Source organism: Hyperolius riggenbachi, chromosome 9 (assembly GCF_040937935.1).
Source record: "Hyperolius riggenbachi isolate aHypRig1 chromosome 9, aHypRig1.pri, whole genome shotgun sequence".
NCBI classification, from domain to species: domain Eukaryota; kingdom Metazoa; phylum Chordata; class Amphibia; order Anura; family Hyperoliidae; genus Hyperolius; species Hyperolius riggenbachi.
Genome location: NC_090654.1, coordinates 126704490 through 126776578, shown reverse-complemented (window position 1 = coordinate 126776578; position 72089 = coordinate 126704490). Strand labels below are relative to the sequence as shown.

The following is a 72089-nucleotide window of genomic DNA, read 5'->3' as shown; positions in this document are numbered from 1 at the left end:
GCGGAGATGAAGGCCACCGCTCTTTCAGAGTCCCTGAAATCCACCCATACTGCCTATTTTGCGACAAAGGCCTCAGCATTATCATGAACTGGAGTATAGAGTTCTTCCATACGCATGATCTTGTTGATTTCTTTGAACAACTCATGGTTGGAATTATATTCGATTTCAAGTGTCGGGCGATCAGTAAACGTGCTGATATCAGTATTTGAAGAGTAATTGATTACTTAATGTAAGAAGATCTACCTGGTAGGAGTTTGAGTAATGCTGTCGAGGCCTATAGGGGCAATGGTACGCAATAAAGGAACTGGTGGATCTCAAAGACTCTTTTCCAAAAGATCTGTATCAAGGGACAGGTCCACCAGATGTGGTAGTATGTGCCAACTGCTTGTGAACATCTCCAGCAAAGGTCTGTAGAGTCTTTGTTATATTTAGCAACCTGGGATGGCTTCCGGTACTATTTAGTAAAGATTTTGAAATTCCTTTCCTGAAAGTTTAAGGAAACTGAAGATTTATGGGTTAATTCAATTTTTTTCCCAGTCCTCAGCAGTGAGGGGCTGGCCTAGGTCACCGTCCCAGGTATCTGTTAACTTAAAGAGATCCTTTTTGCTGTTGGCACATACTAAGTGTGTATAAAGGAGAGAGACTTTGTTTTCTTTTGGGACAAGTTTACCTCCTGATATGATGTGTCTAACTTGAGGCCAGAAATCACGGTCCCAGCCAAGAATGGAGCGCTCCCTAACACCTGAAGCGAGGAAGGGATTGTCAAGTAAGGACATAAGGGGGCTATGTAGTGTAGATAAGTTCAGGCTGTCTCTAAGCTCATTCCATCTCTTGATGACACTCAGAGACCAGAAGGCTAAGTTATCTACATCAGTTTTCATATTATGAAGTATCCATAATACAGCCCTGGGGTCTAAGTGAGATATGGATGCTTCTAAGGTGACCCACTGTTTACTCTTCCTGTCTTGGAACCAATTTAAAATATGGGTAAGTACTACCGCATTATAATAAGCTTTTATATCTGGCAGGCCCATGCCGCCTTTGGATTTAGGTCTGGTGAAGATTTTAAATTTTGTCCTGTGGGTTTTTCGTTGCCAAATTAAGTTTAGCATTAAGGACTGAAGTTTCTTGAGGTAGGTGGTGGGTAGTCTAACAGGTAAAGCTTGTAAGGTGTATAGAATTTTGGGGAGGGTATCCATTTTAACTACGTTGATTCGGCTGGACCAGGTAAGTTTATGGTTGGTCCAATTATCTAATTCTTGTTGTAGTTTATTTAGAAGCCTGAGATAATTAAGATGGAAAAGTCGGGTAGGGTCTCTTGAAATAAACACTCCTAAATATTTGATGGAGCTGAATTGCCAAAGAAATGTGAAGGAGTTCTGCAAGGTATTTACTATATGTGTAGATAGGTTGACATTGAGTATCTATGTCTTACTGATATTAATTTTCAAAATTGCTCATGTCTTCAAATTTCCCTAGTTCTAATAAAATGTGTGGGAATGCAATTTGTGCGTTAGAGGTATAGATTAAAGAGGAACTCCAGCCTAAACAAACATACTGTCATTAAGTTACATTAGTTATGTTAATTAAAATAGATAGGTAATATAATCTCTTACCCACACTGTTTTAAAAGAACAGGCAAATGTTTTATTTCATGATGGCAGCCATCTTTGTGGTTGAAAGGAGGTGACAGGGAGCATGAGACACAGTTCCAACTGTCCTGTGTCCTAAGCACCTCTCCCAGTTGCTAGCCAACGTGAATAACAACATAGGAAATCCCATCATGCTCTGCACAGCATCAGGGAAGAAAAAGCCTGGGCTTTTTTCTTTGATTGGTGGAGCTTAGCTAAAAATGCAGCTAAATATGATGCTTTGGTAAGAAAAACAAAGTTCTAATGCTGTGAAACTGTTAAAGAAACACCAAGCCTTTTCAGTTCAGCTGAGTAGATTTTTAGTCCGGAGGTTCACTTTAAGACATTATCGGTAGATAAGGAGAGTTTTCAATGCTGATTTTTTTTATTTTTTTTGTGCGTATTCCATGAATTGAGGGGTTTTGCTGTAGGGCTATGGCTAAGTGTTCCATACAATTTTAGCACTAGGGTTTTTATATAATGACATTATTTTACTTTTGAATTTGGCACCCATTCCCAGTTGCTCAAGAGATAGTTCAAGAAAGAGCCAGTGAACCCTGTAGAACGCCTTCTCAGCATCTACTGACATGATACAGAGCGGGGATTTTGTTTTGTTTGCATAGTGGATCAGGGAGACTTTTTAGGGTGTTGTCCCTGGCCTCCCTTCCCATGACAAATCCTGATTGGTCCGTGTGGATGACATCTGGAAGCAGGGGTTTTAACCTTTCAGCTAGGAGTTTAGCAAAGAGCTTCAGATCAATATTAATTAAGGATATAACTTTAGGTCTATAGTTGGCGCAGCTATTGGGGTCCTTGTCTGGCTGAGGGATTACAGTCATATAGGCAATTGACGTTTGTGAAGTAAATATGTGGGTGTCATCAATTGAGTTAAAGGTTCTAAGTACGATTGGGGATAATATTGAACAAAATGGTTTGTAAAAAGGGCCAGTGAAACCGTCCGGTCCAGGACTCTTGCCCTTCTTTAGGGCTCTTATACCTGAGATTATTTCGATTTCAGTGAACTCTTCATCTAAGGTCCGAAGAACTTCTGGAGATAGTGTTGGGAGGGGAGTGGGGTTAATGTATGTGGCTACTTTCTATTTAAGATTAGCAAGGTACATATCTTGGTATTTGTTTCTAATGTTATATAGGGAGGAATAGTAGTTGTGGAATTCTTTAGCTATCTCAGAGGTCTTATATTTGGTTTGGCCCTTAGAGTTTTTAATGGAAGATCTGTTTGATTAGGAGGGAGGGGGTGTAGGTATTTGGCCAGAAGAGTACCAGATTTTCCACCCTCATGGAATAAGGTACTACAAAGCCTTTCCCTGGCGGATAGGTTTTTTTTTTGGTCAAGAATGGTCAGCAGGGAGTGTCTGGTGTTCGACAGCTTAAAGGGAACCTAAACTGAGAAGGATATGGATTTTTCCTTTTAAAATAATACAAGTTGCCTGACTCTCCTGCTGATCCTGTGCCTCTAATACTTTCAGCCACAGCCCCTCAACAAGAATGCAGATCAGGTGCTCTGACTGAAGTCAGACTGGATTAGCTGTATGCTTGTTTCAGGTGTGTGATTCAGCCACTTCTGCAGCCATAGAGAGCAGCAGAGCTGCCAGGCAACTGGTATTGTTTAAAAGTTTTAAAATTTAAAATCCATATCCCTCTCAGTTTAGGTTCCCTTTAAGATCTTGTTCTGGGGTGTAATTATCTTTAGGATCCTGTTCCAGTGTGTTAATTTCTTGGAGCAATTAAGTAATCTGTGCAGAGCGCTCCTTTTTAAGTCTAGAGCCATGGGAGATCAATACTCCCCTCAGGACACATTTCAACGCTTCCCATTTAATGGTTGCGGATGTGTCACCTGAGGAGTGATTAATACAGAAATTTTCAATGGTCTTTTTTATGTCTGCAGCACAGGCAGGATCCTTGAGAAGATTATCATTCAATCTCCATTGGCTCTGATAACTGGCTTGTTTACCTAGAAAAAATGAATACAAAATTGGAGAGTGGTCGGACCAAATTCTATTGCCTATAGAGGCCTGGATGTCGTTCTCCAAAAGTCGTTGAGATGTAAAGATATAATCTATTCGGCTATGAGTCTGATGAACAGAAGAATGAGTAATCTCTTTCTGTGGGGTGAATGATCCTCCAGGTGTCTACCAGGCAAAGGGAGCCTAGTTTAGTTTTCAGGTTCGATATAATAGATTTGGGATCGCTGTGAGGAAGAATCCAACAGGGGGTTGAAACATAGGTATGATGGTGATGGTGCCTTCAGCAAAGTTGGCCAGTTTAGAGAGGTAGGATATGAGTGTGTGACCTTGGTTCTGGTTAGGAAGGTATAGGTTTGCTAATGTATATTTTGTTTCATAGATTTGGACTATAAGGAAGAGGTATCTTCTTTGCATGTCGGAAAGATCTTTAAGTAGTGTGATGTTTAAGTTTTTGTGGAAACCTATTGAAACTCCCTTGGATTTACTCAAACGGTTGGAACTGTGGTGCCATCTGTTATAGTGTCTTGATTTAATTGGAGGGATCTCCCCATCCTTAAAATGTGTTTCTTGGAGAAAAATAATGTAAGCTCTGAGTTTATGTAGATGATGCAGGACATGCGATCTTTTGGTGGGGGAGTTAAAACCCTTAACATTATAGGAGGCAATCTGGCATCTATCCATTTATGTGATAAATATAATACAAAACAGGTTAAACCGCGCTTTGGGCATAAATTACAATCTCAATTAGTGGAGCGCAATGCAAAAAGTCACTTAAACTTCAAGAATCCAATATGATACAAACAATCGCGCTACAATCTCACAGTCCTTTTAGATGAAGACGAGCTCCAGGGCTCACCCAGATCAGTCCATCCAAATCCACTGTGTTATCACTTTAAGAGATAAAAAAGCGTTCCATAGCGTAATACTGTAAAGCTCAGATCATATCCTTCACCAACAATATACACCAGGTGGATTCCTCTCCCCTTTTACTGGTCACCAAGTGAGTATAAGGCACCCCCCCCCCCCCCCCCCCGAATAGCCCGCACTCACCCAGTAAACCTCTTCACTAAGAGGTATGCATAAACGCTCAGAGGGGGTCACAATATATCCTTCATTAGTCAACTTTTGCATCCAGGGAGGGGGTCCGTTACAGACCTCAATAATCCAACCACTAGAACTCAAATGAATTTAAAATAGTGAAGTACAGTTTAATAAATGTATAGGCCAGCGGTATTGCACTTACAGAATGTTGGAAGTTTATGCGCATATAACAAGTTGTGTTCCCGGGACACCGCTCTCAATGCCTCCACCTCCGCCCGTTCATAGCAAGTCAAGCCACGCTGCCGCAAATGGATCCCTCTCCTCGCTCCTTTCAGGCTCCGCCCTACGCGTTTCGACCCGGAAGTCTCATCAGGGGCTACTGATTGGCTGCGAGGTGAGCCTTTTTAAACTCCTTGCCTATCTTTATTAATTAAAATTGTGCGCACAAACATTGCAGTACCGAGCAATGCCTGTACCGAGCAATGCCTCCCTTTCATTACAAAAAATGACTGCAATACTCAATTCCTCCGTCTGCTCCTCCCCTATGGGATTTGGATGTAGTACCAGTTTCCACCTGTCTGCGCCTCTCTTAGGTTTATAGGGCTGCAGTACCTGAATACTTCAGTCTGCGCCCCCCAGCCCTTTAAGGCTGCAATACCAGGCAGTATCGGTCTGCACACCTCTCTCTACACTTCATAAAGGATCTCATACTTCCGCGCACCAACCCCTGGCGCACGCCACAGGGCGAGCGCGGATAAGAATCACTGATCCACATTAACCCCGTAGGATACTGAGTAAAATAATTAAAATTTAAAATGTAAAAATGGAAGCTAAAAAATGGGAGCTAAGAAAATGGGAACTAAAAAAATGAAAAATATTTAAAAAAGGCATAGCAGATTCAGTAAGAGCGGTCCCCCTTACATATCAATCATTATTTATGAAACAGTTCAGATCTATATCTACATTCATCCCACCTGGGTTTAGACTCCCCAGGTCATAAATCCAACGTGTCTCCAACTTAGAAAGCTCTCTGACCCTATTACATCCTCTCCATGATGGTTCCAATCTATCTACAGCACAGTATTTTATACCTGTCGGATCTTGATTATGGCAATTTTTGAAATGTAAGTAGAGATGTCGCGAACCTCCGATTTTCGGTTCGCGAACTTCCGCAGAAGGTTCGGTTCGCGGAAAAATTCGCGAACCGCAATAGACTTCAATGGGGAGGCGAACTTTGAAAAATAGAAAAAATTATGCTGGCCACAAAAGTGATGGAAAAGATGTTTCAAGGGGTCTAACACCTGGAGGGGGGCATGGCGGAGTGGGATACATGCCAAAAGTCCCGGTGAAAAATCTGGATGTGACGCAAAGCAGCGTTTTAAGGGCAGAAATCACATTGAATGCTAAATTGCAGGCCTAACGTGCTTTCAAACATCTTGCATGTGTATACATCAAACAGGGAGTGTAATTAGAGTACTGCTTCACACTGACACACCAAACTCACTGTGTAACGCACCGCAAACAGCTGTTTGTGCAGTGACGGCCATGCTGGACTACTGCGCAACATGGCGTGATTGCTCTTCCTCACTCAGTGATGTCAGGTAATGTGTGACTTGCTTCTCAACTTTCCATGGCATTGTTAAAAAGCTTACGTTTTGTTTTTAATTTACATTTTCTACTTGCTGTGTACTTGTTCAGTACCGCTACAATGAGAATCCTGTGGAGGCGGGCAAGTCTGCCATTGTGACCCCGGGTAATGGCCGGGGAATGAGAGGTTTGAATCCGGTGTGGAGCCTGAGCAACGGCTACCACTACACATCCAAGGAGGGCAGCGGGCAGGCATGCACGCCCGCCCGCCCCGAGGTAGTGACCAAAAATAACAATACAGGAGGAGGACTTTCGAGGCCCTGCTGTGTATTTGAAATGAATGTACTTTAAATCCTTTAACGAGAACCAGTTATGGCGGGCAAAGATGACACCACATTCCTTTCACGAGAATCATATGGAGGCGGGCAAGTCTGTCATTTGTGACCCCGGGTAATGGCCGGGGAATGAGGGATGGAATCCGGTGTGGAGCCTGAGAAACGGCTACCACTACACATCCAAGGAGGGCAGCAGGTAGGCATGCATGCCCGCCCCGAGGTAGTGACCAAAAATAACAATACAGGAGGCGGACTTTCGAGGCCCTGCTGTGTATTTGAAATGAATTAACTTTAAATCCTTTAACGGGAATCCGTTATGGAGGGCAAGTCTGCCATTGTCACCGCGGGGAATGAAGGTTGGATTGCGGCCCGAAGTGGGAGCCTGCTGAGACCCATGCTGTAGCTGCCTTGACCGTGCTTTGCAGACCAGGCATCTGTGGTCAGATGGACCCTTGAGCCAGCGGAAGACAAACCAAGTCGAAAGCATTTGCCAAGAATGTTTTACGGAGGGCAAGTTTTTTTGCCCTTTTTTTAAATTTTTTGAAAATGATAGATGGTTGTATTTTTAAATTGTTTGAAAGTTTAGATGGTTGTATTTTTAAATTGTTTGAAAGTTTAGATGGTTGTATTTTTAAATTGTTTGAAAGTGTATCTATTCAAGTGCAAGTTATGCACTGACTGCCAGGTATAATGTGCAGTCACAGATGCAGTGAAAGGTATGCAGTGACTGCAAACAGCCGTTTGTGTAGTGACGGCCGTGCTGGACTGGTGCGCACCGTGACGAGAGTGCAGTTAGACTTAGATGCAGTGAGCTGGCTGGGTTCACTCAACACAACGCTAGGTATATGCAGTGATGAGGTGGGTTAAGTAAACACAACAGGTACTGGGGTATATGCAGTACTGGGTAGTACAATGTGCAGCTCCCTGTCACACACACAGGCAGTCAGTCACTGAATGTGCTGGGCTGCTGGCAGTGGCACACACACTATCAATTAGCAAGGCTGTGCATGCAACAAAAGTGTCAGAAAAAAAAAATGTACAGGTTGAGCTCTGAAAAGAGCTGTTGCTGGGTGCTTTAAAAGCAATATTAATCAGTCAGGAACAAGCAAAGCAGCCTAGAACCTAACTAATCTGTCCCTAAGAGAAAAAGTCTGCAGCAGCTGTCCCTTTCCTCTCTCTAGCAGGCACACGAGTGACTGTAATGGCCGCCGGAGGCTGCCTTATATAAGGGGGGGTGGGGCTCCAGGGCTTACTGTAGCCTGAATGGCTACAATGTGCCTGCTGACTGTGATGCAGAGGGTCAAAGTTGACCCTCATAGTGCATTATGGGGCGAATCGAACTTCCGGAAAAGTTCGCCTGGCGCAGGCGAACGCGAACCCCCAATGTTCGCCTGGAACCGTTCGCCGGCGAACCGTTCGGTACACCTCTAAATGTAAGGATAAACTATGTTTTTCAAAACCTCTTCTTATATTATACACATGTTCTGAAATGCGCTGTTTAAGGGGTCGGGTGGTGCGGCCCACATATTGTAGGCCGCATTCACACCATATCACATACACCACATAAGCGGTGTTACAGGTCATAAACGACCTTAATTTAAAAAATCTACTGCTTACGTGTGATGTAATATTTTCCATCCTCATCCCCATGCGTTCCTCACATGCATTACACCCTCTACATGGAAAGAACCCCGATTTCTGCCACCCCATAAATTTGGATTTAACTGGAGGGTCCACACAGCTAGGTACCAGAGCATCTCTCAAATTGGGGGCCTTCCTATATATAAATGAGGGTCTAGTGGGCAGCACATTTTTAAGCACATGGTCACTCAACAGAATGGTCCAATTTTTTCTAAATATATTCTCCATAATTCTATGTTGTTTTGAAAAATTACTAAGAAAGGCGTATGGTTTGTTCTCACTTTTTCTCCCCCTTCCCTCCCCCAATAAGTCCCCTCTGTCCATATCCCCTACTTCATCCCGTATAGTTTGTAGCCACATTTCATTATAGCCTTTTTCCACAAATCTTTTCGTTAATACATCAGTTTGAGTCTTATAGTCATCCAATTTTGTACAATTTCTCCGTACTCTTACATATTGGCCCTTGGGGACCCCTTTCAGACAGTTTGGATGATGACAACTTTTGGTGCCAATAAATCCATTCCTGTCTGGTTTCAATGTGATTATCAACCCTCATGGTTTCCAAGTCCAGAAAGTGGATCTTATTGATATCCCACTCAGCTGTGAGAGTAATATTAGCTTGTATACTATTAACCTCTTCAAAAAAGGCCTCAACCTCTTGTCCTGTGCCTCTCCAGATTATCAACAAATCATCAATGTATCTTTGCCACATGATGATGTTGTCTGGAGATCTTTCAATAGCTTCTTGCTCCCAGTCTGACATGTATATATTTGCCAGACTGGGAGCAAACGAGGCCCCCATGGCACAGCCTTGTATCTGTCTATAAAAGGAACCCCTATGCCAAAAATAATTTCTAGTGAGTGCAAATTCTAAAAGTTCCAAAATAAACTCTACCTGTGTCCTTTCCAACTCACCTTCATCCATTAAGTGTCTTTTCGCTGATTCCATTCCCCCAATGTGTGGGATATTAGTATATAGTGAACTTACGTCTGCAGTAACCAACACCATATCCCTATCAATACTCACCCCCTCTAATACCTGTAATGTGTGTTTCGTATCGTGTAAAATCCTAGGTAATTTTTTGACTATGGGCTGTAAGAATGAGTCAATATACTGACCCAGCCTATGTACAATTGATCCCATCCCACTGACAATTGGACGTCCAGGAGGGAGGGTGGCGTGTTTATGAATCTTGGGCAGCTGATAGATAACGGGTATCCTAGGGGCAGAGGGTACCAAAAAGTCAAATTCGTTCTTGGTCAACAAACCCCTCATTCTGCCTCTGTCTAGAATATGTACCAATTCTTTCTTATATATCATCGTCGGGTCTCCACGTAATTTTTGATATGTGGTAACGTCCCCCACCAATTTGTCCAACTCCCCAAAATATTGGCCCTTATTCATAACCACCACCCCCCCTCCCTTGTCAGCAGGACGGACGACTAAATTCTTTTCTTTTATAAGGCTACTTATGGAGTCATCATACTTCTGATTTCTAAAAATTTCAATTTTATTCAAATCCTCGATAACTTTTGTTTTAAAAATATCCACTGCATTCAAATTGGAATTATCTCTTGGATTAAACGTGGAGGCATTCCTCATATTGGTGTGGACATAAGGTCCCACTGGGTTTGCTATCACACTAGGCCCCTCCTTCTGTAAAAAGTACTTTTTCAAATTCAATTGTCTTGCATATTTATGTACATCAATATAAGTCTTAAACTTATCCATATTTTTCTTAGGGGCAAATTTAAGTCCAATATCCAACAATTTGATCTCTGATTGTGTAAGGTCTACACCGCTAATATTGTATATACTGGCTCCTACTACTGTTTTCTTCTTTTGGATCCTCCTCCCTGCTCTATTTCCCCTTCTACTTCTCTTTTTCTTCTTTCTGGGGTTCCGTAGGGGTCCATGGGGTACCCCCCTCTCCCTTCCATCCATTCTCCCCCCAATGGACGGGGGCGTGGGGCTAAAAAAGAGGGTTGTTCCTGTTCCTCAATCCCGTCCATGGCCTGATATCTGTTCTCTGTAAACGTGGGCTGGGGGTTATAATAGCCTCTATTTTTAGGTCCCCCCCTGTTGTTCCAATTGTAGTGTCTAAAGTTGGGTTCTGTGGGGTAACCATATCCCCTCCCTCCTCGGTAGGTTCCACGGGGATTCATTCCTGGCTGTTGAAAGCCCCCCCTAGGCTCCCTTCCCTGTGGATGATACCCTCCCCTCCCCCCTCTTCCCCTTGTGTCTTGGGGAGCTCCTTTTCCTTGTGTATTTGCCCCTCCCTCCTCAACCCCCTGTCCATTTCTGCCCCCCTCTGCTCCCTTCACTGATTCCTTGACACCTTTACTTACCTCAGGGTCATCCTTCTTAGGTTTAATCTGCCATTTATATGCCGTTCTATTTTTATAGGCCTCATCATCCTTCACAAATTTCCTCTGTTTATCTGCCATCATGTTCTTACCATTAATGGTGAGATGTTCCTGTAGTTTTTTAGATTTAACCATATACTGCTCTGTATTCTTAGCAGGTTCCATTTTTACTCTCAAGGTTTCTATCTCTTTCCCTAATCTTTCCAATCGCCCATTTTTGCGTTTAATTAATAATTCAATGAAACCCATCCCACATTTATGGAAATAGTCTTCCCATTCAGCATCATTTTCTTCATTTTCCTCGCCGTCAGTGGGACTAACATCCCACCTCAATTTTTTGGGGACAATTCCTACTTTATGGCATTTGGTTAGTGTCGCCACATCCCACCAAGTTTGTTGTTCCTTAAGCATTACACTTTGCAATTGCTTGAAATCATTATCTAAAGTATTAGCAGTCTGAATCCCATACCCAAACGCCTCATCCAGATTAATTTTCCTCTCCCTTCTACATTCAAAGATATCAAAATTAGCTTCCATAGCAGCAGTAAAAAAAAGTAGTTTAAAACAATACAAAACAGGTTCAACCGCGCTTTGGGCATAAATTACAATCTCAATTAGTGGAGCGCAATGCAAAAAGTCACTTAAACTTCAAGAATCCAATATGATACAAACAATCGCGCTACAATCTCACAGTCCTTTTAGATGAAGACGACCTCCAGGGCTCACCCAGATCAGTCCATCCAAATCCACTGTGTTATCACTTTAAGAGATAAAAAAGCGTTCCATAGCATAATACTGTAAAGCTCAGATCATATCCTTCACCAACAATATACACCAGGTGGATTCCTCTCCCCTTTTACTGGTCACCAAGTGAGTATAATGCACCCCCCCCCCCCCCCGAATAGCCCGCACTCACCCAGTAAACCTCTTCACTAAGAGGTATGCATAAACGCTCAGAGGGGGTCACAATATATCCTTCATTAGTCAACTTTTGCATCCAGGGAGGGGGTCCGTTACAGACCTCAATAACCCAACCACTAGAACTCAAATGAATTTAAAATAGTGAAGTACAGTTTAATAAATGTATAGGCCAGCGGTCTTGCACTTACAGAATGTCGGAAGTTTATGCGCATATAACAAGTTGTGTTCCCGGGACACCGCTCTCAATGCCTCCACCTCCGCCCGTTCATAGCAAGTCAAGCCACGCTGCCGCAAATGGATCCCTCTCCTCGCTCCTTTCAGGCTCCGCCCTACGCGTTTCGACCCGGAAGTCTCATCAGGGGCTACTGATTGGCTGCGAGGTGAGCCTTTTTAAACTCCTTGCCTAACTTTATTAATTAAAATTGTGCGCACAAACATTGCAGTACCGAGCAATGCCTGTCTGCGCCCCCCTCCCTTTCATTACAAAAAATGACTGCAATACTCAATTCCTCCGTCTGCTCCTCCCCTATGGGATTTGGCTGTAGTACCAGTTTCCACCTGTCTGCGCCTCTCTTAGGGCTGGTTCAGACGGACGCTTGTGCAGCGTTTACCGCCAGCATTCGGGGCTTGGCGTTAAACGCTCCCATCCAAGTGAATGGGAGAGTTTGTACCAAGCTTTCACGCGCGTTTACACGAACGCGGCGTTCGGGTCCCGATTTTCCCTGGTGTTCAAGGAGCCCCTGGAAGCTACATGTAGCTTCCAGGGGCGGTTAACTGTGACGGGTAATGTCCCCCTAGGGGAAGAAAAAACGCGACCGCATCCGAACGCAACGCGAACGCTGCTGAAAGCCCGAACGCATCACCACCGCGACGCCAACGAACGCAACGCCTCTGAACGTCCGTCTGAACCAGCCCTTAGGTTTATAGGGCTGCAGTACCTGAATACTTCAGTCTGCGCCCCCCAGCCCTTTCAGGCTGCAATACCAGGCAGTATCGGTCTGCACACCTCTCTCTACACTTCATAAAGGATCTCATACTTCCGCGCACCAACCCCTGGCGCACGCCACAGGGCGAGCGCGGATAAGAATCACTGATCCACATTAACCCCGTAGGATACTGAGTAAAATAATTAAAATTTAAAATGTAAAAATGGAAGCTAAAAAATGGGAGCTAAGAAAATGGGAACTAAAAAAATGAAAAATATTAAAAAAAGGCATAGCAGATTCAGTAAGAGCGGTCCCTCTTACATATCAATCATTATTTATGAAACAGTTCAGATCTATATCTACATTCATCCCACCTGGGTTTAGACTCCCCAGGTCATAAATCCAACGTGTCTCCAACTTAGAAAGCTCTCTGACCCTATTACATCCTCTCCATGATGGTTCCAATCTATCTACAGCACAGTATTTCATACCTGTCGGATCTTGATTATGGCAATTTTTGAAATGTAAGGATAAACTATGTTTTTCAAAACCTCTTCTTATATTATACACATGTTCTGAAATGCGCTGTTTAAGGGGTCGGGTGGTGCGGCCCACATATTGTAGGCCGCATTCACACCATATCACATACACCACATAAGCGGTGTTACAGGTCATAAACGACCTTAATTTAAAAAATCTACTGCTTACGTGTGATGTAATATTTTCCATCCTCATCCCCATGCGTTCCTCACATGCATTACACCCTCTACATAGAAAGAACCCCGGTTTCTGCCACCCCATAAATTTGGATTTAACAGGAGGGTCCACACAGCTAGGTACCAGAGCATCTCTCAAATTGGGGGCCTTCCTATATATAAATGAGGGTCTAGTGGGCAGCACATTTTTAAGCACATGGTCGTCACTCAACAGAATGGTCCAATTTTTTCTAAATATATTCTCCATAATTCTATGTTGTTTTGAAAAATTACTAAGAAAGGCGTATGGTTTGTTCTCACTTTTTCTCCCCCTTCCCTGCCCCAATAAGTCCCCTCTGTCCATATCCCCTACTTCATCCCGTATAGTTTGTAGCCACATTTCATTATAGCCTTTTTCCACAAATCTTTTCGTTAATACATCAGTTTGAGTCTTATAGTCATCCAATTTTGTACAATTTCTCCGTACTCTTACATATTGGCCCTTGGGGACCCCTTTCAGCCAGTTTGGATGATGACAACTTTTGGTGCCAATAAATCCATTCCTGTCTGTTGGCTTAAAGAAACACCTGGTTTCAATGTGATTATCAACCCTCATGATTTCCAAGTCCAGAAAGTGGATCTTATTGATATCCCACTCAGCTGTGAGAGTAATATTAGCTTGTATACTATTAACCTCTTCAAAAAAGGCCTCAACCTCTTGTCCTGTGCCTCTCCAGATTATCAACAAATCATCAATGTATCTTTGCCACATGATGAAGTTGTCTGGAGATCTTTCAATAGCTTCTTGCTCCCAGTCTGACATGTATATATTTGCCAGACTGGGAGCAAACGAGGCCCCCATGGCACAGCCTTGTATCTGTCTATAAAAGGAACCCCTATGCCAAAAATAATTTCTAGTGAGTGCAAATTCTAAAAGTTCCAAAATAAACTCTATCTGTGTCCTTTCCAACTCACCTTCATCCATTAAGTGTCTTTTCGCTGATTCCATACCCCCAATGTGGGGGATATTAGTATATAGTGAACTTACGTCTGCAGTAACTAACACCATATCCCTATCAATACTCACCCCCTCTAATACCTGTAATGTGTGTTTCGTATCGTGTAAAATCCTAGGTAATTTTTTGACTATGGGCTGTAAGAATGAGTCAATATACTGACCCAGCCTATGTACAATTGATCCCATCCCACTGACAATTGGACTTCCAGGAGGGAGGGTGGCGTGTTTATGAATCTTGGGCAGCTGATAGATAACGGGTATCCTAGGGGCAGAGGGTACCAAAAAGTCAAATTCGTTCTTGGTCAACAAACCCCTCATTCTGCCTCTGTCTAGAATATGTACCAATTCTTTCTTATATATCATCGTTGGGTCTCCACGTAATTTTTGATATGTGGTAACGTCCCCCACCAATTTGTCCAACTCCCCAAAATATTGGCCCTTATTCATAACCACCACCCCCCCTCCCTTGTCAGCAGGACGGACGACTAAATTCTTTTCTTTTATAAGGCTACTTATGGAGTCATCATACTTCTGATTTCTAAAAATTTCAATTTTATTCAAATCCTCGATAACTTTTGTTTTAAAAATATCCACTGCATTCAAATTGGAATTATCTCTTGGATTAAACGTGGAGGCATTCCTCATATTGGTGTGGACATAAGGTCCCACTGGGTTTGCTCTCACACTAGGCCCCTCCTTCTGTGTGGACCCTCCAGTTACATCCAAATTTATGGGGTGGCAGAAACCGGGGTTCTTTCCATGTAGAGGGTGTAATGCATGTGAGGAACGCATGGGGATGAGGATGGAAAATATTACATCACACGTAAGCGGTAGATTTTTTAAATTAAGGTCATTTATGACCTGTAACACCGCTTATGTGGTGTATGTGATATGGTGTGAATGCGGCCTACAATATGTGGGCCGCACCACCCGACCCCTTAAACAGCGCATTTCAGAACATGTGTATAATATAAGAAGAGGTTTTGAAAAACATAGTTTATCCTTACATTTCAAAAATTGCCATAATCAAGATCCGACAGGTATGAAATACTGTGCTGTAGATAGATTGGAACCATCATGGAGAGGATGTAATAGGGTCAGAGAGCTTTCTAAGTTGGAGACACGTTGGATTTATGACCTGGGGAGTCTAAACCCAGGTGGGATGAATGTAGATATAGATCTGAACTGTTTCATAAATAATGATTGATATGTGAGGGGGACCGCTCTTACTGAATCTGCTATGCCTTTTTTAGATATTTTTCATTTTTTTAGTTCCCATTTTCTTAGCTCCCATTTTTTAGCTTCCATTTTTACATTTTAAATTTTAATTTTTAATTCTTTTACTCAGTATCCTACGGGGTTAATGTGGATCAGTGATTCTTATCCACGCTCGCCCTGTAGCGTGCGCCAGGGGTTGGTGCGCGGAAGTATGAGATCCTTTATGAAGTGTAGAGAGAGGTGTGCAGACCGATACTGCCTGGTATTGCAGCCTGAAAGGGCTGGGGGGCGCAGACTGAAGTATTCAGGTACTGCAGCCCTATAAACCTAAGAGAGGCGCAGACAGGTGGAAACTGGTACTACAGCCAAATCCCATAGGGGAGGAGCAGATGGAGGAATTGAGTATTGCAGTCATTTTTTGTAATGAAAGGGAGGGGGGCGCAGACAGGCATTGCTCGGTACTGCAATGTTTGTGCGCACAATTTTAATTAATAAAGTTAGGCAAGGAGTTTAAAAAGGCTCACCTTGCAGCCAATCAGTAGCCCCTGATGAGACTTCCGGGTCGAAACGCGTAGGGCGGAGCGTGAAAGGAGCGAGGAGAGTGTCACAAGAGCCCCACTGGCCGTGAACACGCAAAACCGTCCGATCCGATTCTAGCACACAGATTGAGAGCTATGGACGCAATCTGCGTAGAATTGGCGGAGTTTGAGCGTCACGACGCAGTAGGGAGCCTGTGAGGTTACGAAAATACACTTTTACTCCAACCCAGGGGTAGATTTGCCACCATCTCTGTTTTCTATCAGCCCAGAGAAAACTGCTAACTGGCTATAGACCTGTGAAACAAACAACCGGTTAAAACTGTGCAATTCCTATCTATCTATCAAAACAGTAGCGTCCCTTCGGAAGTTTAGGTCTCGTCTGTGTATACTGAATAGAAGGTTTTACTGAGAGGTAAAGACCTTTTAAAAAGCCTTTATTTGTTACAATATAAATAATTAATATATACAGACAATCGTGAACAATTAAACGTTGAGAGACAGTGATAACACAGTACATAAAAGAAAAAGGGATAAAAAGGAACGAATACTTATGATTCTGTGGAAAGTCCGTTCGGGAAAAGACAAAGTTCCTTTGTTGCAGTTAGTTCGCAATATGGCCAAACCACATGGCCGTTGCTCCGCCTGCAAGATGGCCACTGCTATTTCCCCAAGCAGTGGCAGTCTTTTCGGTATGATGGAAAGTGGGGGAAATTGGCTGGGGGTCCTCATGCAATCAGTTTTGAGCACTGACATTTCTGGGCGGAGTCTCAAGCTCAGCCCAGGGGCGTGTCAGGCAGTGAGTTCTCAGGGGAGGAACTTCCAACCATCCACAAAATATGTCCAATTTCATACCCCGCCGGGGTTTTGTCGCACATGCAAACCGATTTCATATTCAGATTGGGCTGAGAATACACGTTCATAGGACATCAAACTTGCAATATTTGGGGCGCACGGGGACCCCATTATTCATATCTCAGCCCCTGCTCGGGTTACCTGGCTATGTCTAGTATCACCATATTCTACAGAATTAGGGAAACAAAATTATGTAATTTTCATATTCCTCCCATGGATGGTATTTGCAAAATGTGACAAAGTTATCAACACCATGCATTCCATACTCAGTCTAGTCGGTGCCGTCAAGACTGGGAGGAATGTAGGTGTCAATAGACCTCATGCTGTGCTAGCTTCCCCTGTTGAATAGACTCTGTTGGTATTTCAGCTCTGCCCAATTAGCACATTAGTGTCACCAGAGCTTTTCCGGGAGCCTTAACAGGATTTCTTGCTAAACCAGGTTGCTTTAGCCATATGCTAACGCAGGCCCATTCAGCCCTCATGGCAAAAGGGGGGGAAGGCAGGAAGGAAAAACTTCTATTTTAAAAATAAGGAATGTCAGTTTTCCGATCACGGTTGCGATCGGACAATCGGCCGCGAATCCTCGGACGACTGGGCGTCGCCCGGCGTCACACCTCCCCCTTCCCGAGCTCTGCTCAGGGAGGTGTCAACAGGACGCCTTCCGTAGCAGCTATTGGCGCTGTTGGGTCGGGTTCCCCCTGACACCGCGACAGCCCATCAGCGTTTTGGTGTCGGCTGCCTGCTTTGTGTTGGATCGTAAAGTCGTACTGCTGCAATGACAGGCTCCACCGTAGGAGCTTGCCGTTGGTTCCAGCAGTACGGTTTAGCCAACTCAGGGGATTGTGATCAGTGACGATCGTGAAGGAGCGGCCGTACAGATACGACTGCAGTTTCTGTAGGGCCCACACGATCGCCAGGCACTCCTTTTCAGTTGTGGAGTAGGCTACCTCTCGGGGCAGGAGCTTCCGGCTCAGGTAGAGGATAGGGTGTTCATCCCCCTTTCCATCCACCTGGCTGAGGACTGCGCCGAGACCGTAGTCAGAGGCATCGGTTTGCACCACAAACCGACGACTGAAGTCTGGGGCCTGAAGCACAGGGGCGCTTGCGAGGGCCTGCTTCAAGGCCTGGAAGGCATTCTCGCAAGCGGGGTCCAGCTAACAACCTTGGGGTGCTTCTTGCTAGTGGCATCGGTCAGGGGCTTCGCCAGTGTACTATAGGCGGGAACAAATTTCCTATAGTAGCCGGCGGTCCCCAGGAACGCCTGGACCTGCTTTTTCGTGATAGGTCGAGGCCATGCCAGGATGGCGTCCACCTTTCCCGTGTCAGGTTTCAGGGTGTTACCCCCCACCCGGTGACCTAAGTACTGCACCTCGGTCATGCCAATCTGACACTTACTCGGTTTAACCGTCAGATTGGCCATGGCCAGCCTCTCTAGTACCTGGGACAGGTGTTTGAGGTGTTCTTCCCAGGTGGGGCTGAACACCGCAATGTCATCCAGATACGCTACAGCGAACCCTTGCATTCCCTCTAGCAGGTCGTTCACGGCCCGCTGAAACGTGGCGGGGGCGTTCTTCATCCCAAAGGGCATCATCGTGAACTCGAAGAGGCCGAAAGGGGTGATGAAGGCCGACTTTTGCCTCGCGTCAGGTGCAAGTGGTATCTGCCAATACCCCCGGCTCAGATCCATGATTGATAGGTACCTGGCTGATGCCAGTGTATCTAGCAGCTCATCAATGCGAGGCATGGGGTAGGCGTCTGTAGTGGTGATGGCGTTCAGTTTCCTGTAGTCTACGCAGAACCGAGTTGTCTGGTCCTTCTTGGGGACCAGGACAACAGGGGCTGCCCAGGCACTACTGGACTTTTGAACCACCCCTAACTCCAGCATCTCCCTCACCTCCTTCTGCATGTCCGCCTGTACCTCGGGAGAGACCCGGTAAGCGGATTGCCTGATGGGGGGATGGGTACCTGTATCTACCCCATGCACCGCCATACTGGTCCGCCCCGGGATACCGGAGAAGGTGTGCTGGTACTGGCCCAGCACCTTCTGTAACTGCTCTTGCTGGGCTGAGGCGAGCTGTGGATTGACGTTTAGGTCGCCGTCCACATCTCGTACGTCAGCCAGCAGGTCTAACAGGGGGTCTGCCTCTCCCTGCTCTAACCGGCTGCACACTGGCAGCGCATACTGGGTCCTGTCATGGTGGGCCTTCAGCATGTTTACATGAAAGCTCTTCTGCTTCCTGCCCCCCATGTTCACTAGATACGTCAGAGGGTTTAACCGCTGCACTACAGTAAAAGGCCCCTCCCAGGCTGCTTGCAGCTTGTTCTGCCTCACGGGAAGAAGGGCATATACCTTGTCACCCACATCAAATGACCGCTCTCCAGCAGTGCGGTCGTACCATGCTTTTTGTTTGGCCTGAGCCTGGGCCAGGTTGTTGGTCACTACTGCGGACAGGGACTCCATTTTGTCCCTGAACTTGAGGACGTAATCGACCACGGAGACATCAGTGGGGTCGCCCTTGCCCTCCCATGTCTCCCGCATCAATTGTAAGGGTCCTCGGACATTCCTCCCATACAGGAGTTCAAACGGGGAAAACCCGGTTGACTCCTGCGGCACCTCCCTGTACGCAAACAACAGATGAGGCAGGTATCGTTCCCAGTCCCCACCTTGCGACTCAACAAACGTGGTCAGCATTTGCTTCAGCGTCCCGTTGAACCGTTCACACAGTCCATTGGTCTGCGGGTGGTAGGGACTGGAGACAATGTGCGTCATGTGTATCTTTTTGCACAGGGCCTCCATGAGTTCGGACATAAACTGGGATCCCTGATCGGAGAGCATCTCCGCAGGGAACCCGACTCGGGAGAAAATGTTAAGTAGCGCGTCTGCTACCTTGTCCGCCCTCAGGGAGGAAAGCGCCATGGCCTCAGGATAGCGGGTGGCGTAATCCACCACCGTCAGGATGTACCTTTTGCCACTGCTGCTGGGAGTGGGCAATGGTCCAATTATGTCGACTGCCACTCTGTGAAAGGGCTCACCTATGATTGGCAGTGGACACAAGGGAGCCTTGCGGGGGTTCCCAGCCCGTTTTACCTTTTGGCAAACAGTACATGAGCGGCAATAGTTGGTCACATCGATCCGCATCCTGGGCCAGTAGAAATGACCCTGGATACGGTCAAGTGTCTTGTGGATTCCCAAGTGCCCTGCCAGGGGAATGTCATGTGCGGACTTCAGCACATGCCCCCGGAAGGCACTGGGTACCACAAGCAACTTGGTACCCACACTTGTTTCACCTTCGGTGGGCTGTACAGGCTCGCTGTACAGCTTACCACCTTCCCAATATACCTTGAAGGTATCTTCATTCGTGAGGGGCTCCGAAGCCTGTCTTCTGAGTGCCTCGAGGCTAGGGTCAGTCTGGAGTGCTTGCACAAATGCAGCTCTCTCGCTCTCAGCCAGCTGGCCCGTGGCATATGCAGTTAGTGGCTGAAGGCTACCATCCCTGTGGTCAGAGGAGGGGGAGGAGGCCGGAACCTCTTCCACCTGCTCTGAGCCCAGGTTCTGAGCAGCGCGGCTGCGTGTTACTGCCAGTACAGGTACACCTTCAGACTGGCACATACTGGCATTACTCACATCCTGGCTGCATGCATGAATTACAGTGACAGGTACAACAACATTTTCATCACAAACAATCGGTATATCAAACACAGGTACCTGTGACACAGGTACTATTGGACTCGGTACCCCTGGACTGGGCACATTCAACCCACCTCCCCCCTGTTCTTGCCCCTTGGTGCAAAGTACCTTAGTGTGGGCGGAGAGTCCGTCTCCCTCCTGGCAGTCTGAGGGGCTTGGGGCAGGTTCATAATAGGACACAAGCTTGCCCAGGTCGGTCCCCAACAAAACTGGGACCGGCAGTTGGTCCAGGACCCCAACAACCTTCTCTTGAACCCCCACCCCCCAATCGATGGACACCCGAGCCTGGGGAATGCGAGAAAGAGTGCCCCCCACTCCAGTGAGGGTAAGGTATTTGTCAGGGAGGATATTTTCCGTCGGGACCAGGTGCGCACGCACCAGGGTGACATCCGCTCCAGTGTCGCGGAAACCGGTAACAAGCTGGTCGTTCACTGTAACCAGCTGGTGGTTGCTCGTAGCGGAGTGGATCCCTCTCCCACCTGCGAACATGACGTTGTTGGGTGTTCCCGGCTGGGGTGCGCTGGCTGGCGGCAGTTGCCGTGGGCGAGGTGTAGGTGGTGCAGGAGCTGGCGCTGTCTGCCTCCGCTCCGGGCAGTTAAACTTCATGTGTCCGGGCTTGCGGCAAAAGTGACAGGTGATGCCCTCTGTTGCTGCAGGCCTGGACGCAGCAGCTGCGCTGGAGGGCCTCTGGGGCGCACGGCTCACAGAGGTAGGAGAGTCTGCAAAATTGTGGGACTGACCTCCTCTCCAGCTAGATGGGGCAGTCCTGCGGGTCTCCGGCACCCTGGTCGTTGCAAAGGTCTCAGCGAGGTCTGCAGCGACCGTCGCTGACGCCGGTCGGCGCTCCAGCACAAACTGGCGTACATCAGCCGGGCAAATGTTCAGAAACTGCTCCAGGACGATTAAGTCCTCCAGGACACCGTAAGACCCTTTAGTGAGGCCTAGCGTCCACTGGCGGAGTGTGGTGAGCAGACTGCTGACCACATCTTGATACGAATCAGTAGATTTTTTCTGCCAGGACCTGAACCTTTTCCGGTAGGCTTCTGGCGTCAGCTGGTACTTAGTGATTATAGCCTCCTTTATAGCGGTATAATCATTGTCCTTTTCCACAGGCAGCTCTGAGAAAGCATCAAGCGCTTTGTAGCGCAGCAAGGGTGTCAGATGTCTGGCCCACTGGTCTTGGGACAGACGATACTGACGGCAGGCCTTTTCAAAAGACCTCAAAAACAAGTCAATGTCAGTGTCTTTTTCGATAATAGCAAATTTAAATTTTGCACTTACTGGAGCGGCAGTCCCTTCAGCAGGGAGGCTGGGCGTTGAACTCCGGCTGGCTTGCTGCACTTTCGCCATGTTCAGCTCATGCTGTCGTCTCTCCCGCGCCTCTGCAGATTGGCGTTCCTCTCGCTTTTGCTCCGCCATGTACTGCAGGTACTTGTCCACATCAGTTTCCATCAGCTTTTGCAATGCCTGCTGCATTACTGGATCAACATAACTGGACAGTCCAGTACTGGCCGGTTCCAGGCGAGTACTTTCAGGGGTTCTGGGGTCGGGGATCACACTGACAGCCTCCTGCGTATCTGTTGCCGCATTGCCCGCGGGTTGCTCAACCTCGGTACGCACAGGATCTTCAGTCTCTGGTTCCCCTCGACTTGCGTTAGATGAGCCGGTGTCCTCCACAGTGGACACCTCCAGCGTCCGCAGATTCTGGCTATCCCATCGGTACAAGTCCGTTATCAGGTCCTGCTGTTTCTTGCCGCGGATGTCCATGCCTCTCGCCTCGCACAGACTCTGCAGGTCGGATAGGACCATGACCTTGTAATTCCCGGACATTTCCATGCCAAATAAAAGAAAACTTAGGGGAGGGGTACTGGTTACACAGTCTCTCTGTATATATGAAAAATATATTGCACTCAGTCACTACCAACGAATTAGTTCGTTTCTCGATAGGGCTAATTCGATAGCCCTACCTGAGATACTATCAGCACACACAGATCCCAAACGCTGCCGACCACTGTCACAAGAGCCCCACTGGCCGTGAACACGCAAAACCGTCCGATCCGATTCTAGCACACAGATTGAGAGCTATGGACGCAATCTGCGTAGAATTGGCGGAGTTTGAGCGTCACGACGCAGTAGGGAGCCTGTGAGGTTACGAAAATACACTTTTACTCCAACCCAGGGGTAGATTTGCCACCATCTCTGTTTTCTATCAGCCCAGAGAAAACTGCTAACTGGCTATAGACCTGTGAAACAAACAACCGGTTAAAACTGTGCAATTCCTATCTATCTATCAAAACAGTAGCGTCCCTTCGGAAGTTTAGGTCTCGTCTGTGTATACTGAATAGAAGGTTTTACTGAGAGGTAAAGACCTTTTAAAAAGCCTTTATTTGTTACAATATAAATAATTAATATATACAGACAATCGTGAACAATTAAACGTTGAGAGACAGTGATAACACAGTACATAAAAGAAAAAGGGATAAAAAGGAACGAATACTTATGATTCTGTGGAAAGTCCGTTCGGGAAAAGACAAAGTTCCTTTGTTGCAGTTAGTTCGCAATATGGCCGAACCACATGGCCGTTGCTCCGCCTGCAAGATGGCCACTGCTATTTCCCCAAGCAGTGGCAGTCTTTTCGGTATGATGGAAAGTGGGGGAAATTGGCTGGGGGTCCTCATGCAATCAGTTTTGAGCACTGACATTTCTGGGCGGAGTCTCAAGCTCAGCCCAGGGGCGTGTCAGGCAGTGAGTTCTCAGGGGAGGAACTTCCAACCATCCACAAAATATGTCCAATTTCATACCCCGCCGGGGTTTTGTCGCACATGCAAACCGATTTCATATTCAGATTGGGCTGAGAATACACGTTCATAGGACATCAAACTTGCAATATTTGGGGCGCACGGGGACCCCATTATTCATATCTCAGCCCCTGCTCGGGTTACCTGGCTATGTCTAGTATCACCATATTCTACAGAATTAGGGAAACAAAATTATGTAATTTTCATATTCCTCCCATGGATGGTATTTGCAAAATGTGACAAAGTTATCAACACCATGCATTCCATACTCAGTCTAGTCGGTGCCGTCAAGACTGGGAGGAATGTAGGTGTCAATAGACCTCATGCTGTGCTAGCTTCCCCTGTTGAATAGACTCTGTTGGTATTTCAGCTCTGCCCAATTAGCACATTAGTGTCACCAGAGCTTTTCCGGGAGCCTTAACAGGATTTCTTGCTAAACCAGGTTGCTTTAGCCATATGCTAACGCAGGCCCATTCAGCCCTCATGGCAAAAGGGGGGGAAGGCAGGAAGGAAAAACTTCTATTTTAAAAATAAGGAATGTCAGTTTTCCGATCACGGTTGCGATCGGACAATCGGCCGCGAATCCTCGGACGACTGGGCGTCGCCCGGCGTCACAGAGAGGGATCCATTTGCGGCAGCGTGGCTTGACTTGCTATGAACGGGCGGAGGTGGAGGCATTGAGAGTGGTGAAGGATATGATCTGAACTTTACAGTATTACGCTATGGAACTTTTTTTATCTCTTAAAGTGATAACACAGTGGATTTGGATGGACTCATCTGGGTGAGCCCTGGAGGTCGTCTTCATCTAAAAGGACTGTGAGATTGTAGCGCGATTGTTTGTATCATATGTGATAAATATACTATCTGGATAGCAATAGTCTAGTACTAGTGTTAGTAGGGGATAACCCATCATGATTCCTAGGGGGGGTGTTGGTGCACCCTGGGAGAGGAAACCGGGTGGGGGAAGAAAGCAGAAGAGGGTCAGAGAAAAAAAAAACAAAAAGAAACAACAAAAAAGTCAGGTGGGAAACCAACCTGATTTGCGGTAGTGTAAACCTCAGAGAACACCTCAAAGGATTTCAATCAATACCAACGTGGCAAACTATTTGGTGGGAAGTGGAAGCATATCGCCGGGTCCGAACGTCCCCACTAAGCCGTGAGTATTATGAAACATATTAAATCGTAAACAACTCTTATATGATCTAGTTACCTATAAACTGGTAGTATACATATCTAGAAAAAAAGGAGGGGGGGGGGTGTATACGGTAGGATTATTGGGAAGAGATAAGTTTCAGAGACACCCCAAAAATGGATGTCCCTAAAACTTTATGCTCATGAAGGATAACATATCAAGAAAAACAACATTATTATGTAACAGAGCTAATGACGGCCTATAGGGACGGCCCTGTTAATCCCAACCTGCAGTGTGAGGATGTTTATATAGATAAAATCTTAAGGTATTGGGGGGGGGGGGGGTACTAAAATGAATGTTGCCACACTGAAGAGATATAGAGAGGTGAGTATAGACTACGTAGACCCCTGGTTTGTTTCCAGGACCTTCTCCCTAGACCGTCATGTAAACAAAACTTAAGAGAACCGTAACATCAAACTGTATAGCAATTTTTAAGGGCTAGAAAACAAGTGTGGAAAAGCCCCAAAACTTAAGATAACCTAATGAATAGGATAAGTCGTGATGACAGGGCTAAGATTATCGCTTAACTTGTCATCATTTATATAAGCCAGTTGTGAGGTGGCTACAATCAGGAGAACAGCAGGCAGTTAATGGTTGGCGTTTGCTCGTTGTGGTCTGTTCTTGTATAGGACCCTTTTCCATCTCTCCCTTTGCGGCATAGCCAGGGTTGATGTTTGGATTGGCCATTCTCTGAGCATGATCTCAGGTAAATCAAAAGTATCTAACTTTCTGAAGATCCCGCGGAGAGTTAAAAGTTCAATCCGAGAGGTCAGGTAATAGGCGTATTTTTGCTCTGTCAAATTCGATTTCCCCCTTTGTACAAGCACCTATCATCACTTCTTTCTCCTTGAAAAAGTAAACCATGCAAAGATTGTCGTGTGGTCTGGCGGGGTCTGTGCTTGTGGGACCTGCAGTTCTGTGAGCCCTGCCTATTTCAATTTTGTTCTCTGCGGGTGCATCCAGGAACATATTGAATATGGCCTCTGTGGTTGCCATAATATCGGGCTCGAGTAGTTTCAGGTACACCTCTGATATGAATATTGTTGCGCCTATGGCGGTTTTCAAGGTCATCAATTTTCATGTATATAGCCGTGATATGACCAGAATGTGCATTTACAGTGCTTTGTTGGTTTTTTTTAAGGTGGTATTAATGTCCTCCTGCTGTTTTTCTATGTCATCTACTCTCCGTGTCACATGGCTGAATTCCTGGCGGAACTCCGCCATCTCCTGCTTATGTTTCCATTATTCTAGTAACACAGTTCTCAAGGTCTTGCTTGGTTGGTAGAGATCTAATGTAGTCATGCAACATATGATTCAGCCCTATCAGAGGTAGGGGAGGAGGGTGGTGCTGCGGTACAACTAGGTAGATGAGGAGAGCTATGGGGAGTGGGTAGAGCAATGTCCCCTTTATAGCTGCTGTCCTGCATGTGCTGTGTGTAAAATGCACTCGTACCTTGCTTTCCGTTTCCGGCCGGTATCTGTTGTCTGGGGAGCTCTGCATGTGATCTGCATGTGATCAGAAGATGAGGCAGGGCTGCGAGGGTCAGGGCTAGGTTTGTTGGTGGCTGGGCTTTTGTTTGGCGGTGTCTGCGCGGCTTTCGGAGAGCCCTGGGGAGTGTATGTCAGAGGATTCCCTCCATCGCGGCCATCTTGGGGAGGCTGTATGGCGTGTGCGTCCATACCTCTTGGTGAGTCCGCTGATCCTGATCTCTCCTGTGCTCGGTCTCCATAGCTGGGAGATGAGGCAGAGCTGTGAAGGTTGGGCCCAGGGCTGTTGTTCGGTGAGCGACCTCTTGCTTCTGGAGTCTCCTCCAGTGGACGAAGGAACTGTATGATCTGGGAATGAGAAGGTTTATTCTTTTTAGCGCTCCCTCCTTTCTTTCTGCTGCTGTCCATTAGCAAAATTGCTACAAAAAAGAGCTGAGGGCCCTTTTCCACCAGCTGGCTGAATCGCAAAAACGCAAACCGCTAGCGATTTTACAATCGGTACGGTTTGCTTTTTAACATAGGAATCGCGGTAGGTCATTTCCACTACCGTGATTCGTTTTTGTCAGGAACGCGAACGCGCGTCGGAGCGATATTTGCCGCGATTTTGCTATGCAGTGCATAGCATAGCAAAATCGCGGCGGCGAACGTCGGGGAATCGCCGGTAATTGCGATTCAGCAATCGCTAGCGTTCAGCGTGAACGCTAGCGATTGCAAGTGGAAAAGGGCCCTTAACAAGCCGTTATGAAGTCAGGTCTGCGGGAGCTTGCGGTGTATGCATCCTTACGCGGCCATTAGCATGCCACGTCCCCGGCTTGGCCACTTCTAATGCAGTGCAACTTATTATTTAAAAACAAAAAATTAAGGAGCTCTATGGCGAAAAATTGTAGAATTTAAAATATGTGCAAACATAAACAAATAAGAAGTAAGTTTTTCCAGAGTAAAATTAGCAAAAAATTAGCATATTTCATCCGACCAATAAAAGAAAAGTTTTTTTAAAACAAAAAAAGTCAACCTTCAAATAATTATGTTCAGTTATGCACTCAATACTTGGTCGGGAATCCTTTTGCAGAAATGACTGCTTCAATGCGGCGTGGCATGGAGGCAATCAGCCTGTGGCACTGCTCAGGTGTTATAAAGGCCCAGGATGCTGCGATAGCGGCCTTAAGCTCATCCAGAGTGTTGGGTCTTGCGTCTCTCAACTTTCTCTTCACAATATCCCACAGATTCTCTATGGGGTTCAGGTCAGGAGAGTTGGCAGGCCAATTGAGCACAGTAATACCATGGTCAGTAAACCATTTACCAGTGGTTTTGGGACTGTGAGCAGGTGCCAGGTCGTGCTGAAAAATGAAATCTTCATCTCCATAAAGCTTTTCAGCAGATGGAAGTATGAAGTGCTCCAAAATCTCCTGATAGCTAGCTGCATTGACCCTGCCCTTGATAAAACACAGTGGACCAACACCAGCAGCTGACATGGCACCCCAGACCATCACTGACTGTTAGTGTTGTCCGGATCATGAACGATTCGGATCTTTGATCCGAATCTATTTTGTGAGTCGAATCATCCGAATCATCAAAATGAGTGATTCGGATCACAAAAGGGGCGGGGCCATGAGCGACACGCCCCCTCTCAGCGGGCAGCGGGGTCCTGGAAGCAGAGCAGAGATGGATCGCTCTGTTGGAGGGGACTCAGGGGAGCCAGCCTTGCAGGGACAGGTAGAGGGGACATGGGTGCCACTGCCAGATATGTGTAGAGCACACATACTGGCTATAACGTGCTGATCATTACAGGCTGTCTGTTCCATAGTTGTGCTGCACAGTGAACACATTGGAAACTTTTGGCTCAGCTCAGCACAGCTCAGTAACTTTGCAGGCACTGTGATAGCAGCGTAATATGATCCTCCTGCACTCGGCACAGCTGCACTTATCTTCTGGGAATACTTTCTTTCACTGTGCGACGTTTCCATTCAAGGTATACAGATGAACATGTAGGTGAAATATATGTAAAGCATGATTGCAGCATGTGGGTATTGTGTGCAAACAAACATTTATGCTCTCTGCTTCCCTCCTCCCTTCTCTGTCCACTCATTGCCCTCTGTCCATCTTCTCCCCTTCTCTGTGTGTCCACCCCCCTCTCCTTCTCCTGCCCTGCTAGTCATTTCAACCCCTGAATGCTTCCCTTGTAAAATGATCCGAGATTCGGATCAAAGATCCGGATCTTTTCAATGATCCGATTCGAATCATCCGGATCATTGAAAAGATCCGAACTTCCCATCTCTACTGACTGTGGGTACTTGACACTGGACTTCAGGCATTTTGGCATTTCCCTCTCCCCAGGCTTCCTCCAGACTCTAGTCAGTGACGTCATGTGCGATCCTGCCCATAGAGAAGAGCGGAGCTGTCCGGGGAGGCTGCGCTGATCGCTGGATCCAGGCTGGGTAATGTATTTGCGGGGGATCGGGGGAAGATGATCAGGAATCGGGGGGATGCCAGCCAGCTCTACTAGCTAGCCTAGTGCTAGCTGAAGCTTTTACAGGCATGGGATCACTTAAAATTATACTGAGGGACCCTAGGCTGCAAAACCTTCTGAGCGGCGTAACGCTCAGGAGGTTAAAATAAACACATGATGTACCTGTAAATGAATATTACATACTTACCTCTCTTTCAGTTTCTATCAGAAGCTCACCATTTTCTTCTAACAATGATTCCTTCCAGTTCTGACAAGATTTTGTCAGGACTGAACTACATTATTTGCTGTCAGTTATAACTGAAAGGACAATTGAAGTGCAATTGATGTTTCCCTATGGCTCAAGTGGGCAATAGATATTACAGCTTAACAGTGTGCTGACCTGAAAGCTGTTACAGGGTCATCGCCATTTTTAAAATGGAGGATGGAGAATTCCATCGATCACAGTGGGCAAACAGGACTCGTGAGAGGAGAGATTGATGCAGAGTGCACGAAAGGTAAGTATAACACATAGCAACAGAACATGTTGTCAGCTACATAACTGACATGTATGTTTGGGATTAAATATTAGGGGTGAGCGTCGGGGGTTTTGTCGATTGTCTCGATATCCTTCGCTGTTAACGCTGTGCACCTGATCAAACAAGTCGGCCCTACATCTTGCAGCATGTCCGACCAATTCATACAACAATTTCGGGCTGAAATTGGTCACATTGTCGGTCGGGCACTTGGTGGCACCGATTTTCATCCAATTCCGATTATAATGATCCAATCGGATTGTCAATTGGCCACCAAGTCGCATGATGTATGGCAAACTGTAGTGATTTAAGATGGTGACAATAACACCAATCACATTTTATCTGTTAAACTAAACAAAAATCCAGACTGGTTATTCTGGACAACTCCACCGGTTCTCTTTGCATCTGTCTTCATTCTCCAGCTTCTCTACTCAGCAGCACTGCAGCTGCCTGTTACACGCATACTTTTCAATAAAGTTTGTTCAAAAAGTAAGCTAGCCGAGATAAAAGAAAACTACAAGTTCCACAATGCATTGCGGCACACATTTAGAAGAGGGATTAAATTGTGTGAGGAAATCCTAATAATCTGTAGGTTTTGGGACTTTCTTGACGCCAGTAATAGAAAACGGGCGAGGATAGTGAGTTATGTGGCTGTCTACGCGTGATCTATGCAGAGATAGAGGGGGGAGGGGTCAGCAGGCTGGAAGTGAAGTGACGTGTTGCTGCTGATGCATGCATGGGCTCTTCCTGTGCCTGTGTAGGAGAGAGTAGTGACATTGCTGCTGAACTGCAGGTGAGAGCTTTCTCTATATAATCTATAGTTATGTATCATCAGCTTGGTTCAGATGGCCCATGAGCGTTGGTGCAGTGCTTGTGCACTAATAGCCTCAAGATATGTGGTAGACTGTCCTGTGTAGAGCTTCTAGAGAAATAATTTGCTGCATTACTAAAAGTTTTCACTGGTTCCCTGGAATAAATCATACTGCAGATTGTGTTCCTGGGAGCCAGACCAGGATTTACAGTTCTAACTTTAGCCATAAATGTCTTACATTTAATTTTCTGTGGGATTTCTTTAATACAAATATGGCAAAGTCCCCAATATCCAGAGGTACAGACTAACCAGCAAGCTCATGTTGACCCAGAACTCATTGGAGTGTGTAAGGGACTACAATGGTCCTAAAAGCCCCCTTACTAAGATGTTAAGAAAAACAAAAAATTGCTTTCCTAAAACAGAAAGAATTTGCGATAATTCAGGTTGGAGTGAGCTCGAGATGTCTCCCAGAGCACCACTGCTGAATATATGCAAATTAACCATTGTACCCTTAGAAGCTAAACACACCTCCACAACCGCTGGAATGCAATGATGTGTCAGCTTATTAAATTGTACAGAGCCATAATAATCCAACATGCATACAGACTGTTTCGGATTGTTTGATCCTCATTAATTTGCATATATTCAGCAGTGGTGCTCTGGGAGACATCTCGAGCTCACTCCAACCTGAATTATCGCAAATTCTTTCTGTTTTAGGAAAGCAATTTTTTGTTTTTACCAATATCCAGCACAGGCTGGGATTGCCTGATGCTGGATACGTGTGCTCAAGCCAGTTTCTAGGCTAAATGGCACCCAGGGCGAGGGTGTAAATATTGCTGGAGCTATGGGTATATAGGTTAGCCAGGTCTAGTTGCCCCCAGTATAGTTAGATAGCCAAAGGTCTCCCCCAGTATAGATAGACAGGCATAGTTGCCCACAATATAGGTTAGCTAGGTAGGTTCCTCCAGTATAGGGTAGCCCGTATAGTTGCCACCAGTGTAGATTATGTAGGTGACCCCAGTACAGGTTAACTAGGTAGGTGCCACCAGTATAGGTTAGATAGGTGCCTCCAGTATAGGGTAGCCCGTATAGTTGCCACCAGTGTAGATTATGTAGGTGACCCCAGTATAGGTTAACTAGGTAGGTGCTACAAGTATAGGTTAGAAAGGTAGGTGCCTCCAATATAGGTAGTCAGTATAGTTGCCTCCAGTATAGGTTAGATAGATAGGTTCCCCCAGTATAGGTTAGATAGGTAGGTGCCCGCAGTAGAGGTTAGCTAGGTAGGTGCCCCGAGTATAGGTTAGATTGGTAGATGCTCCCTGTATAAATAAGATAGGTAGGTGCCCCAAGTGTAGATTGGTTAGGTAGGTGCCTCCAGTATAGGTTAAATAGGTAGGTTCTCCCAGTATAGATTATATAGGTAGGTGCCCGCAGTATATGTTAGCTAGATAGGTTCCCCGAGTATAGGTTAGCTAGATAGGTTCCCCGAGTATAGGTTAGCTAGGTAGGTTCCCCGAGTATAGGTTAGCTAGGTAGGTTCCCCGAGTATAGGTTAGCTAGGTAGGTTCCCCGAGTATAGGTTAGCTAGGTAGGTTCCCCGAGTATAGGTTAGCTAGGTAGGTTCCCCGAGTATAGGTTAGCTAGGTAGGTTCCCCGAGTATAGGTTAGCTAGGTAGGTTCCCCGAGTATAGGTTAGCTAGGTAGGTTCCCCGAGTATAGGTTAGCTAGGTAGGTTCCCCGAGTATAGGTTAGCTAGGTAGGTTCCCCGAGTATAGGTTAGCTAGGTAGGTTCCCCGAGTATAGGTTAGCTAGGTAGGTTCCCCGAGTATAGGTTAGCTAGGTAGGTTCCCCGAGTATAGGTTAGCTAGGTAGGTTCCCCGAGTATAGGTTAGCTAGGTAGGTTCCCCGAGTATAGGTTAGCTAGGTAGGTTCCCCGAGTATAGGTTAGCTAGGTAGGTTCCCCGAGTATAGGTTAGCTAGGTAGGTTCCCCGAGTATAGGTTAGCTAGGTAGGTTCCCCGAGTATAGGTTAGCTAGGTAGGTTCCCCGAGTATAGGTTAGCTAGGTAGGTTCCCCGAGTATAGGTTAGCTAGGTAGGTTCCCCGAGTATAGGTTAGCTAGGTAGGTTCCCCGAGTATAGGTTAGCTAGGTAGGTTCCCCGAGTATAGGTTAGCTAGGTAGGTTCCCCGAGTATAGGTTAGCTAGGTAGGTTCCCCGAGTATAGGTTAGCTAGGTAGGTTCCCCGAGTATAGGTTAGCTAGGTAGGTTCCCCGAGTATAGGTTAGCTAGGTAGGTTCCCCGAGTATAGGTTAGCTAGGTAGGTGCCCCGAGTATAGGTTAGCTAGGTAGGTGCCCCGAGTATAGGTTAGCTAGGTAGGTGCCCCGAGTATAGGTTAGCTAGGTAGGTGCCCTGAGTATAGGTTAGATAGGTAGGTGTAGGAGGGTGGGTGCAGCGGCTGGGGGAGTGGTTGTAGCGTAGTTACAACTCACCTTCCTTCCGCGATCCCCTGCAGCTTCTATCTCCTTCATGTCCCGGCGTCTGTCGCATTGGTAACTGCGCCCCCCTGATGACATGTGGTCACATCATCACAAGGGACGCTGTTACCAATGTGACAGACGCCTGGGAGAGGAAGAGAGGCTGCGTGCATGCAGGGATCGTGGCAGGTGAGTTGTAACTACTATGCCCACTCCCCCTGCTGTTGTGCCCTCCCTCCTGCCACTCAATCTTGCGCCCCAGGCGATTGCACTATTTGCATGCCCATAGAAATGGGTCTGAGTGTGCTTGCAGGTTACTTGAGGAACTGGCCCAAAATTGCACAAACCTGCCCCCCGTGCAGCATAAACTACAGTACTTACCAGTCCTCTGGGCCCTGTCGTCTACACTTCCTGTAGCTCCCTCTGTGTACGGCTTCCGGTCGGGTCAGGTGACACGCCAGGAGCCTTGCAAGGACTTGGCATTTGCCATGCATAACTTAATCGGGACCCAGAGTAAGAAATCACTGTTACAGCACTGCTTGGTGTGGGAAGAAGAGAGCTCAGAGCAGGTAATGATCAAATCTCTTATCGCTCCTTGAGCCCACTCTGCATACAGGCTGCATTGTGCAGCATGAGATGAGCCAGCTGTGGGTGCCCTTCTCTAAAGGTGGCCATACATCAGACCACGGCCGATCGACCATCTAATTCAAATATTATAATTGAATTGGATGAAAATCGGTGCCGCCAAGTGCATGCCCGACTACAAAGTGAGTAATTTCGGGATGGAAATTGATCGCAATGTCGGTCACACATGCTCCAAGATGTCGTGCCAAAGTTGGTTGGTTGGGTGTGCGGCGGGCGATTTTGGAACAGGCGACGAAACCCTCGCCGCTGCTGGCGAAATGTATAAATGTGCCTGGTGTGTGCATTTATACATTACCTGTCCGGTGTCAGCCTCCACGTGGTGACCGCCCATCTCGCCGGGTTCCGCATACATGCTAGCGGCGCATAGCGTCTGACGTCAGATGCTATGCAGCTATCCAGCAAGATGAACTGTCACTGCACGGAGGCTGCCACCGGACAGGTAATGTATAAATGCACACACTGGAGGGGCAGATTTATACATTGGGGGCAGCAGCGGTGCAGACACGTCGGGCTCAGCCAATTCCCTGATGATTTTATGCTGAAATTGGACGGGAATCGGCCTGTAGTTTATGGGCAGCTTCAACCAAGAGACACGTTTATGTATAACGGGGAATGGGATAAAGGGGAGGAACATGGATATTCTAATTATGCATCACCTTTCCATATTTAGGAAACGGTCCTGAACCATATTGTAATTACAAAATTATGAAAACAAAGGGCTCCTGAGGACACAACGGTGTATGCAAAAATAGGAAAATCTTTATTGGCTATACATGAAAACGAGACCAGTAGTGCAAAACAACAGAGCTAAAAGAGCAACAGCGCTGTTGTCATTAAAAAGAGACACGTTTATCTCTAATAAATTAGTCTCTTTGTCGAATCTACCCATAATTGTCAGGTCTATGGCTACCTTTAAGTCATCTCACGCGAGATAATGCAGGCAGGGCTGCGAAACGGATAAAGTACTCCTGACCTCACATTTTATCTCGCGCACAATTACCACCGCCCGTACTAGACTCAATCCCTTGGGTGTCAGTTTTGAGGCCAAGTTCTGTACGTACCACACTTTGGCCTCGATTCATAAAGCATTACCGCATGTGTTATCGCCCAACCATGGTATGTTGTTGATAGTGGATTCATAAAATGTAACGCATGTTTTACCGCATGCGGTAATAGTGCGGTAATGAAAACGTTGTTTGTGTCGGTAAACTGAATAAAATGTGTATTCATGAAAAAAAATGGGGAGTAAGGAAGCGATAAATAACATGTTGTTATCGCCAACAAAGACCTGGTGAGTTTGCTCTACACAGTAGCATTTTAGGTGACAAATGGTGCCCTTTCAACTTAATGTTGTATGTATATATATTTATATTATAAAAGAATAAGTCACGTGTGTCTAAAACTGCGCACTTCTACCCAGCATGCACCGTGTTATTAGGAAGTCATCGGCAAACTATCGCACTCAGCAAATTATACCGACAGCTTTCCGCACCACACCGCACACTTACCGACTGCTATCGCAATCACCTCGCACTCAGAATTTTTTTAATGAATTCACTGCAAAAACCCTCATTAAGGCCTGGTGCACACCAGAGGAGTTTTTCTGAGCGTTTTGAGTTTTTAAATCTGCTGCTAATGTTATCCTATGTGTCTGTCCACACTGGAGCAATGAGGTTTTGTAAAAAACCCCATAGCATTACATTGGGAAGAGCTTTTAGAGGTTTCAAAAGCTCTTCCCAATGTAATGCTATGGGGTTTTTACAAAACCTCATTGCTCCAGTGTGCACAGACACATAGGATAACATTAGCAGCAGATTTAAAAACTCAAAACACTCAGAAAAACTCCTCTGGTGTGCACCAGGCCTTACCGCTAGTGGTAATTTCCCACCCGTCTCTGAACTACCACACTCACTTTTATGAATCGAGGCCTTTCTGTTATGTACAGGGCTGTGGAGTCGGTCCAAAAATCCACCGACTTAGACGCCTCAGTTTAGGATTCCTCCGACTCCGACTCCTCGACTCCGACTCCTCTAATTTGCATATTACAATTTTGTTGATTAAAAGTATGTAACATGAAATTCGTCTCTTAACTGCCAACGCTTAGGAATTTTACAAGACAACTGAAGTGAGAAGGATATGTAGACTACTATATTTATTCCCTTCAGACTAAAACTAGTCCTTGGTAAGAGTACTTGTAAAAGGTACAAACCGGAACAAAGAACATCTATCAGGCCCTAGGCAATGTAAGTGTGGGTACATGTAAGAATGATGTGCAGGTACTCTGCAGGGGATTGAGGAGATTGTAAACAGACAACACCTCTGTGTTCAATGTGCACAGCATTCTCAGTGGATTCCCTGCAGCTCTGTGGGGAGTGCGTATGTAGAGTATAGTACTACTGTGTAACAAAGTAAACCTGAGACAGATGAAATTAAAGTTTTATACATACCTGGGGCTTCCTCCAGCCGCCTTCAGGATAATCAGTCCCTCGTTGTCCTCCTCCACCACCTGGATCTTCTGCTATGAGTCCAGGTACTTGAGCCAGTCGGGCGTAGTGCGCATGCACACACTCCGCCGCCAGGAGCATACTACACCTGTGCAGCACTTTTGCGCAGGTGCAGGATGTTCCTGGCTGTGGGAGCGGCATGCAGCTGTACAGCGCTGACTGGCTGAATTACCAGGACTCATAGCAGAAGATCCGGGTGGTGGAGGACAGCGAGGGACTGATTAGCCTGAAGGGGGCTGGAGGAAGCCCCAGGTATGTATAAAACTTTACTTTTCATCCGTCTCAGTTACCCTTTAATTTGTAGTCACCAAACCAAATTTTAACAACATATCAAATTATTTGATTTCATCAGCAAAGGGAGTGCATACATTTGCATAAATCAGCATCAATGCAGAATTATTTCCATCTCATTGACCATTTCTATTAGTGACACGGCTACACATCAGGCTTTATTCTTACAGCATAGATGTTATTTAGTATATATAAGAGATTCCTGTGTACACATCATATATACAGTCACAATCAGATATGTATATCTGACCTTAAAAATACGGGGACTGCTTTAATGAAGCAGCACAAGTAACTAATTTTGATTGGTTTATTTCATTTTTGTGGACCAAGCACAGCTATTACTGTATATATACTGTATATATATATACACATTATTTTTAATGACTATCTGAGAAATAGAACATTTTATCATATTTTCTATTTTAATTACAGTTACAAATTCATTAGGAGTCGGTGCATTTTTTCCCGACTCCGACTCCAGGCACCCAAAATTGCCCGACTCCACGACTCCGACTCCACAGCCCTGGTTATGTAGCATGTGAGAAGGAATGGCAGACAATGGAGTGGGCAAAAGGTGGAGAGCAATGCTATCAACTTGCGCTTGCACAAGATGATCCGACAGTCTGGATCTCTTGCCAATGCATCTGGTAGCGTTGAAGATTGCCATACACATGCTTGGCTAAGTGTACAAGTGTGTGTACAAGAAGGCTCCTGCTCCGCCTGTGTTTTCTTGATTTTGTATTTGGCATTGTTTAAAATGAATACAGCAGCTAGTGTTATCCCTATGCGGATGTGCATTTATCTAAATTTCAACACATACATTTGATAGTTGGAAGTAATTACTGTAGCAAGGAACATTGTTTTGGGAAAGTGATCACTGCATCTAGCACTTAAAGGGAATCCGAGGTGAGAGGCATATAGAGGTTGGCATATTTATTTCCTTGTAAACAATGCAAGTTGCCTGACAGCCCTGTTGATCTTCTGGCATAAGTAGTGTCTGAGTCAAAACCCTGGACCAAGCATATAAGTAATCCAGTAAAACCTGAGTCAGATGAGTCAGAGTAGCTGATCTGCTCCATGCTTGTTCAGGGGCTATAGCTAAAAGTATTAGAGACACAGGATCAGGAGGACTGCTGGGTAACTGGTATTGTTTAAAAGGAAATAAATATGGACGTTTCCATATCCCTCACCACGGGGTTACTTTAACCACTCTGGCGTTCTATTAAGATCGCCAGGGTGGCTGCGGGAGGGTTTTTTTTTTAAATAAAAAAAAAACTATTTCATGCAGCCAACTGAAAGTTGCCTGCATGAAAGCCCACTAGAGGGCGCTACGGAGGCGTTCTGATCGCCTCCGGCGGCCAAAAGTAACGCAATGAGCGGCCTTCCGTGTTTTGCTTACTTCGTCGCCATGGCGACGAGCGGAGTGACGTCATGGACGTCAGCCGACGTCCTGACGTCAGCCGCCTCCGATCCAGCCCTTAGCGCTGGCCGGAACTATTTGTTCCGGCTGCGAAGGGCTGAGGCGGCTGGGGGACCCTCTTTCGCCGCTGCTCGCGGCGGATCGCCGCAGAGCGGCGGCGATCAGGCAGCATATGCGGCTGGCAAAGTGCCGGCTGCGTGTGCTGCACTTTATTTCATTAAAATCGACCCAGCAGGGCCTGAGCGGCACCCTCTGGCAGTAATGGACGAGCTGAGCTCACCCATACCGCTAAGGTGGTTAAAGAGAACCCAAGGCCAAAAGTTATTAAACATTTACTGTACTTAAAGTGAACCAGAGATGAAAATCAACTAATGATAAAAACTTGGATTTGTCCTTCTACTCCTAAAAAATAACTCTTTTTAGATATCGCAAGGTTTTATTTTCTGCATAAACATTTACAAAGCATATTTAATGTCTCATAGTCTCTGCTCAATTGCAGTGTCTCAAGAGTCCCAGAGTGAAAATACATGAACTATTGACTTTTTAACTTTTACTCTCACAGTAAAATTCCAGGTATCTGCTTATGAAAGTGTTTTATAACTGTAATTTGTTATTAGTGAGCCCACTGAGTCCTGACTGGAGAAAAACTGTCAGTTCCATAGCTAATTATAAACTCTTTTAGGCAGGGAAAAAAGAAAAGGAGCACAGCATAAGGGCTGGTGCACACTGAGCGGGTTTGCAGGCGTTTTTGCAGCCGCGGATACGCTAGGGTAATGTATTTCAATGGGGTGGGTCACAACAGAGCGGGAGGCGTTTTGCTTAAACGCATACTCCCTGGGTGAGGCATTTTTGGGATTGCGGAGGCGTTTCTGCCTCCAATGTAAAGTATAGGAAATACGCAAACCGCTCTGAAACACGCCAGTTCAGAGCGGTTTTGCAGTCATTTTTGTTACAGAAGCTGTTCAGTTACAGCTTTACTGTAACAATATCTGAATTCTGCTACACAAAAACCGCTACCCAAAACCGCAAAATGCTAGCTGAAACGCTTCAGAAAAATAAGAAAAAGTGTTTCAAAATCTGCTAGCATTTTGCGTATCTGCTAGCGGGTTTTGGTGTGCACAGGGCCTATTTTCTATATGCTTGCCACTGTATATGTACATGTCTATCTCACCATGTCACGTCCGCTCTGGTACAATTTAAGGAGAGGGAAGCCTCTGGATCATAATGAGGCTTCCCTTGCTGTCCTCCGGTCCCCAACTGGCGCTCGCCGACCCTCCACCTGATTGGGGCCACACTCCTTTTCTAGCACTAGGGCAGCCAAGCAGCTCCAGCTTAATGCACAGGCGCTGACATGGTGGAAGAGGAAAGTGGCCCCGATCAGTTTACTGACCTTGTCTGTAATCTTTGGAGGGTCCATGAGTGGCAACGGGGAACCGGAGGATGTCAAAGGAAGGCCTCATCAGGATCCAGATGCTTCCCTCTTGTTAGGTAAGTATCTGATTTTGTAACCGAGCTTCGGCTTTGAGTACACTTTGAGTACACTTTAAGGTGTCTGCATAATACTCTAGTTGCAATTCAGTTATATCAGTTGAACTTGCCTGCTTTGGTGAAACAATTTTCTTCTGACTTACTTTGGGTTATTTCCCACCAGACATGCGTCTGACAGATGTTGTAGCGATGGCCGCAAAGGTAGTCAAGTTGCCACATCTGTACCGATTTGGCACTAGCCGGCCGACTTCCATAGCTGCTAAAAGAAGGAATCCTCCTGGGATTAGAAGGCCTAAAGTATTCGTGGAGCCCATCAAGGATTATGAGTGGAAGTACTTTCGCGGTGATGTGGTAAGTGGTTATTGAACTAGTGTTGCTCAGGTGGAAGCTCTTCTAGACAATCAATAAAAAATTCTTCACGTTTATAAAGAAAACCTGACTACACTGCAGATTTTTGCTGCCAGTAGAAACACTGGAGAACAAAGGGGTGTGAACTTTGCCTTAGAAAGTAGAAGCTAATTGGTTAGTTATTTTCAGAAATTATTTGTTTACTCCTCTATATATATATCTGAAAACGGACTATGATATCGAAATACGAAGCACATCCCTGGTACTTAGTGAGCACACTTTATATAGTGCAGCCTTTTGTTTTAAATCCATTAAGGAAGTGGGAGTTTTAATTTGAAAAACAACCTAGGCTCTGCAAAACTATTGTAATTAAAACTTTGAGGCTGCATTTCCACTTGTGCGGTGCGAATTCGCATGGATGACGGGGTATGCCAATTTAACCATGGCAGTGCTGGTGTGCTTTTCTATTCGCATGAAAATTCGCATACCCAAACCTCATGCGAATTTCCTATTAAATACATTGTATGCGATTCGCATAGAGGTATGTGATATGCGAATTCTGATGGCTCTGCCATGCGAATTTTTTCTGCACAGAAAAACGCAAAGGAATCCTGACAAGTGGAAACAGTCCCATTCACTTGTATTGCTATGCAAATTTGCATGTGAAAAACGCATGCGAATTCGCGATATTGGAAATGGGCCCTTATGCTTTCCAAGATCTGCCCTATTTCTGAGTTTTCTTCAGTAACTGGAATAAATTGTTACACGTGACACACAGCAGTCACTGAGGAGAAAAAGTGTGCATCCCCACAGCTGAATATGTTGTGGCCTGTTAACATTAGAAATTCTTTAGGGAAGACTTACTACTATCTATATATGCACAGGGGAGGAACAGTCGCACATGCGTGATGAGAATCTTTGGTTTATTTATTGTTTTTTATAAAGCGCCAACATATTACACAGCGCTGGACAATTAGTTAAAGGAAGGTCCAAGCAAAATAAAAAAAGAGTTTCACTTACCTGGGGCTTCTACCAGCCCCATGCAGCCATCCTGTGCCCTCGTAGTCACTCACTGCTGCTCCAGTCCCCCGCTGGCAGCTTTCCGACCTCGATGGTCGGCGGGCCGCATTGCGTACGTTTTTACGCATTCCCTCTAGTGCAGGAACATTAACACATACATTTTTACGCGTTATTGGTTCAATGCGTAAATTTTTACGCATTGAACCAGTGTTGCTTAAAAATGTATGTGTTAATGTTCCTGCACTAGCGGGAATGCGTAAAAACGTATGCAATGCGGCCTGCCGACCTCCGAGGTCGGAAAGCTGCCAGTGGGGGACTGGAGCAGCAGTGAGTGACTACGAGGGCACAGGATGGCTGCATGGGGCTGGTAGAAGCCCCAGGTAAGTGAAACTCTTTTTTTTATTTTGCTTGGACCTTCCCTTTAAAGCGGACCCAAACCAAACATTTTTTTTAATTCAAAATATTTAGTTGCACCACTGACACATAAAAAGATAAACACTCCTTCAAGCCTATGAGCATTTCCGTGCATGCTTTTCACCCTTCTCTTTTCATAACTAGGGTTATACAGGTGGCAGCCATTAGGAAATCCTCCTTTGCCGGACACCTTCTACTCCACGAGTTTGCTGGATTCTGTCCCGGCAATATGAAAGGAAGGGAGGGGTTCCTCCAATAAATGTAAAATATTTTATATTTGGCCCGGTTCACATTAGCGGTTGTTTGCCAAACGGACCGGATGACCTGACCGGATCCGGACCGGATCCGGATCGGAACCGTACGGTTCTGATCCGGATCCGATCCGGATCCGGTCAGGTTGCATCAGGTGGTAATCAGGATGCGATCCGGATCCGTTTGGCAAAGTTAACGTAAAAAAAAAAAAAAATGTTGGGGTCTGGGAGGTCAGCAGAAGGGGGACCTGTGGAATCAGGCCCTCTGCTGTTTAGCACTCACCTCCACCTCCGACATGCTGCCAACATCCTGCCAACACCTCCAGCTCGTGCTGCTCCACTCCAAAATGCTTGCCCATGTGTCCCCAGCCAATATCGCCGCAAAAATCCGCATAGGAAGTGGGGTAGAACATCCGGATTTCTCAGCCAGTGTGTTGTGCGGCCTCCGGTTCCCATTTGTTTGTATTGGCCGGATGGTGCAGTCCGGCTCCGCCCCGGATACGGCTGCCGGAGGGGCCGGATGAAAAAATAGCGCATGTTGGAACGGAGTCCGGATCCGGCCCGGATCCGGTCCGGCTCCGGTTCTGCAGAACGGACCCATGTGAACGGACGCATAGGCTTTAATTGCTATGCCGTGCGTCCGTTCCGTCCGTTCTGCAGGCGGTGCGGCTCCGGCACGGCGATTCCGGAGGGCCACCGCAAGTGTGAACCGGGCCTAAGATCAGAAATGTAGGTTGGACAGGTTTTGTGGACAGATTTGCATGGCAGACACAGTATCTTGAATCTGATTCTGGACTGGATAGGAAGCCAGTGGAGGGATTCACAGAGGGGAGCCGCCGTGGCATTAACCTTCTGCACCCTCACATGCAAATGCCTATGCAAATACGTTTTAGGGCCCTTTTCCACTAGAGCGATTGCTGAATCGCAAATCGCTAGTGATTTTTAAATCGCTAGGGTTGTTACTTTATCATAGAAATCACGAGACGTATTTTCCAGTTCCACTACAGTGATTTGATTTGGAAATCGCAATTGCTTTCTGGAGCGTTTTTTTTTTTTTTAACAATGATAATGCAATGAAAATCGCAATCGCATAACAGAATTAATGAAAAATCGCAATCGCTGGCGTTTGTGATTTGTGATTGCGATTGCTAGTGGAAAAGGGCCCTCAATGCAAATCATTCATGCAGGAGCCAATGCTATACCTAGAATCTGGGGTCTTTGTTACAATAGAATATATTCTCTTGCGTAGTCACATACACCATGTAGTGTTTGTATGTGTCCCAACTCTGGCCCTATAACACGCAGAGTGCAAACATGCAAGCATTCAGTGTGTCAAACCTATCTGAGCAGTAGGAGCACATATCCTGCCATCATCTTTGGGACAGCGAGTGCACTAATAATGCGGCTTCCCTAATCACACCATGGAGCTAATACAATGCATCCATGTGTACAGCCGTCATTGAGAGAGCTAAGGTATGCAGCACTGCATCAATTCCATGTGTACAGCCGTCATTGAGAGAGCTAAGGTATGCAGCACTGCATCTATTTCCAATGGACCTGGACTTCCTTATCTTGTGATAGACTAGAGATGTGGTCTAGTGCTCACCTAGCCAGTACTAGGCCAGTGGGAGGTTTACTATTGTAGCCTTTACATAGGTTTTTAAGTGACACTAAAGCGAAAAAAAAAGTTTGATAAATGAATTGTATGTGTAGTACTGATAATGAATAGAACATTAGTAGCAAACTGAAGTCTCATATTTTTAGTTATATAGCTTTTTTTATAACATTGCATCATTCTGTCATATTTGCAGTTTACAAACTACACTCTATTAAAACCTTATTGAAGCTGACGCTCACTGTTTGTTTGATGTATAAGTGCTTCAGAAAACAGCTCTGTCTTTGACCCAAGTTGGGTCAGAGAGCTCAGAGAAGCTCTTTTGCATAGATTACTGAAGATTCATAACGCTTCCTGTAAAATAGTGGAGGAAAAACACAAACAGGTTCGGGAGCCCAATCTGGTGCAATATTGTTAGTTGGTATGGATATAAAAAAAGGCAATTGAGTATATACTCACAAAGGTGGGTTGCAGCAAGGCTTGCACTTGTGTTCACAGGTGGAGAAAAACCGTCCCCACTCGGCCTTTTGTTTCCAAGACGGTCGCTGCTCCTAAATAAAAACGTTTTTTTTTCGTCGAGAGACTCGACTGGATCACCCTCAATATAGGTTATATATGAGGGAAAACAATGGTATTTAGAAAGAGTAGGAGGCGCCCGGTCTGGGTTGTATCAAGGTATGAGGTAATACTATATCGAAATATCGAATGGTATCTAATCCAATCTCTATAAAGTATGGGATAATAAAATTCTCCTACCTTATAGATGTTAGGCAAAGTATGAAAGCAAGTAGAAGTTTACGAGTAAACATTCAGTTTTATTGGTGCACTTTGACAATGCGTTTCTCGGCTCTCAGCCGCTTCCTCAGGTCAATACAAATGCCTTTAGGAACAAATGGCAGCTCTCAGGTAACGTTACAACAAAACTCTTATATATTGTTAAACATTTCTATTGAAAAACATGCATTCATAATTATTTAAAAAGTTGTTAAAAAATCAATTGCTTATGCAAATATGAGTTCCTAGGTCAAGAAGTGTTAGAATCTGGGGTATCACTAAAACTTCTGGGCAGAAGCTGCAGTTAAAGTTTACTGGAAACAATATGATAAACTTTTCTTTGCTACTAATGTTCTATTTTTTTTTTTAGCTGTACTGCACATACAATTCATTATCTCATAAGTTTATTTTCACTTCAGATTCCCTTTAATGGGGAGTGAAGCAGTTACACTATATGATTTTGTGACAAGCTAAATATACAATATGTATATTTTACATGTACTAATAAGTATCCCTGAGGCATGGTGCACACGGCAAGAGCTTTTTTAGGGGCTAGTGGGTTGAAAAGCTCTTGCTAATTCAATGCTATGGAAGATTTTTTATAAAATCACATTGCTCATATGAGAACACACCTAGCATTACACTAGCAAGAGCTGTTCAAATCACAAGCACTTAGAAAAAGCTCTTGCAATGTGAACAAGCCTTTAAATAAGTTAAATACCTTCCCGGGTTTTGCAGAAAAGTAATGTAGTGTTTATGTTGTTTTGTGTGTGTGTGTGTGTATGTATGTATTATTGTATTGTATTGTGTTTTTTTTCTTGTTCCAGGTTGAAGTCCTCACTGGGAAGGATGCGGGGAAGCAGGGGAAGGTCACACAGGTTATCCGCGCCCGAAACTGGGTTGTGGTAGAAAATCTCAACACGGTAATGTAGTGTGATTTCCCCTTATCTAGGGCACTGGCCAGGCCACATGCAGCCTCCTTGCAGTGAAAATGCAGAACTTCATAGGCTGGCAGATTCTTACTAGGTTTTCCCCATTGTGTTTGTGTCAGCTTCCTGCAGCCCCCAGTGACTTGGCAATAGGGGAGCATTTTCTGCGTCCTTACTGTTACTGCGTCTAGCCTCTATTATTTCACATGACGTCACTTATATGCTGCAATTGTTGAGATCTGAATTATGAGACTCTTTATGACTGAAGATATTGAGTATCATCCAGACCTCATGCAGTGTTAGTGTAATGTTGCTGGACTAAATTAATACTTGCAAACCAGGGCCCATTGTCGCCACAAGCTGTATTGCTTGGCTCATGGCAACATCCCAGATATACAGACTGTTAGAAACACCCTTATTGCATGCCTGTTAGGGCACACTCAAGAGGGGCTGTACTGTAGGTATGTTCCCTTTTCTGCTTTTTAGGGCTGGGTTGCATTAAGTCAGTTGCTGTCACTTATAACGTAACGCACAACCGACACACAGCGCAGGTGTAGAAATTCTCCATGTTTCCTTATAGGTCAGTTTACATATACAGTATGCTTTGTAACTGAAAGCTTGTTCACAAGGCACTGCCTGCAGCTTTTTGTGTTGTGAGCCCAATATATAAAAAGTGGATGAAGACTCTGTTTAAACCAGAGTGGAGAACTGACTTTTTTTCGTCAGTTCTCCGCTGATTGCTAAGCGGAGAGTGAACCGCTCCTAGGTTACTGTATATATGTGTGTGTATAGATAGATAGATAGATAGATAGATAGATAGATAGATAGATAGATAGATAGATACAGGGCCGGGCCGAGGCATAGGCTGGAGAGGCTCCAGCCTCAGGGCGCAGTGTAGGAGGGGGCGCAGAATTCATTCAGCTGTCATTCCTAATTGTGTTTGCAGCAGAAAGAAATAAGAAAAGGGGATACATGGCAGTGACTGCAAGCCATATAACTAGATATTAAGGTGTTGGGGAGGTTGTGGGCCCTGTGACGCCTCTTAGTCTAATAGCAATCAGTGTGTGATGGCTGGGGGGGAGGGATGGAGGGGCGCACTTTGGTGTCTCAGCCTTGGGTGCTGGAGGACCTTGTCCCGGCTATGGATAGATAGATAGATAGATATAGAGATAGATATAGAGATATAGATATGCAATCGCAAACACTGAGCGATTTTCTGGCGATTTCCAGCGGTTTTTCCTAGAGATTTTCCAGTGATATTACATTGTACGTTTTTTTAAGCGATTTGCAATTTCTAGTTCTGGTAACCATAGACCCTGCAAGGGATGCCTCCGTAGGAGGCCCAGAAGCCACAGGGGGCCCATGGGGGGGAAAGTTTGAGAGACTGACAGCTAAGGGCATGGAGAGAAAAAACTTATTCTGCTCTGCACCATTGTTATATTGACTGCATGTGTCCACCACACAGATAAGGAATCATACACACTTTGGAATTTGTACACTGTCCCTGCTCCCTAGGGTTCGTAAAAAACATCCGTCTCTCACTTCTGCAAAGTTCTGATGACTTCATGACAACTTTACAAAGGAGTCACATTTTGAAAAAAAAGTTGTAGACTTTCCCTTTTCAGCAAGCACTCCGAAAGGATTCCTAGATTCTTATCACACACAGGCTAATGACCTTATGGCTCTGATTACTTTTACAACGCAGTGGAGTGGAGTTTGATGTCTTACTGTTGCTGCTTCATTGAGAGCTTTTTGTCTCATACTGAGTCCATGTTCTTGTGCAGTATCAATCAGTGACATTGTGAATGTTTTGCCAAAGTCACAGTGAATACTATATCTTATGTTCAGCATGTCATTGTTGTTCCTCCATATAGCATGTGCTCTCATGTAGTAAAATAATATGGCTGTGTATGTATGTACTGGGAGCAGAGCTGCAACGAGGGACTTGTCAGCTGCAAGGGGCTGGAGGAAGTCCCGGGTAAGTAGATCTAGGGGTAGCATAGATTGCCTGACAATTCCTTTAAGGGCCCTTTTCCACCTGCAATCGCTAGCGTTCATGCTGAACGCTAGCGATTGCTGAATCGCAAAACCGGCGATTCCCCCGACGTTTGCGGCCGCGATTTTGCTATGCTATGCACTGCATAGCAAAATCGCGGCAATTATCGCTCCGCCGCGCGTTCGCGTTCCCGACAAAAGCGAATCGCGGTAGTGGAAATGACCTACCGCGATTCCTATGTTAAAAAGCAAACCGTAGCGATTGTAAAATCGCTAGCGGTTTGCGGTTTTGCGATTCAGCCAGCGCAAACGCGCTGGTGGAAAAGGGCCCTGAGTCTAAGTGTTTTTATCTGCATGGGGAAAACACATTGGTCCTCAGTTTTCCTATGCAGAAAGTGAGGGGGGGGGGGGGGGGGCTATCCAAAGTTTCGCGGAGGGGCCCAGTGATGTCTAGTTGCGCCCCTGATTGGCTCCCTGGCCCTTGACACATTCTGATTCTGGTTGATGAAGTACCTCTTGTGGGTAAACTGCAAGGTTTGATGGGTAAAATCGCTGGAAATACTCTGAATGTGAACAGGCCAGCGCTTCCAGAGCGATTTACCAGCGCTCCTATACTTAACATTAAAATGCTAATCGCTCAGAATTACTCAGAAAATGCTGTAGGCAACGCATTTGCATTTCATCAAATCACTTCAAAGAGAACACTGTCTGATACTTTGCATTGTACAAGCGCTTTTCAAAACGTTAGCGTTTTTCAGCAATGCTGAAATCGCTTGTAAAGTGCACAAGTGTGAATGGGCCTTTAATATTTCAGTTATCAGTTGCTAGTATAAACCCATAGGTTGGTTTATGATTACTAATGTTTGTTATTCACCTCCATTATTTAATGTACAGCACTGCGTAATGTTTTGAGGTTTTATAAATGAAGGGTAATAACACGAAGAACCTGAATTTTACAAAAGGGTTACAATTTTCTTTCTGTTCTTTCTACACCTTTAGCATTATCGCTACGTCGGGAAGACAGGGGACTACAGAGGGACATACGTACAAAGTGAGGCCCCTCTTCTCTTAAACCAGGTGTCGCTGGTGGACCCAACAGACCTGTATGTCCTGTAAATTGTTATTCATTACAAGGTTATAAGGCGTGTATTGTTCTGGAAGTAACTGTAGCTAAATTAACATAATGAATACAATTGCTTATTTTTTTACAATATTTATTTGTAAATGATTTTGCCAGTGTTTGCCCATTGTAAAATCTTTTCTCTCCCTGATTTACTTTCTGAAATTTATCACAGGTGGCAACATCTGTAGGGATCTCTGCATAATGTTTGCTTAGGGCCTCAGTCCACTAACGCAGTTGTGCGCAGTTGTGTCCGTTTTTCAGAAACACACCAATGTTACAGATGCTGAAAAGCGGACACAACTGCATTAGTGGGCTCAGGCCCTTACTGAGCATTTCAAAGCCAGTACAACACATAGCAGGCCACTTACAATGGGGAGGGGGGGGGGGGGGTGGAATGAGTTGTCTGCATGATAAACATCCTAGGCTGAGTGGGAGGGCGGGGCTATGTACCAATATACAGCAATATATAGCTATAGGAATAATTTCTGATGCTGAAACCAGGATAAATAAAGCAAAAGAGGGTATCCTGAATAATTTACTGCATTTTGCTATATGTCCCTGCAGTTCATCTATAACCTCTTGCCGACCGCGTCACGCCGATGGGTGTGGCCGCGGCGGCAGCCCCAGGACCGCCTAACGCCGAGTGGCGTAAAGTCCTGGGGTTCTGTTTTGCAGGAGATCGCGCGCAGGTTGCGTGCGCATCTCCTGCTTGGTGGGTGGAGCTGAGCTCCGCCTTCAGTCTCCGAGCGGCCATTGCTGCTCGGAAGACTGTTACAGGACGAAACCGATGTGTGTTTACTTGTACAGCGCTGTGATCAGCAGCAGCGCTGTACTGGGAACAGCCGTGTGACACGGCTATCCCCCTGGGGGACAAGAGAGCGATCGGCTCTCATAGGCGGAAGCCTATGACAGTCGATCGCCGTGATTGGCTGGCTGAAGGGAGGGAGGAGATTTGGTTAAAAAAAATAGTAATATTTAAAAAACAAAACAAATATTTCTTTAAAAAAAAAAATAAACACAGGGGGGGGCGATCAGACCCCACCAACAGAGAGTTCTGTTGGTGGGGAGAAAAGGGGGAGGGGGGATCACTTGTGTGCAGAGTTGTACTGCCCTGCAGCTTGGCCTTAAAGCTGCAGTGGCCAATTAAACAGAAAATAGCCTGGTCACTAGGGATGGTTTAACACCATGGTCCTCAAGAGGTTAATGAAAATCTGTCATGAAATGATGGTAGTTTGTGGACCTGGCTCTCCCGTTATGCACAGTTGGTCAGGTGGATGAGCTCTTTAATAATATCACTACATATAGATCCAGTGATGGCCTCCTTTTCACATTCATACCTGCAGTTGCCTCCACTCAGAATATTGTATGCTGCTTGGTGGAGAATTAGGCGCAGTTCACATTGGCAGTAAAAAACCAGTCTGTTAGCAGATCGTAACAGATACAAGCAGATCCAATGTTAACCTATGGATCCGTTTGCATTGTTCCATTCGAATGCATCCGTTCTGCACGCTGCGCTGAACGGACCGCAAGTTTGGTGCTGCAACAATTTTCTGACCGTTGAGCCCAGCGGAACAGAAACGAATGCAGAAGCACTGCATTGGGGGCAATGAGAAATGGATCCTTTAATCACACTGGCTAGAAAACGGATCGTTCTAGCAAAAATCTACTTTGGTGATGGGCGCAGGGAAATGGAACTGAACTGACAGAACAGAAACCGATCTGAAATCGGACCAGTTTTCACGGATCCGTTTCCCAGGAAGTGCCAGTGTGACCCAGGCCTTACTGCTTTACAGTGATTTGATTTGTTTATATCTGGGCTAGCAGTACCTGACAGGGCTTCTTAGTGTGATCTGCACTGTATCCTATGTTGACAGACACAAACAGCTAAATTAGGAAACCCCAAAATTCACTTCTATGATTTGTAAATGGGTGAAAGGCATGTACAGTACATGGAGCACAATTGTGAGAGTTTTCTTTTTTTTTTTTTTATCTTTTTAAATCCTGTAAAATGTGAACCATATGCATGAATTGAGAACCTGGATTGTAAAATATGGCTCCTACTATTGTGAATTGTTCCCAGGAAGCCCACTGAGGTAGAATGGCGGTATACAGAAGAGGGCGAGAGGGTGAGAGTGTCTGTGAGAACTGGGCGTATTGTCCCCAAACCCGTCTTCCAGAGGCGAGATGGCATCATCCCAGAGCAGTGGAAAGGTGAGAACTCCTCCATATCTGATCTGTATCGGGGGATCTTGTGATGTGTGGATTTGTTGATTAACCCTCTAGCAGCTGATTTATTTTGAGGCTTGCAAGTGTTCCAGGACAATTTATTTTAGCACTTTTTTTATTTCTTATATGTTACATTAGTTTGCTACTAAATAGTACTGCTGTAATGTGTGTTTATGGCCACTTGTCACTAGGGGGCAGCATGAGACCATAATAGAGGACTTCTGCTTCAGTTTCTGTATTTTCTGTTAGCAGGGAGAGAGATCAAAGCATTTGAAGAATCTACAGCACAACCAGTTCTTCATTTTGAGGTCAAAAGCAGCGCACTTCTCTCAAATAAGATAACTCTACTTAGGCTGCTAATGGGTTAATAAGATCTATGCTTACAAGATCTAATAGTCAGCAGTAAAGGCGGATCTTTGAAATCCAGTCTTATCAGCTGAACGACCGACCGTAGACATCCCCAATTTGGCGTCCAAACGACCAGTCGTTTAGAAAAATCTGTCGTGTGTATGTACCTTTAAGTTGACCTAAGGATTTGACTATTGGCTGTAAAAATGAGAGTGGTTGAGACTAGTATAAGCTGGGCAAGCTGTGCTATGTAAAAGCACCTGTCACCTAATGTTGGTACAAATCAACTTTCTATTTCCGTTTGTTGCCAGCCAACAGTAACTTTGCACTTCTACTGTGAAGGTGGTCATACATCAGGCAACTTGGTGGCCGATCGACCATCCAATTCGATTATTATAATCAAATTGGATGAAAATCTGTGCATGCCCGACCGACAAAGCGACCAATTTTGGGATGGAAATTGGTCGCATGGTCGATCGCACATGCCGCAAGATGTTGGGCTGAAGATGGTTGGTTGGGTGTGTGGCTTTATGGTGGCGATTTCTGAAACTAGCGACAAAACGTTGAAACCTCCTCCACAATGTATAAATGTGCTTCCCCCCGTGTGTGCATTTATATGTTACCTGCCCTGTAGCAGTCTCCGCGCGGTGTCCGTAATCCTCCGGGCGGCTATCCGTACATGCTACTGGGGCATAGCGTCTCACGTCAGACACTATGCGCCAGTGGCGTGTACAATTAGCCGCCCGGAGGATTACGGACACCGCGCGGAGACTGCTACAGGGCAGGTAACATATAAATGCACACACACGGGGGGACGGGGGGGTGGCTAGTAAGCACATTTATACATTGCGGCGGGGGTTTCGACGTTTCATCACTCGTTCCAGAAATCGCCACCATACCGGACAAGTATCGACCTGTAGTGTATGGGCAGAATCAACAAAAAACTAATTTCTCTAATCGGATTCGATTAGAGATAAATTTGTCTCTTTGTCGAATCTGCCCATAATCGTCAGGTCTACGGGTACCTTAAAGGGACTCCGAGCTCAGCAAAAAAAGTAAAGTTGTACTCACCAGGGTCTTTCTCCAGCCCAGTGCTGGTCGGGAGGTCCCACGCGTCATCACGGCGGCCGGCGTGAAAGTACTGCGCATGCGCGCTTTAATCGCGCATGCGCAGTACTTTCACGCCGGCCGCCGTGATGACGCGAGGCGGCCGGCGTGTGACGTAATCCGCGTCATACGCGGAAGCTGCAGCCCGACACTCCACCGAGTGTCGCCCGGGCTGCGGCCTGTCAGCCATACCGGAGCGGGGTGAAGGAGAGGAGCCAGGACGCCGGCGTGGGACCTCCCGACCAGCACTGGGCTGGAGAAAGACCCTGGTGAGTACAACTTTACTTTTTTTGCTGAGCTCGGAGTCCCTTTAATCTGTTTGGTACAGACAAACCAATTTGCAGTATTGGCCGACAGCCAAGAGTATTTATCCAAGTGCTTTATATTATGTAACAGGGATATTTTAACAGGAACTTCTGGATTTGTTTATTAATTTATGTAACATGCTGTACATGAGCACACAGCTCATCCATTTACTCTTGTGCCTTCTTTCCTATTACTTTTAGTTCCCCTGTCCTTCCACTAAGGCTCTTCTTGATCATCTTTTCTTTTGCATAGATGGCCCTAAAGACACCTCTGTAGAAGATGCTCTGGAGAGAACATACGTCCCATCCCTGAAGACTTTCCAAGAGGAGATCATGGAGAAAATGGGCATCGTAGAGACGAGAAGACATAGGAAATCCTACTGGTACTAAGAAAACATGGACTGCGTTCAGTGGACTGTTTGGGACTGCACACAGAAAAGGCCAGGCCCACTCCAAGACCACCGTAGAGGTGGCAAAGGATTGGCATTTCCTAACTATGTGTGTGTGGTAGCCATGCCTTGCGTGGAGGTGGGCTTTTCCTGCACAGAACTTTCATTTTGGATTATACAGTGTAATATGTTAAATGTCAATGTTTTATACAGTTAGAGTAACCTTAATATAACAAATGTAAATTGAAAGCGATGTCTGGCTTCATTTTTCTTCTGCTATTGTTCATAACAGTGATTATCAGCTCCTGTCACGTGTAGGGCCAATGCATGCTTAATTGTATGCTCTCAAGCAGGAGTACAGGTGTGCAGTCAAGCTATTAGTTTAACTTGTACAGCAGAAGTTTGTCGTTCAAGAGAAGTTTATAGTACAGCAGAAGTTTGCATTCAAACTCCTAAAATAGTGATTAGTACATAATTTGCATCTAATTTGTATTTAAGGTGTGTATTTAGCGTCAGGGGGTGCTCTACACATCTCTAAGTTTCATTTCATTTGTAGCCTGTGAGCGCTGCCCATCGCTTGCTGTATTAGTTTAACTTGCTGGAACACACAGAGTAGTATACAGAATGTAGCAACATTTGTCTTCCCGAGCCCAAACTTTTGGCAGGTCAGTAGAGGGGTACCTGTCAGTAAGTCTAAAGAAAGAGATTACAATCGTATGCACAATAGCTGCACATTTATAGGGGAGGTGTGTGGGTGTTGAAGCATGTGCTCCTTTCTCCCGCTTACCAGCCTGATTGAGACATTCTTTTTGCAGGTTAAATTAGGCTTTTATTGTTGTCTCTAACCCTATTTTTCCATGCTTCCTGTTATATCACTGCATAGCAATCGTGGTTGGGGTGTCTTGGCACCCTATAGGAAAAAAAAGATACAGGAGACAAAAAAGGGAGCCCGATAGTGCAGTATGTCAATAGTAGGTGTGTGGAGAAATCAATTGATTGAAAGGGCTACTCACAAAGGAGGGTTGCAAGGGGCAACCGACCACAGGAAGCAGGTGGAGACCATAAACCCGACTCCACTCGGGGTGGTCCTGGACGGACCTGGTTGCGGTCGCTCTCTTAGATGAAAAGGATGGACAAAACATTAACCGTGGTAAAACAACGGGTGTTCTGTCACCACCCCTCGGACAAACATGTACGGGGGTATAACTATGCACAATAAGGGAAAGAGGCGCCCTGATTTGAATAAAAGCTTTTAAAACCAGTTTAAAAACGAAAAAGAAAAATGAGGTATCTTACCTCAATGACGAAATCTCTGTAAACTTACAAAAGATTTTTATTTGAGCACAGGCAACGCGTTTCGCGGGTCTGAGCCCGCTTCCTCAGGCCAATACAGTGCCTAGAACAGCAGGAAGAGTTCCTCAATGTACATACATATACATATTTCATAAAAAATTATAAAAATAACGGTCAGAGTACATATATAAATGAATAAATAGCATAACATGAATTTAATTTGGCAGATTTATCCATGCCCTAATTGTTGATTCCATGCTGTGCATATGCAAACGCATATTTATGCGCACGCACACACACATCAAAGAGAACACACTACTGTGTCTCACATCTAAGGGCAAACTTGATGGTTTAGTCTAAGCTCCATTTGCCGTAATGCACAATACCATTATTATTATGCACCTTCTAGATGAATGATAAATGTACAATATATATAGATGTATATATGGAAAAAATAAATTATATACAGACCAAGGAAAGAAAAAAAAATAATAAAAAAAATAAGGGGGGGGGGGGGGGGGTTCCATTGATGATAATGTATGCATCATTAATTAAAAAGAACTAGGAACATAGTGGATAGTATTCTAAAATTAGCCATGCGCCCATAGGAATGGTATAATATAAAACACAGATATCTAGCAATGTATAAGAAAAAGTTTAATGGTGGTGTGATTTGATTAGCTGGTATTTTGCAGGTACTGTACCTGATCAACAGCCTCTTGTCCAGAGATTTCCTGCATTAGGCTTCCAGAGCTGCAGACTGTGACAGTGGCAGAGGGGTCTCCTTAAGCACTGACTTCTTGCAGTCTAAGCAGAATGATGATACTGAGTGGAGCAGCACTAGTCAAGAACTGTTCCTGCTGTTAACCCCTTTACCCAAACTGCTTCAGGTTATACAGTCATGTTAATACAGGATTTTGAAGTACCGAACCATTTGACACAAAAAGAAAACATTTTGGCACTGTGATTAAATCAAATCATAGCAAAAAACAGTCTCCATTGTAGAGGGAAGCCTATGCATGCTTCAGAGTGTTTCCCGATCCTTATTGACCTCTCCACCGCTTGCCGGGACCCTCTTCTTCTTTGCAGTCTTGCTCCCCTCTGTGTACAAGCAGGCGCACTACGCAGGAATCTGTAGGGTTTGCGCCTGCGTAGTGCACAGAGCCACTCGTGCACAGTGGAAACGGCTGTATACAATTGGCACTGTGCTACGCCTGCACAGTGCAGCCACAACTGTACACAGGGGGAGCTGTCAGTTATTTATTTGAGGAACATCACACAGGACCCAATGCAATTCCTATGGTTGATAGCATTAAGGGATAATAGTAGTCTAATGCTTGCAAATATAGTCTTACGATTCAGTTTTGAAGTGTCATGTGAGCACTCCATTACGGTTTGTTTTTATTATTTTTTTTTTTTTTTAGCACCCCAACCTTCTTTTCTCTTTATTCAAATTGTGATTTTAGACTTGGAGGCTGTTAACCTAAAAAATGAGGGCAGATAATCACGAAACTCTTCACCTGCCCCAGGTGATAAGACATACAGGGGAAACTCTGAAAAATTTGAATATTGTGCAAAAGTTAATTTATGTCAGTTATTCTGAACCAGACTGAGAGACTATTTAAAGGGACACTAAGCTGTTCTTAAAAAATAAAATTGGGACTTACCTGGGGCTTCCTCCAGCCCCCGTAGCCCGCGAGGTCCCCCGGCATCTTGCTGTCCTTTTCCATGGTCCCGCTGTCTGATCCGGTAATCCGGCAGCTTCCAAGCAAATCGCCTAAGCATGCTCCTGAAGTGTGCCCGCCGCGTCATCATGCCGGGCGTTGTTGGCCTCTTGCACATGTGCAGTTTTCTTAACACTGTACCGCACATGCGCAGGAGGCTGACGGCGCCCCGCGTGATGGAGCATGCACAAGTGACTTGCTGTGAAAATACCGGATTACCGGAACGGACAGTGGAACCACAGAAGAGGCCAGGAAGATTCTGGGGGACCTCTCGGGCTATGGTAGACTGGAGGAATCCCCAGGTAAGTCCTGATTTTGAATTTATGAACAGCTCAGGGTCCTTTTAAGAGCTCAAACTTTTTCAGGTGTTTTGAATTAGCTGATTAAAGTTTGACACTTTGAGCCTAGAATATTGAATGCTTTCACAATACTTTAACTTTCTGAGATTTTGATTTTGAGGTTTTCATAAGCTGTAAGCCATAATCATCAAAAGTATAACAAAGGCTTGAAATATCTTGCTTTGCATGTAATGAGTCTATTTCATATAGAAGTTTCATCCTTTAAGTTGAATTATTGACAAATGAACTTTTGGAGGATATTCTAATTTTTCAAGTTTCACCTGCTCAGAATGGAACTTTCTTGCACCAAAGTGTTTTTAGCTCTTACCTTTTTGTGTTTTGTTTTATGATATGATCCACTCCTGCCTTGGTGCCCAAATGGATTTTTGGGCTTTGTACAACCCCAACCCCCCCCCCCCCCCCCCCCAAATGTGGAGATTGACTATGAAGACAACTTATGGTAGAGTGCGGAAGTCCTCTCCAGATATCCACCAAGTGATTTTGAGTGAGTTTCTGGGTACAATCGCATCGCTTCCTTTTCAATAAGGAATTAGATGTAATACAATATGTGACAGCGAGAAAATGCTTAAATGACACTTTTTACAAAAAAATGTTTAATGAGCTATCTCAGTTGCTGTAATCCTCTGGAGACTTCTTAAAGGACTTACGAGGCCAAAATGTCTAAAAAAGCAAAGTACCTGTAAGCTGTTTAAATGCACGGAGGACGCCGTCCGCGCCCTCTGTGCAGTTCCGCCGGGTCCCCTTCCTGAGATCGCCCCCCGCACCGTCCCCGACCCCCCAGGCCGGGTCGGGCTCTCGTGCCGCTCTCAATATGGCCGCTTCCATTGGCCGCGGCTGCGCAGTCCGCCTGGCCGCGAGTGCGGCTGCGCAGCTCTACGGCCAACCCCTCCGATCCACGCTACAGTGCGTGGTTCGGGGGGTTGGCCGTAGAGCTGCGCAGCCGCACTCGCGGCCAGGCGGACTGCGCAGCCGCGGCCAATGGAAGCGGCCATATTGAGAGCGGCACGAGAGCCCGACCCGGCCTGGGGGGTCGGGGTCGGCGCGGGGGGCGATCTCAGGAAGGGGACCCGGCGGAACTGCACGGAGGGCGCGGACGGCGTCCTCCGTGCATTTAAACAGCTTACAGGTACTTTGCTTTTTTTAGACATTTTGGCCTCGTAAGTCCTTTAACCACTTCCCGACCGCCCACTACACAGGGGCGGCGGGGAAGTGGAGCCCTGCAGGACGGCCTCACCCACAGAGGCGGCAGTCCATTTAAGGGCATGGGCGGAGCGATCGCGTCATCCGTGACGCGATCCTCCGCCCGGGATCGAAGCACGGGCATTTTGTCTCCGCTCGCCGGCCACTTAGCAGAGCCGGCGAGCGGAGGAATCCGCATGATCAGCCAATCCCTGAGTATAAGGCACTTTGTTAGGTAAACAAAGTGCCTTATACGTGCTTCCTCCTCGCCTCGTGGTCTCATTGTTGCAGAGACCACTAGCGAGGAGGAAGCACTTTGTGAGTATCACAGCACACACGTTTTTTTTTGCCTACAGCCCCCCTGATCTCCCACCCCAGGCCTCATACCCCCCCTGATCACCCCAGCAGACCCCTGCCAGCACCCTTGCACCCCTTTAAAAACCCCAACCCCCCCACCTATCACTAACTTTAAACGCTATCCCCTGCGTTAGGTCCCTAACTGCCTCCTAGTCACCCCTGATCCCCCCCCCCCCTACCTTTAGATCACCCCCAGACCCCATCCCAGACTACCCCCCTGTATACTGTATACAGCTACCTTACCCTCTGATCCCCCTCTGATCACCTGTCTATCACCTGTCCATCACCCCTTGGCACCCCCACCCATCAGAGCAGACCCTAACTGCCCCACGGGGGTAACCGATCACCTGCCCAGGCCCTCGATTGCCCTCATACCCCCCTTCTGATTACATCCCCTGCTCTTTGTTTACATCTGTCCTTCCCAGCAATCACTAACTGATCTGCGATCAGTAACCCCCTGTGTCTGCCTCTCATCAGATCAGGACTCAGTCTGCCCCGTGCAGGCTCCTGATCAACCCCCCACCCCCTCAAATCGCCCTCAGACCCCCCCCCCCAATCACCGTCCAAGTGCATTGTATTTGACTGTGCTGCGCTTGTATTCGATTGTGCTGCGCTTGTATTCAATTGTTGTGTAATTGTATTTGATTGTCCCGTGATCGGCTTCGATTGCCCCGTGATTGTTTGATTGCCTGAGACCCCACTTCCCGCCACACCCAACCCCACCCTCCCCCCACCACACCCAACCCCACCCCCCCACCACCTCCAACCACCACCTTCCGAGTGCATCAGATTTGCTTGTGCTGTGATTGGAGTCGATTGTGCTGTAATTGTATTTGATTGTCCCGTGATCGACTTCGATTGCCCCGTGATTGTTTGATTGCCTGAGACCCCACTTCCCGCCACACTCAATCCCACCCTCCCCCCATCACCTTCCGAGTGCATCAGATCTGCTTGTGCTGTGATTGGAGTCGATTGTGCTGTAATTGGATTTGATTGTCCCGTGATCGACTTCGATTGCCCCGTGATTGTTTGATTGCCTGAGACCCCACTTCCCGCCACACCCAATCCCACCCTCCCCCCATCACCTTCCGAGTGCATCAGATCTGCTTGTGCTGTGATTGGAGTCGATTGTGCTGTAATTGGATTTGATTGTCCCGTGATCGGCTTCGATTGCCCCGTGATTGTTTGATTGCCTGAGACCCCACTTCCCCACACACCTAATCCCACCCTCCCCCCATCACCTTCCGAGTGCATCAGATCTGCTTGTGCTGTGATTGGAGTCGATTGTGCTGTAATTGGATTTGATTGTCCCGTGATTGTTTGATTGCCTCTGAGACCCCACTTCCCACCAACCCCAATACCTCTCAAATACTCCCTTTTTGCTAGGTAGGTGCTCTTTTTTTTCTGGGTAGTCTCGGAGGAAAACCCCATAAATTTAGCAATCCAAAATGGCAAGAAGGGGGCTTTCCGATGACGAGGTATACAGGTACATGGACCAGTCGGATGAGTTCTTTTGGGAAGAATCATCCGTCGAATCTTCCGGGTCCGATTTTGAACCTGTAGAAAGCAGTGGTTCCCTGACCGATACTGATGACGAGGCTATGGTCCCGGCTAGAGCCAGGCGTACCAGACCCCAAGTCGTTAGACCGCAGGTGGCGCAGGATCCGCCTCAAGGGCAGCAGGGTGGTGCTAGCACTGTTGATAGTTTTCTTGGTGAGGCAGGCACCAGCAGCGCAGCATCTCCTGGACTTAGTGCCAGTGCTTCCGTAGACCCTGACGAAGTGGTGAGCGTCAGCATGGAAGTTGAAACTGGTACGGTGGCAAGTGCAGTAGTACCCCCGTCGCAGCCACCAAGAAGAAGACGGGCCCGTAGTACCCATAGACTCCCAGAGATGCTGGCACAACCAGATTGGCAATCCCCTGATTCCGCCGCACCCGTAGTGCCCCCTTTCACCGCCCAGTCTGGAGTCCAGGTGGCGACAGCTCATCTAGGAACGGCCCTAGACTTTTTGCAGCTGTTCATCACCCAGGTTCTCTTGGACTTAATTGTGGTTGAGACCAACCGTAAAGCCACACAATTCATCACCGAGCACCCGGAGAGCATGTATGCCCAGCCTTTCGGGTGGAAACCAGTCCAAGTTTCCGACATTAAAATCTTTTTGGCCCTTATCCTTCACTTGGGACTAATGAAACAGAATGTACTGCGGTCGTATTGGTCTACGAACCCAGTAAATCATGTTCCCTTGTACCCTGCTGCCATGTCCAGGACACGATTTGAGTCCATCCTGCGCTTCCTGCACTTCAACGACGACAAAACCTGTCATGAAAAGGGCCACCCTGCTTATGACCGGCTCCACAAAATTCGGCCCCTCATAGACCACCTGTCATCAACATTTGCAGATGCTTATATCCCTGAACAGAACATCTGCGTAGACGAGTCCCTCTTACGCTTTACCGGGCGCCTTGGCATCAAACAGTACATCCCAAGCAAGCGCGCCCGGTATGGGGTGAAACTGTATAAGCTCTGTGAAAGGGCCACAGGCTATACATGTCGTTTTAGGGTCTATGAGGGAAAAGACTCAAAATTGGAGCCGGTCGGATGCCCTGACTACCTGGGGAGCAGTGGAAAGGTTGTGTGGGACTTGGTGTCACCCTTGTTCCAGAAGGGGTACCATCTTTTTGTGGACAATTATTACACAAGTGTGGCCCTCTTTCAGCACTTAAAGTTAGAAGGAATCCGATGCTGTGGCACTGCGCGGCCTAGTCGCCAGGGCTTCCCCCAACGGCTCGTTACCACCAGACTTTTACGGGGGCAGAGGGTCGCCTTGCGTACTGAAGACCTGCTCGCGGTGAAATGGAGGGACAAGAGGGACGTTTACTTTCTGTCCACCATTCACACAGACACGACAGTCCAAATTCAACGGGCAACTGCGGTCATTGAAAAGCCCCTTGTCGTCCACGAATATAATGTCAACATGGGAGGGGTGGACTTCAATGACCAGAGGTTAGCGCCCTATTTAGTTACCCGGAAAACAAGACGCTGGTATAAGAAAGTGTCTTTTTATCTGATTCAATTGGCAGTTTACAACAGCTTTGTTCTCTACAGTAAGGCTGGGAGAACTGGATCTTTCCTCCAATTTCAGGAAGAGATCATTATGAACATCCTGTATCCAGGAGGTGCCAGGCCCCCCCCCCCCCCCCCAGATGCAACTAGCCGACTGCATGGAAGGCATTACGCCTATCAGCTTCCGTGTGCCCCAGGTCAACGCATCCGAAGAAAACGTTGCCGTGTCTGCAGCAGGGCTGGAACAAGGAGTGACACCGTTTATTATTGTCCCCGCTGTCCTGACCAGCCTGGTCTATGCGTAGGGCCGTGTTTTGAGAGGTACCACGAGCAGGTACACTATTAGAACCTAGGGAACTCCAGACACAGGAGTAGGCACACACTCAGTGGTCTTTCGCACATTGTCGCAGGGAGAGGAGAGGTAAGCTTGAAGACCAAACGGGTAAGCATAAAAATGGGAAGAAGGATCGGTTTCCATGCTTGATATTGCTGATCTGTCCTGGGTTGGCGATATAAGACGGCATGTTTGAATTTCCCTTGAGTGTGGACACCCCCGGTTTATATGTGATTTGGGCCTATGATGATGCTTTAATGCCACACAGAGTCATCTCTATTGGCAGGCATATTGCTGTATCCTACAGGCATAATGCTGTATACTAAAGTTCTGAGGCCCAGTCACATAAGTTGGTGGCTCACCCTGAGTGCAGGGTGGCACGGGGTGTCTCTCTCCTGAGGTTATCACTGCCATTGATGTGGAGCAAGGTATGTTTGCCGTTCATTTTTCCTTTCAGCCCAGAGTGCATTACTTGTATACCCAATATAAGGAGTATAGCAGAAACTCCTAATACTGGCCATACATGTAATGATTGCAGAGACCCTAAAATGCCATGACAGACTCCACAAATGACCCCATTTTGGAAAGAGGACACCCTAAAGTATTATGTGAGGTGCACGGTGAGTTCATAAAAGATTTTAGTTTTTGTCACAAGTTAGCAGAATTTTTTTTTTTTTTTTTTTTTTTTAACAAAGTGTCATTTTCCGTTAACTTGTGACAAAAAATAAAATTTTCAATGACCTCACCATTCCCCTCATGGAATACCTTGTTGTGTATTCTTTCCAAAATGGAGTCATTTGTGGGGTTTGTTAACTGTCCTGGCAAGTGGGCGGGGTGCTAAATTTTGAGCACCCCTGTAAAGCCTAAAGGTACTCATTGGACTCTGGACCCCTTAGCGCAGTTAGGGTGCAAAAAGGTGCCACACATGTGGTATCGCCGTACTCGGGAGAAGTAGTACAATGTGTTTTGGGGTGTATTTTTACATATACCCATGCTGGGTGGGAGAAATACCTCTGTAAATAACAATCTTTTGATTTTTTTACACACAATTGTTCATTTACAGAGTTATTTCTCCCACCCAGCATGGGTATGTGTAAAAATACACCCCAAAACACATTGTACTACTTCTCCCGAGTACGGCGATACCACATGTGTGGCACTTTTTTGCACCCTAACTGCGCTAAAGGGCCCAAAGTCCAATGAGTACGTTTAGGATTTCACAGGTCATTTTGCGGAATTTGATTTCCAGACTCCTCCTCACGGTTTAGGGCCCCTAAAATGCCAGGGCAGTATAGGAACCCCACAAATGACCCCATTTTAGAAAGAAGACACCCCAAGGTATTCCGTTAGGAGTATGGTGAGTTCATAGAAGATTTTATTTTTTGTCAAAAGTTAGCGGAAAATTGATTTGTATTGTTTTTTTCACAAAGTGTCATTTTCCGCTAACTTTTGACAAAAAATAAAATCTTCTATGAACTCACCATACTCCTAACGGAATACCTTGGGGTGTCTTCTTTCTAAAATGGGGTCATTTGTGTGGTTCCTATACTGCCCTGGCATTTTAGGGGCCCTAAACCGTGAGGAGTAGTCTGGAAATCAAATTCCGCAAAATGACCTGTGAAAGCCTAAAGGTGCTCATTGGACTTTGGGCCCTTTAGCGCAGTTAGGGTGCAAAAAAGTGCCACACATGTGGTATCACCGTACTCGGGAGAAGTAGTACAATGTGTTTTGGGGTGAATTTTTACACATACCCATGCTGGGTGGGAGAAATATCTCTGTAAATGGACAATTGTGTGTAAAAAAATCAAAAGATTGTCATTTGCAGAGGTATTTCTCCCACCCAGCATGGGTATGTGTAAAAATACACCCCAAAACACATTGTACTACTTCTCCCGAGTACGGCAATACCACGTGTGGCACTTTTTTGCACCCTAACTGCGCTAAAGGGCCCAAAGTCCAAAGAGCACCTTTAGGCTTTCACAGGTCATTTTGCGGAATTTGATTTCCAGACTACTCCTCACGGTTTAGGGCCCCTAAAATGCCAGGGCAGTATAGGAACCCCACAAATGACCCCATTTTAGAAAGAAGACACCCCAAGGTATTCCGTTAGGAGTATGGTGAGTTCATAGAAGATTTTATTTTTTGTCAAAAGTTAGCGGAAAATTGATTTGTATTGTTTTTTTCACAAAGTGTCATTTTCCGCTAACTTGTGACAAAAAATAAAATCTTCTATGAACTCACCATACTCCTAACGGAATACCTTGGGGTGTCTTCTTTCTAAAATGGGGTCATTTGTGGGGTTCCTATACTGCCCTGGCATTTTAGGGGCCCTAAACCGTGAGGAGTAGTCTGGAAATCAAATTCCGCAAAATGACCTGTGAAAGCCTAAAGGTGCTCATTGGACTTTGGGCCCTTTAGCGCAGTTAGGGTGCAAAAAAGTGCCACACATGTGGTATTGCCGTACTCGGGAGAAGTAGTACAATGTGTTTTGGGGTGTATTTTTACACATACCCATGCTGGGTGGGAGAAATACCTCTGCAAATGACAATCTTTTGATTTTTTTACACACAATTGTCCATTTACAGAGATATTTCTCCCACCCAGCATGGGTATGTGTAAAAATTCACCCCAAAACACATTGTACTACTTCTCCCGAGTACGGTGATACCACATGTGTGGCACTTTTTTGCACCCTAACTGCGCTAAAGGGCCCAAAGTCCAATGAGCACCTTTAGGCTTTCACAGGTCATTTTGCGGAATTTGATTTCCAGACTACTCCTCACGGTTTAGGGCCCCTAAAATGCCAGGGCAGTATAGGAACCCCACAAATGACCCCATTTTAGAAAGAAGACACCCCAAGGTATTCCGTTAGGAGTATGGTGAGTTCATAGAAGATTTTATTTTTTGTCAAAAGTTAGTGGAAAATGACACTTTGTGAAAAAAACAATAAAAATCAATTTTCCGCTAACTTTTGACAAAAAATAAAATCTTCTATGAACTCGCTATGCTACTAACGGAATACATTGGGGTGTCTTCTTTCTAAAATGGGGTCATTTGTGGGGTTCCTATACTGCCCTGGCATTTTAGGGGCCCTAAACCGTGAGGAGTAGTCTGGAAATCAAATTCCGCAAAATGACCTGTGAAATCCTAAAGGTACTCATTGGACTTTGGGCCCTTTAGCGCAGTTAGGGTGCAAAAAAGTGCCACACATGTGGTATCGCCGTACTCAGGAGAAGTAGTACAATGTGTTTTGGGGTGTATTTTTACACATACCCATGCTGGGTGGGAGAAATAACTCTGTAAATGGACAATTGTGTGTAAAAAAAAATTAACAAATTGTCATTTACAGAGATATTTCTCCCACCCAGCATGGGTATGTGTAAAAATACACCCCAAAACACATTATACTACTTCTCCTGAGTACGGCAATACCACATGTGTGGCACTTTTTTGCAGCCTAACTGCGCTAAGGGGTCCAAAGTCCAATGAGCACCTTTAGGCTTTACAGGGGTGCTTACAATTTAGCACCCCCCAAAATGTCAGGACAGTAAACACACCCCACAAATGATCCCATTTTGGAAAGTAGACCCTTCAAGGTATTCAGAGAGGGGCATGGTGAGTCCGTGGCAGATTTCATTTTTTTTTGGTGCAAGTTAGAAGAAATGGAAACTTTTTTTTTTTTTTCCTGTCACAAAGTGTCATTTTCCGCTTACTTGTGACAAAAATTAATATCTTCTATGAACTCACTATGCCTCTCAGTGAATACTTTGGGATGTCTTCTTTCCAAAATGGGGTCATTTGGGGGGTATTTATACTATCCTGGAATTCTAGCCCCTCATGAAACATGACAGGGGGTCAGAAAAGTCAGAGATGCTTGAAAATGGGAAAATTCACTTTTTGCACCATAGTTTGTAAACGCTATAACTTTTACCCAAACCAATAAATATACGCTGAATGGGGTTTTTTTTTATCAAAAACATGTTTGTCCACATTTTTCGCGCTGCATGTATACAGAAATTTTACTTTATTTGAAAACTGTCAGCACAGAAAGTTAAAAAAATCATTTTTTTGCCAAAATTCATGTCTTTTTTGCTGAATATAATAAAAAGTAAAAATCGCAGGAGCAATTAAATAGCACCAAAAGAAAGCTTTATTAGTGACAAGAAAAGGAGCCAAAATTCATTTAGGTGGTAGGTTGTATGAGCGAGCAATAAACCGTGAAAGCTGCAGTGGTCTGAATGGAAAAAAAGTGGCCGGTCCTTAAGGGGTAGAAAGCCCTAGGTCCTCAAGTGGTTAAAGGTAACCTGAAGTGAGTAATTTTTTTTACAATAAACACAGGATGTACCTACAAATCAATATCACATACTAACCTCACCGTCAGTTCCTCTCAGAAGCTCACCATTCTCTTCTTACAGTGATCCCTTCCAGTTCTGACAATATTTTGTCAGAACTGAAATATACCAGTTGCTGTCAGTTGCAACTGAATGTGCAAGGTAATGTCCATGTTTCTCTATGGCTCAAGTGGGTGATATTACAGTTTAACAGTTGTACTGACCAGGAAGCTGTTATGGAGTAATGGCCATTTTTAAAATGGAGGATGGAGAAATTCATTGACCACAGTGGACAAATGGGACGCAGGAGAGGAAAAAGAGATTGAGGAGTAGACTGCACAGGAGGTAAGTATGGCCTGTGTATGGTTATTTTGACATTTCATCTTCAGTTCAGGTTCACTTTAAGGCCACTTTTCCACGAACTGTTGATAGGCAGTGAAATGCCTCTCAAACTCTCACAACTGTTTGCTGCTGCCTGGTAACTGCTCACTGCAGCCTAATAACTGCTCACTGCAGCCTGACAACTGCTTGCTGGGCACAGAGTTCAACAGTCCATGGAAAAGAGGCCTAAAACCCTGAACGGAGGAACCCACTCATCACCTGTTTGCACTTTACTGGAGCACCACCATAAGAATCTGTAGCTCTCCACTCAAAGATTCTCACTGGTCCATTGATTTCAACCACTCAATAGGAATCACTGGTGCCAAATCTGAAGATCCTTTGCAAGGGCTCTTGAAGGATCTCATCGCAATACTGAACATACAACGAACCCCAGATAAATGCATAAGTATCTTTGAAACTCCTCCATTAATCCATTGTTCTACAGCACTGAGACTCCTTGAGTGGAACACTCAGTGGTTGCCCATTCTGCAGGGCCGGATTTACAGCTCAGGAGCCTATAGGCACAGAAGTTCTGCCGCCCTAAACTCCGCCCCTCAGCTGAAGCCACACCCCAAATCACTTTTCGTAAAGTGAACTTAAACCCAATAAAAAAAATGAGTTTCACTTACCTGGGGCTTTTACCAGCCCCCTGCAGCCATCCTTTGCCCTTGACATTGCTCCCGGATCCTCTTGTCCCCTGCCGCCAGTTAGTTTCGTTTTTGCCAACTCGGAATCATATCACATTGCACGCATTACCACAGTTACAGGACGCTACAGTGGGTGTCAACACGTATCTTTGTACGCATTGCCAACCGCTGTAGCATCCTGTAACCACGGTAATGCGTGAAATGATACACGTAGCGGCCCGCTGATTCGAGTCGGCAAACCGAAACTAGCTGGCGGCAAGGGAACCAGAGGATCCGGGAGTGACGTCAAGGGCAAAGGATGGCTGCAGGGGGCTGGTAAAAGCCCTAGGTAAGTGAAACTCATTTATTGGGTTTAGGTTCACTTTAAGAAATAAAACCACACATGGTAATGCAGATATCCCTAAAGACAAGCAGAGAATACCAACGACATGCAAATAATACAAATCGCAAGGAAATGAGACTAATAACGCAAAAATTGTGATGTATAGTTTCTATTAATAAAGCCTAAAGCTATGTACCTACGTCACGATTTTCCCAATGACTAGCAATTTTTTGAGCACCGAGCAGTCATTTCTGCGCTATTGCGATGTGGATACAGTCACACGACTATGCAACTGTTGCTTAGCATCGCACCGCAATAACGACTATCATGGCTGATCGGATCTTTAAGATCCCCGACGACTCTCGCGCAAAGTAACGTGATGGATTACAGTCTTGTCGCGCCGATACGTAACGTCGCTTGACATTGTGCATACTCGCCAGCAGGAGGAGGCTTCGCCTAACGACCATCGTCAAAGGATGTCGCTGGACCCGTCGGGTGGTGAGTACGGAGCTCAACTCCTGTGCCCCCCTCAAGCAGCCCCTGGCCTATACAAAATCCTCCCCCCAGGCAGACTGTGGCCTGCGCAATAACCATTCTAAACCCACCCCTCACCACATAGAGCATGTCTTTTTAACACTAAAGGCCCGTTTCCAGTAGGGACGAATCTGTTCCAAATCCACAGCGTTTCCCCGCATGCGAGTCGGATGAGAAAACGCTGCCTATTCAGTCAGTGGGTTTCCCCTCCAAATCACATGCCATTGCGATTTTGGATAGCATGCTGCATTTTTCTGTGGCATGCTTCCTAATCCCTATAGCCATTGCACAACAACTGCACAGGTGCTGTGTCCCATTCTGAAACGCATGTGGAAATGGGCCCTACATACACACAGTACACATTGTGTACATACACACATGATACACAAAGACACAGAACACATGGTACACACACACACACGGTACACACACACACGGTACACACACACACAACACATGGTACACACACACACGGTACACACAGATACATAGTGCACACAGACACAGAACACATGGGACACACAGACACAGAACACATTGCGCGCGCACACACACACACACTGTACATACGAACACAGTACACATTGTACACACACTGTACACATACATCCCCTGTACACAGTACACACACACCCACTGTATACATACAAACACAGACACACACACACACAAACCAGACACAGTACACACACACCATACACACTGTACACACAACTCCCTCCTCCTCCCCCCTCCCCACCGGATATTCAGGCAGCAAGCTAAAAAGTCATTACCACAGGCAGCCTTGACATGTCGTTTTCCACAGCTGTCACTGCACCGCCTGAGTGTCACAGCAAGGTCTCACTCTCCACTCCAGGGGGGACCACCACCAGGGCACTGGGTCACACACACCACTGTCTGTCACACTATGTCACACACGTGTGCAGAGTCCAGCTTCAAGACCCAAACAGTATATACAGAGGGCGGGGCGGAGTTGTAACTATATAGACAGACAGTGCAGGGCTATCTCCTGAGTCCTACCTACAGGGATGTTTTCTCTGCCCCTCCCCGCCTGTCACTTCAAAACACATGCTGATCGGCTGGCTGCCTGCCTTAATGGACAGGCGGGGCGGGGTGGAGCGGAGCTTCTTCCTACCTGTGCTGCACGAGTTGAGTTGTCCTCCTCTCTGTCCCCTTCCATCACACCGGCGCAGGCAGGCTAATTTCGCCAATCCGGATCATGCACCCGCCTCGGGCCGCCCACGTGGTTTATCAGTCAGAGCGAGCAGCAGAGACAGACAATCACGCAGCCCCCCGCCGCCTATGCACGCAGCAGCTGCTGTCAAGTTGCAGCGCTGCATGCAGGCATGAATACGGCGGCCGGTGGGCGGGGAGAGCGGCACCGGCACTAAGGACTGAGCGAGTCTGTATGTGTGTCACTAGCCGCCCGCCCCTCACTGTAGTTGCGGCCGCACATTAGGCCGCTGGAATGTGATACAAAGAGGAGGCGGGCGGCGCTGGCATGTTGCTTTTTCTGGGTGGCTTCCCATCTTAAAGGGACTTGACTTAAACCCGCCCCTTGGCCAATCAGGCGCCTGTAGGCACGTGCCTAGTGTGCCTTATGGTAAATCCGGCCCTGCATTTCTGTAAAGGTAAGGATACTTTTGCTGGGGCTTGTCATGTTGCATGTCTGCATTCCTGAACATGCAGATAACCCCAGCAAAAGCATCTTTAAAAAACTTGCAAGGGCTTTCTGTAGGCTCATTGAACTAACCAATGAGCATTCTCCCGCTAAAATGTAAGAGCTGCTGCTGCATTTGATTGGCCCATTTCTAAGCATGAATTTATATAAAATTGGCATCAATTCAGAATTATTGACCTTCACTAGTAATGACTATGAACTACAGTAGTGCTGCTCAGTAGAGATGGCAAATAAAATGCAGATAATTTCTACTAGCATGTAAATGGTATGCAAACTGTATTTAGTTTGGAAACATGACAATCAGATGCACTTCCTACTGATTTTGATTGGGCCAATTCCAAATTGCATACACTCTGCATGGAATTTGCATGCAAGTCTGAATTACGTGCTTCTCTTTGACCAACTCTACTGCAAAGTAGTTGTATTTGCTCTAGATACCCACCTGATTACAACTTTGCTTCATTAAAGTTGTACGCAATGGCTTCAATTCATAAAGGGCTGTTTGATAAAAAAAAAAAAAAAAAAAGATCAGGCTGGTAAAATACCACATTTGGTATTTAAACTTTTCTGGGGCAATTCATAAAAGGTTTTCACAGGTGCAGTAGAAGTTCGGTAATTTACCAAAAAACCATGGCTTCAATTCACAAAGACCTGATCGGTAACAGAACAGCTGGCTTTGTTACTGTAATGTTCTCCCCACTCCTGTGCAGTGACGACATTACAATATTAAAATGCATCCCCAGCGTCCCTTTACATAGATGTTTACATGTTTGTTCTACTCCCTCTGAATCTGTCTATCAGAGCGGGACAAGGTCCTCCAGCCCCCAAGGCTGAGACACCAAAGTGCGCCTCCTAATCCAGCCGTCACACACTGATTGCTATTAGACTAAGAGGCGCCCCAGGGTCCCCAACACCTTAATCTCTAGTTATCTGGCTTGCAGTCTCTGCCAATGTATCCCTTTTTCTTATTTCTCTGCTTTAAACACAGTGGAATGAAAGCTGAGTGAATTGTGCTCTGCGCCCTGAGGCTGGAGCCTCTCTCGCCTCTACTTTGGCCCGGCCCTGTAAATGGGGGAATATTTAGTACAAGGGGGAGTATTTAGTATAAATGGGGGAGAATTTAGTATAAATGGGGGAGAATTAAGTATAAATGGGGGAGTATTTTGTATAAGGGTGGAGTATTTAGTGTAAATGGCTGAGTATTAAGTATAAATGGCGGAGTATTAAGTATAAATGGGGGAGTATTAAGTATAAATGGAGCAGCATTAAGTATAAATGGGGGTGTATTTAGTATAAATAGGGGAGTATTTAGTATAAATGGGGGCGTTTTTAGTATAAATGGGGGTGTATTTAGTATAAATGCGGGAGTATTTAGTATAAATGCGGGAGTATTTAGTATAAATGGCTTAGTATTTTCTATAAATGGGGGAGTATTAAGTATAAGAGGGGGTGTATTTAGTATAAATGGCGGAGTATTTAGTATAAATGGGGGTGTATTTAGTATAAATGGGGGTGTATTAAGTATAAATGGCAGAGTGTTAAGTATAAATGGGGGTGTATTTAGTATAAATGGGGGAGCATTTAGTATAAATGGGGGAGTATTAAGTATAAATGGGGGAGTATTTAGTAATAATGGCGGAGTATTAAGTATAAATGGCGGAGTATTAAGTATAAATGGGGGTGTATTCAGTATAAATGGGGGTGTATTTAGTATAAATGGTGGAGTATTAAGTATAAATGGGGGTGTATTTAGTATAAATGGCGGAGTATTAAGTATAAGGGGGGAGTATTTAGTATAAATGGGGATGTATTTAGTATAAATGGGGGTGTATTTAGTATAAATGGGGGAGCATTTAGTATAAATGGGGGAGTATTAAGTATAAATGGGGGAGTATTTAGTAATAATGGCGGAGTATTAAGTATAAATGGCGGAGTATTTTGTATAAATGGGGGTGTATTAAGTATAAATGGGGGTGTATTAAGTATAAATGGGGGTGTATTTAGTATAAATGGGGGAGTATTTTGTATAAATGGGGGAGTATTAAGTATAAGGGGGGAGTATTTTGTATAAATGGGGGAGTATTAAGTATAAGGGGGGAGTATTTTGTATAAATGGGGGTGTATTTTGTATAAATGGGTGAGCATTTAGTATAAATGGGGGAGTATTAAGTATAAATGGGGGAGTATTTAGTAATAATGGAGTATTAGGTATAAATGGGGGTGTATTTAGTATAAATGGGGGTGTATTTAGTATACATGGCTGAGTATTAAGTATAAATGGGGGTGTATTTAGTATAAGTGGCGGAGTATTTTGTATAAATGGGGGAGTATTAGGTATAAGGTGGGAGTATTAAGTATACATGGGGGAGTATTAAGTATAAATGGAGGAGTATTAAGTATAAATGGGGGAGTAATTAGTATAAATGGGGGAGTATTTAGTATAAATGGGGGAGTATTTAGTATAAATGGCTTAGTATTTTCTATAAATGGGGGAGTATTAAGTATAAATGGCGGAGTGTTAAGTATAAATGGGGGTGTATTTAGTATAAATGGGGGAGTATTTAGTATAAATGGGGGAGTATTAAGTATAAATGGGGGAGTATTTAGTATAAATGGCGGAGTAATAATTGCGGAGTATTAAGTATAAATGGCGGAGTAATAATTGCGGAGCATTAAGTATAAATGGGGGTGTATTTAGTATAAATGGGGGTGTATTTAGTATAAATGGAGGAGTATTTTGTATAAATGGGGGAGTATTAAGTATAAGGGGGAGTATATTGTATAAATGGGGGAGTATTAAGTATAAATGGGGGTATATTTAGTATAAATAAGGGAGTATTTTGTATAAATGGGGGAGTATTAAGTATAAGGGGGGAGTATTTTGTATAAATGGGGGAGTATTAAGTATAAATGGGGGAGTATTTTGTATAAATGGGGGTGTATTTAGTATAAATGGGGGAGTATTTTGTATAAATGGGGGAGTATTAAGTATAAGGGGGGAGTATTTTGTATAAATGGGGTAGTATTAAGTATAAATGGGGGTGTATTTTGTATAAATGGGAGTATTTTGTATAAATGGGGGAGTATTTTGTATAAGGGAGGAGTATTTAGTATAAATGGAGGAGTATTAAGTATAAATGCATCTTTGCATCTTCTAACAGCAACTTAACCTCCCTGGGGAGGGTGCATTTCTGTCTGGAATTATGTCTGGAGTCAAAAGCGGTACATTTATTTCAAGAATTTTAGGCCTTCAATTTTTCAGTCATAACTCACCAAAATATGTCTGAATAAAAGCCTGGTAGCCATTCTGCATATAAATAAAAGAATGGAACACAAATTTGTTGATTTAATTACATTTATGAATAAACTTTAAAAATTGTGAAACTGTACAAATAAGTCAGGCAGAGAATAGTGAAAATACAGACAAAAATCGGTAACTGTAATTGGATATACTGTCATCCTGTGCTTTCAAATTAGCTTATCTGCCATCTCTGCCTTGGCAGTCAGATGACACGGGAGAGATAAAATTTTGTGTTTATAGAGAAATGAGGAGAAATTAGACACAATACATATATATATATATATATATATATGTATATATATATACACACACGTGTGTGTATATATACAGGGAGTGCAGAATTATTAGGCAAATGAGTATTTTGACCGCACCATCCTCTTTATGCATGTTGTCTTAAGCTGGCCATACACTGCCCTGATTTGCGCCCGTTTCGACAGCAGATTCGATCACTGGGATCGAATCTGCTGCCAATCGTTCACGCTACACGCCGAATTTCGATCCATTTCGTCCGATCCCGTCGATTGCGCCGTGCGGAAAATAACCGTCGATCGCCCGCGGGTAAAGAGCGCATCGCTAGCGGCGTTCGAGTGCCCGACGACCGACGCAATAGAGCCCGCATACATTACCTGCTCCGCCGGCGCGACTCCAGTCTCCCGGTCACCGCTGCTCTGTCTGCGCTCTGGTCTCCAGGTCCGGCATGCCTCACTTCTTCTAGCCCGGCAGGAAGTTTAAACAGTAGAGCGCCCTCTACTGTTTAAACTTCCTGCCGGGCTAGAAGAAGTGAGGCATGCCGGACCTGGAGACCAGAGCGCAGACAGAGCAGCGGTGACCGGGAGACTGGTGTCGCGCCGGCGGAGCAGGTAATGTATGCGGGCGGGGGCAGCAGCAGCAGCAGCACCACAACAGATTGTGAACGGTTTCAGGCTGAAATCGGTTCACAATCTATTTGCTGTAAAGGTAGCCATACGATCCCTCTCTGATCAGATTCGATCAGAGAGGGATCTCTCTGTTGGTCGAATCTGATGGCAAATCGACCAGTGTATGGCCACCTTTACTCCAAGCTGTATAGGCTCGAAAGCCTACTACCAATTAAGCATATTAGGAGATGTGCATCTCTGTAATGAGAAGGGGTGTGGTCTAATTACATCAACACCCTATATCAGGTGTGCATAATTATTAGGCAACTTCCTTTCCTTTGGCAAAA

General features: G+C 45.5%; 1 protein-coding gene across 1 annotated transcript; it reads left to right on the top strand.

The window, feature by feature from the left end:
• The first annotated feature begins 29585 nt into the window (after positions 1–29585).
• On the top strand, positions 29586–51470 carry MRPL24 (mitochondrial ribosomal protein L24). Its single transcript, XM_068251701.1, has 6 exons — positions 29586–29694; positions 38698–38885; positions 43784–43879; positions 46880–46983; positions 49084–49214; positions 51243–51470. Exons 2-6 carry the CDS (start codon positions 38700–38702, stop codon positions 51377–51379), a joined length of 654 nt encoding a protein of 217 aa, XP_068107802.1. The 5' UTR covers positions 29586–29694; positions 38698–38699; the 3' UTR covers positions 51380–51470.
• The last annotated feature ends 20619 nt before the right edge of the window (positions 51471–72089 follow it).

Bases quoted from the DNA above. Each gene is read 5' to 3' on its own strand.
- MRPL24 (XM_068251701.1), top strand. From the start codon at position 38,700: ATGCGTCTGACAGATGTTGTAGCGATGGCCGCAAAGGTAGTCAAGTTG. The intron at 38,886-43,783 runs GTAAGTGGTTAT...TTCTTGTTCCAG, and splicing joins AGTACTTTCGCGGTGATGTG to GTTGAAGTCCTCACTGGGAA. The intron at 46,984-49,083 runs GTATGTCCTGTA...AATTGTTCCCAG, and splicing joins CTGGTGGACCCAACAGACCT to GAAGCCCACTGAGGTAGAAT.